The sequence below is a fragment of the Telmatherina bonti genome, assembly GCF_933228915.1.
Source record: "Telmatherina bonti genome assembly, chromosome: 2".
Classification (NCBI taxonomy): domain Eukaryota; kingdom Metazoa; phylum Chordata; class Actinopteri; order Atheriniformes; family Telmatherinidae; genus Telmatherina; species Telmatherina bonti.
Genome location: NC_136620.1, coordinates 3,422,885 through 3,494,320, shown reverse-complemented (window position 1 = coordinate 3,494,320; position 71,436 = coordinate 3,422,885). Strand labels below are relative to the sequence as shown.

The 71,436-nt window shown below is 46.6% G+C and overlaps 1 protein-coding gene across 5 annotated transcripts; it reads right to left on the bottom strand.

Moving 5' to 3' along the window:
* Window positions 1-10,865: 10,865 nt before the first annotated feature.
* On the bottom strand, window positions 10,866-57,171 carry cbfb (core-binding factor subunit beta). 5 transcript variants are annotated; one of them, XM_079249383.1, is made up of 7 exons: window positions 56,851-57,170; window positions 56,469-56,555; window positions 49,745-49,861; window positions 30,233-30,349; window positions 30,061-30,156; window positions 26,314-26,378; window positions 10,928-11,016 (listed from the first exon to the last, which is right to left on the bottom strand). In XM_079249383.1, the coding sequence occupies exons 1-6, from the start codon at window positions 56,926-56,928 to the stop codon at window positions 26,349-26,351; spliced, it is 525 nt and encodes a 174-aa protein (XP_079105509.1). In that variant the 5' UTR covers window positions 56,929-57,170; the 3' UTR covers window positions 10,928-11,016; window positions 26,314-26,348. The 5 variants fall into 5 exon arrangements, with proteins under 5 accessions (XP_079105505.1, XP_079105507.1, XP_079105509.1 ...); XM_079249382.1 differs by having other exon boundaries at window positions 10,929-11,021; XM_079249379.1 differs by lacking the exon at window positions 26,314-26,378 and having other exon boundaries at window positions 10,866-11,021; window positions 56,851-57,171.
* Window positions 57,172-71,436: the final 14,265 nt, after the last annotated feature.

The following is a 71,436-nucleotide window of genomic DNA, read 5'->3' as shown; positions in this document are numbered from 1 at the left end:
CCTCCAGCTGCGTCTCAGTTGCCACTACTGTTCCTTTAGTGTTCTGCAACTCCTGTCCTAGGGCATCATTCTGTGCCCTGAGTTCATTGTTCTCTTTTGTCAGAGAACCCACTTTGGCAGCAAGCTCTGTGTCTCTTGATTTTGAGCAGCTACTTCAAGTTGGTGAAATTTATTCTCTTCAGTAACCTGTGTGAGTTTCTGCTGCTGACTCTTAAGTTTTGCAGCAATTTGTTCGACTACTTGATGTGCCTGTTTTAACTGGGCTAAAAGAACAGTGGAGAGGCTGCCTAACATTTTAGTTAGAGCCTTATCTTTGGGGGCCTTAACCTCCACCTGAGCTACCAAATCATCCATGATGGACTGCAGACGATTTGGATCGGTGCCTAAAATGTAATTCACGTAGCCTGGTAAAATTTTACAAGTCAAGTCCCAGATTGTCTGTTCTTCAGCCTCAAAATGATCCCCCTGACTGGAGAGTGTAGCCTTAGCAGACCAATCACAACAAAAGTAACAGCAAGTTGAATCTATTTACAAAGCACCAATGGAGCCAGGTACTGAATTATTAGCAGTGTCAAGCTAGTGTTGTTAACACCTAAATAAATCCCAGTGAAACAAGTGAGGGTAAACAAATTCAAAGTCACTGCTTGTTAAGTATCTGTGGCTTAACTTAGTGAATGACTTCAAAGATTAGATAAAAGTTCAATGAATAAAGAGAAAAAATTGATTAAAGTGAAATAAGTTATCTTAATTAAAAAAAACAAAAACAAAAGCTGTATTAATTTAATGGTGGGTGAAACTAGTCATTTATTGTTGTTAAACATCTTTGCATTACTGGTTGCACACCAAGTCAAATTCACTATATTTTTGTAATTAGACGCAGTGGCCAGAGGTGATGCGTGGTGCCTGAGCATGGTTCAAGGTGTAAGTACACTAACCCACCACACGATGGAGGCAGAGCTGCCTGAACACGGTTTCACGTGTAATTGCAGTAAGTCACCACTAGATGACATCAGTCTTTTCTGAGTCAAGGGGCATTCCCCCATGACTGAAGGTGTGTGAGATGACATCAGCTGTGACAATTTAGCTCTACCCCCTGAGTGTCCTCCCCTGTAACGGAGAATTGCTGTTAGTACCTCAGAGAATTCAGTTAGACCACTTCTTCTACAGTTTACAGCACAGCAGGGCACAGCAGCCACAAAATGTTATGTCTGCACACAATCACAGCTTCTGTCGTGGCAATCAAACCAAGCTCTTGCCACGCTAAAACTTCCCTCTTGTTGTGTTCGGCAACACGGCGGCTACTACCAGACTGGCAGCAGTCTGCAGCACAAAAGTAATTAACTCAGCTTCACTTCTGAGTAACTGTCCCTTTTCCTAAGGGATTTAAAACCAATCTACATGCAGAATTTTGCTGCATGGATCTTGTACGCCTGCAGCTGTGTTCACGGCGGAACAAAACAACTTCCTCAGTCAATCAGGGGTAGCTATTCCAGTGTAAGGTGGAGGTTCTGAGCCAAATGAAATTACTTGGAGCAGGTTAATTAATCTGTATTCAGAGTGGATCAAATCTATGCGGGAACACAGTGATAAATGTTCTACTAAGGCCTTCACAAATACAGCGTTTAAACGCTACTCGCATACGCTCTGATCAGACAAACTCTGGGGTTTACGGTTTCTTGTCGACCCAGCTCAAAGACGCACTCTTCACAATCCGCTTGGAGCCAGTAGACAAGAAGCCAGTGGTCGGCTTGTGATACTCATTTTGCAAACATTTGTGTTTGTGTAAACATTTCCTCTCAGGAAAAAGATAAAACCAGCAGGGTTCCTGGTTTAACGTGGGGGTCTGTCTACGGTATTGAGATGGATGTGAATTTTATAGCTTCAATGGATCGCTGTTTCGGAGACACATGGATGGACTTCCTTTCAAGTAGAAAATCCTGAATTCTTATCTGATCCTGGGGTTAGTTCGGCCTTGGGAGGTTGCTTCATCAAAGATGGATAAAAAGACCTCAAGAGATATGGACTCCTGCTGACCTGCCTGACAAGCCATACATATTAAGATAAGATATGTCAAGGAGAAGATATGCACAAGGGACATGGAACTGTTAGCTGTGAGCTTCCGTCCATATTATTTACCCAGAGAGTTTACCTGTGTTATTCTGGTAGCGGTTTATATAATACCTGGTACCGCACCAGACACAGCCTGTGATGTCATCAGCTCCGTCGTTGCTCGGCTACAAACACAGCATCCAAACTCATTCATGGCGATCTCCGGAGACTTCAACAACGTCTCCCTCTCTGCAACTCTACCAACATTCCAGCAGTTTGTCAGCTGCTCCACCAGAGAAAATAAGATGTTGGACTTATTTTATGCAAATATGAATAATGGATACTGTTGTTCTGCCCTGCCTCCTTTAGGATTCATGACTACACAAGGGCTGAGAAGAAAATTCATTCTAGTCGATGTTTGTCAGATAGTGTTGTTAACAAATATAAGAAGTCTATTTCAGCAGTATTTCCTCCAACACCATGTGTTAACCTGACAGGAAACACCCATCCAAGCTTTACTCCAACACAGGTCCATGAATGTGTTGCTAGAATGACAGCTTTAATGCGTATAACACTAGATAATGTTGCTCCTCTAAAGAAGAAGAGAACCAGTCAGAAGAAGCGGCCCGGTGGTTTAATTCCCAGTTTCAAGCTTTAAAACAGACATCAAGACGTTTGGAAAGAAAATGTCGTTCATCTGGCTTAGAAGAGTGTCTCATAGTCTGGAAAGAAAGTTTAATAGTGTATAAAAAAGCCTTGCGTGTGGCTGGAACAGCTTATTATTCATCATTGATAGAGGAGAAGAAGAACAACCCCAGGTTTCTCTTCAGCACTGGAACCAGACTGACTAAGAGCCATAGTGTCGTTGAGCCATCTATTCCTTTCAACCTCAGCTGTGACGACTTTATGAGTTTCTTTGGAAACAAAATAGTTTCTATCAGGAAGGAAATCAGTAATAAGCTGAACACTACTAATGTTATTTCATCTGCAGCAGCCTTAGAGACGTCTTTAGAAGCTGATTGTCATTTGGACCGTTTCTTGCCTGTACAGCTCTCCGAGTTAACCAACATAATAGCTTCATCTAAACCTTCAACCTGTGTTTTAGACCCCATCCCAACCAGATTATTCAAGGAAATAATCTGAGGCCATGAGAAGATCATTGGACTTTCACCAGTGCTGTCTCTGTGCTATGAGCTCTAAATCCTGACTGAAACTCTTCAGATTGTTTCTGCTCAGATAGAAACATAGTTGGGTTGAAACTGTTTTCTCCAGAACTTTAGACCAGAAGGGGAGATTAGATATTGGTCTATAATTAGCTAAAACTCCTGGATCCAGAGTTGGTTTTTTAAAGCAACGGTTTAATTACAGCTGTCTTAAAATATTGAGGTCAGAAAGTCACTTCGTTTGGGGAAATGGGAATGCACCAAACAAACTCTGATTTGGACCAAAGAAGCGGACTTGATCCGCCTACAAACACAAGTCTCAGTTTGCTTCAAGCGAATCAAATACAGGACTACAAAAAAAAACTCCCTTCCTGCATGTGGCGTAGCTTTGCATTGTGGGTAAATCCATAACGGTGGCATTAAGGGTCCTCTGCCTCGTCTGGTGTTCACATTGCGTCCATTGTTGCAGTGGATTTCTGCAGTATATCAAATCAAATTTTATTTATATAACACTTTTCATACAAAAGCATATCAAAGTGCTTAACGTAAAAATAAAAAGTTTCACACTTAAACACACACACACACACAAGCCCAACCCTTCCCCTGACCATTAATGCCAAAATAAAAACTAATAACTTCAGGTTTCTGTCATCTGTATCTGGCTTGACGCTGCTGTGAGGAATCCGTCCATGTCAGGAGCCGCCCCAGGAGTGACCAACAGAGATGCAGCCACAGGTAACGGCCAGGCCGGGGTCCACACTACAGCCATATGGCTGCAGTGCAGAACCCCAGCCACAACAGACCCATCGGAGAAACAGGCGCAGCCCCCAACACGGAGGATCCACATGAGGAAGAAGGAACTAGAACTAAAAGGTTAAAAAGATAAAATAAAGACACCAGATAAAATAACTAAATCAATAATTCTGTAAAACAATGATTAGAACAATAAGATTAAACCAAAGTAATATGTAGATACATAAAAAGTACATAAAATACATCATAAAAGTAGACAATGATATATAGAAGATAAAAATCAATAAAAAATAAATAAATGTGGAAATGTTTTTATTTAAAAATAAAACTTTAAAAATTTAAAAAAGCTAAACGAAAAAAGTCTTGAGCCCCTATTTAAAAACATCTCCAGTCTCTGCGGCCCTGAGGTCCTCTGGCAGGTTATCCCAAAGGCGAGGACCATAAAACTGGAACGCGGTCTCGCCGTATGATTTAGTTCTAACCTTTGGTATATTTAAAAGGCCGGAACCAGAAGACCCCACAGTCCGCGAGAGCTCACAACTTAAAATAAGGACAGATAAATAAGAAGGCCCAAGACCATTCATTCATTCATTTTCTGAACCGCTTATTCCAATTCAGGGTTGCAGGAGCCTATCCCAGCCGGCTTTGGGCGACAGGCAGGGTACACCCTGGACAGCTCGCCAGTCCATCGCAGGGCCACACAGAGAGACGAACAACCACGCTCATGCTCACACTCACTCCTAGGGGCAATTTAGAGTGACCAATTAACCTATCATGCATGTCTTTGGATGGTGGGAGGAAGCCGGAGTACCTGGAGAGAACCCACGCATACACGGGGAGAACATGCAGACTCCACACAGAAAGGCCACTGACCAAACCAGCCAAGGATTGAACCAGCGACCGTCTTGCTGTGAGGCCACAGTGCTAACCACTGCGCCACCGTGCAGCCCCAAGACCATTCAGACATTTGTAAATGATTAAAACAATCCTATAATCAATCCTGAAACACACGGGGAGTCGATGCAGCGATTTAAAAACTGGTGTAACGTGTTCCCGCTCTCTAGTCCTTGTCAGAACTCGAGCCGCCGAGTTCTGGAGTAACTGAAAGCTGAAAGTACTCTGTGAAAGACCAGGGAAGACCGTCTAAGAGCAGGGAGTTACAATAATCTATTATACTGGAAATAAAAGCATGCATCAGCATCTCTGTAAGAGAGAAATGGGCGGACTCTGGCGATGTTTTTACTATGATAAAAATCACGTCTTTCACGTTTCTGATATGTGGAATAAACTTATTCTTGCATAAGAAAACAAAAACCCAAAACAGCCTTTGTTTCGTCTCCATGTTTAACTGGCAGGTGGAGGAAACAGAGTTTTCTTCTTCAAGCGGGTCTAATAAATTCTACTAATAGAAATAAAAAAGCACAGACAGAAGTCAGAGCTCTGTTGTATCGCCTTATGGCAGTCGGGATAAATGACCTTCTAAACCACTGCAGTGAGAGGAGCCTGTTGCTATGGTCACTATTTAGAACATTGTTTTATGAAGTTCTTTATATCCATTATTATTATTGCTCTTATTTGTTCTTTTTGTTTCTGATAGTTTATTTTTGAACTGCAGTGGACCTGTGTCTGAACCTGAATCTGGACCTGAACTATCTTCTGTTTAGTAAAAATGATGCTGAGTTTTAAGCATTTCCTCCGAAGCTTCAGGTAAAAAGGTCAGAAACATATTGATTGATGATCAGAACAAACTATGAAGACGTTAAATGCAGAGACATATAGTTTTTAATAAATCAGAAGAAAACATACAAACTACATTAAAAACTGTCCAGTTCACTAAATCTGAAACATATGAAAAAAAAAAGATATTCTAAAAGCATTTCTGAAAGAGGACGAGTCTCTCCACCACATGGATCCCTAAGAACACGTTAAACCTCCGTTCCAGAGCTCAGAGAAACAGGAAGGGAAACGCATTAAACCTCCGTTCCAGAGCTCAGAGAAACAGGAAGGGAAACGCGTTAAACCTCCGTTCCAGAGCTCAGAGAAACAGGAAGGGAAACGCGTTAAACCTCCGTTCCAGAGCTCAGAGAAACAGGAAGGGAAACGCGTTAAACCTCCGTTCCAGAGCTCAGAGAAACAGGAAGGGAAACACGTTAAACCTCCGTTCCAGAGCTCAGAGAAACAGGAAGGGAAACGCATTAAACCTCCGTTCCAGAGCTCAGAGAAACAGGAAGGGAAACGCATTAAACCTCCGTTCCAGAGCTCAGAGAAACAGGAAGGGAAACGCGTTAAACCTCCGTTCCAGAGCTCAGAGAAACAGGAAGGGAAACGCATTAAACCTCCGTTCCAGAGCTCAGAGAAACAGGAAGGGAAACACGTTAAACCTCCGTTCCAGAGCTCAGAGAAACAGGAAGGGAAACGCGTTAAACCTCCGTTCCAGAGCTCAGAGAAACAGGAAGGGAAACGCGTTAAACCTCCGTTCCAGAGCTCAGAGAAACAGGAAGGGAAACGCATTAAACCTCCGTTCCAGAGCTCAGAGAAACAGGAAGGGAAACGCGTTAAACCTCCGTTCCAGAGCTCAGAGAAACAGGAAGGGAAACGCGTTAAACCTCCGTTCCAGAGCTCAGAGAAACAGGAAGGGAAACGCATTAAACCTCCGTTCCAGAGCTCAGAGAAACAGGAAGGGAAACGCGTTAAACCTCCGTTCCAGAGCTCAGAGAAACAGGAAGGGAAACGCATTAAACCTCCGTTCCAGAGCTCAGAGAAACAGGAAGGGAAACACGTTAAACCTCCGTTCCAGAGCTCAGAGAAACAGGAAGGGAAACGCGTTAAACCTCCGTTCCAGAGCTCAGAGAAACAGGAAGGGAAACACGTTAAACCTCCGTTCCAGAGCTCAGAGAAACAGGAAGGGAAACGCGTTAAACCTCCGTTCCAGAGCTCAGAGAAACAGGAAGGGAAACGCATTAAACCTCCGTTCCAGAGCTCAGAGAAACAGGAAGGGAAACACGTTAAACCTCCGTTCCAGAGCTCAGAGAAACAGGAAGGGAAACACGTTAAACCTCCGTTCCAGAGCTCAGAGAAACAGGAAGGGAAACACGTTAAACCTCCGTTCCAGAGCTCAGAGAAACAGGAAGGGAAACGCGTTAAACCTCCGTTCCAGAGCTCAGAGAAACAGGAAGGGAAACATGTTAAACCTCCGTTCCAGAGCTCAGATGTAGGAACACTCTGGGATGTTTACATCCCAAAGGCCTCGTACTCATAACCCAATAACCTCCTTTCATCTTTAGGACTTAGTTCAGGGGACACTTGGTCTGATGTGGACCTGGTTCTGGAGGACACTTGGTCTGATGTGGATCTGGTTCTGGAGGACACTCGGTCTGATGGGGTCTCGGTTCTGGAGGACTTGGCCTGATGGGGACTCGGTTCTGGAGGACTTGGTCTGATTGGGACTCGGTTCTGGAGGACTCGGGTCTGATGGGGACTCGGTTCTGGAGGACACTCGGTCTGATGGGGACTCGGTTCTGGAGGACTCGGGTCTGATGGGGACTCGGTTCTGGAGGACTCGGTCTGATGAGGACTCGGTCTGATGGGGACTTGGTTCTGGAGGACTTGGTCTGATGGAGACTCGGTTCTGGAGGACTCGGGTCTGATGGGGACTCGGTTCTGGAGGACTTGGTCTGATGGGGACTCGGTTCTGGAGGACTCGGTCTGATGGGGACTCGGTTCTGGAGGACTCGGTCTGATGGGGACTCGGTCTGATGGGGACTTGGTTCTGGAGGACTTGGTCTGATGGGGACTCGGTTCTGGAGGACTCGGTCTGATGGGGACTCGGTTCTGGAGGACTCGGTCTGATGGGGACTTGGTCTGATGGGGACTCGGTTCTGGAGGACTCGGTCTGATGGGGACTCGGTTCTGGAGGACTCGGTTCTGGAGGACTCGGTCTGATGAGGACTCGGTTCTGGAGGACTCGGTCTGATGGGGACTCGGTCTGATGGGGACTTGGTTCTGGAGGACTTGGTCTGATGGGGACTCGGTTCTGGAGGACTTGGTCTGATGGGGACTCGGTTCTGGAGGACTCGGTCTGATGGGGACTCGGTTCTGGAGGACTCGGTCTGATGGGGACTTGGTTCTGGAGGACTCGGTCTGATGGGGACTCGGTCTGATGGGGACTCGGTTCTGGAGGACTCGGTCTGATGGGGACTTGGTCTGATGGGGACTCGGTTCTGGAGGACTCGGGTCTGATGGGGACTCGGTTCTGGAGGACTCGGTCTGATGAGGACTCGGTCTGATGGGGACTTGGTTCTGGAGGACTTGGTCTGATGGGGACTCGGTTCTGGAGGACTCGGTCTGATGGGGACTCGGTTCTGGAGGACTCGGTCTGATGGGGACTCGGTCTGATGGGGACTCGGTTCTGGAGGACTCGGTCTGATGGGGACTTGGTTCTGGTGGGGGTTCGACATTCTTCCCGACAGTTTGCCGTTGTGCTGCACGACTCAGACTTTGAAAAGAATGTTCCTCTCTCCACCAGAGGAGGCGCTGCATCATTAATGCACTGGGTTTACTGTGATTCCTTTCTTGCACGACTCCCTCAAACAAAGAGACTTTTCCAGTGAACTAACTGGGATTTGGATGAAAACCTGGTGCCAACCACCTTCAGCCATACCAGCTGAGTGATGTACCGTGTTTTTGTGGCTGGACTAGTCATTGTCAGAGTCAGTCTCGTTGCCGTGCGGCTCTTCATAAATGATGCCAGTTTTGGCGAACAACAGTGACACGTCAGCCCAAGCACCCGCAATCCATTCACTAGTTGTGGCGTAGCTCGCCCGGCGCTGCCTCCCAGTCTTAGTAAAACTGCTCGCCATCTGGCATCCATCGCTGCCACTGCTCTTCACAGCGGCTGTGAGATGGGCGTGCATGGAGTCACAGATCAACAGGGACGATGACGTGTGGAAAAAACCATCAGGTCTCTACGTACACCTCACTCAGCCACGCTTTCATCTTCTCATCGTCCATCCAGCCCTTTTGATTGGCCTTAATGATGACTCCAGCTGGAAACTTCTCTAGGCAGCGTCTTCCTCTTAAAACCCCCCACAGTTTCTGTCCATTAGCATGGTTGTGCATATTGCTACCACCTTCTTCTCAACTGTGATTCACCGGGATGTCAAAAGTCAGCGGCACCTCGTCCATGTTGGTGATGTGGTCGGGCTGGATGTGTCCGTAGGGAATCTTTTTACTGTAGTAGGAGTGAAATATGGCAGCTTTTCATTGAAACCCGCTGGAAGTTGCTGCACCACGGTAGTCCTTGCCCGGATGGAAAGATCTCTCCGTTTCATAAAACAAAAGCACTAGAGCTACAACTATCGAGTACTTTTGGAATCGGGTTTTTCTACGAGTAATCGAGTCCTCTAATGATTATGTTTTAAAATGTGATACTTTGGTGCAGCCGACGTGTTTGTGCTCAATGTGTGGAGAAACAATCCTCAACCGATCGCGAATTCCTGCCTTTTAAAGGATAAAAAGAAGAATTCCCGTAGAAAGAAGGAGTGACTTGTAAACATGTCCACAGTAAGAACTAGCCGATGTCTTGGTGGACGACACGCCTGTTAAAAGTGTGTCTGTTTAATCCGGATTAAAAGTTTGCTGCAGGAACAGAGGCTCCGCCACACGCTGCCTAAAACATGCGCTTTGACTCTGCGTGTGTGCAGGAGAGACAGATGAGGGACGGATTACCAGACGGTTAGCGTGCGTTAGCAGCCGACACCTCGCCATGCCTCGTCACTGCTGACTGATATCACAGGTTAGAACTCTGAACATTTTACCAGCCGCTGCTGCTGCTGATATAAATCAGAAAGCTGGATCTCCTCCTGGAGCGGTGAAGTGGGGGGGTTTTCCTTCCAGCTGCTGCAGCATTAAGACCTGCTTTACAGCACACACACTGCACTACGTTTTCTGTCCTTTTCAGTGTGAAATGGTCCCACACTGCCACTTTTTGGTCTTTTCCTCCCCTCTTCTTCATTCTCTGCCATTAGAGACCAAAGCAAGGAGGATCTTCAGACAGAAAGCAAAGCGCTCGCCGCTGCTGGTGGAAATGTCCGTCATCAGTCCGGCTGAAACAGTCAGACTGTACAGACACACCGTAGGCCACAGGCTCTGCTTTTATACATTTTATACATGTTTAGATGTTTTATATGTTTACTGAAGCAGTGATGTCGTCCCTCCGAACAGCGCAGTAGTCTGAGAATGCCGCCATGATGCAGAAATTAACATATATCACTACCTGATGTTAATTAAACGACGTCTCCAGGTAAATAATTTGCCTCGATCAATTTTTGTACTCAGATTACTCGAGTTACCCCAGTAATCGTTGCAGTCCTAAAAAGCACCAAGATGGACCTCCTTGAAAATGTTCAATTTTAATTTCTGCTGCAAGCCTTGTTTCTGCGGAAACTCAGCTTCGAGTTGTTGACTTGGCGAAGCTACTTTTCCCGCTTCCTCCACTTGCAAACCATGGATTTGCTGATCTTGAATTCTCTCATGGCTGCTCGATTCCCACGTTCTTCTGCGTAGCTGATAGCCTGCAGTTTGAACTGTGCAAGCGCGTCTCTTTGCAGGTGCCATCTTAGCATGGTAGCCATGGTAGCAAAATACGGTAGTTAATACTTGAAATAAACTAAAACTACCTGCCAGCAGTTTCAGTCGGCCAAATGATGATACTATATCTGGTCTGGTCCTCCTACACCTAGTCACCCAGTTACTCCTCATTGGTTGGTGGGTCAGATAAACTAGCTGCAGTGGGAACAACAACAGTTTAACTTCATGCTTATAACGTGAATCCTTGTCGGACATTTGAAGTGATCGTATCAAATAAAGAGAAAGAAAACATCTAAAACTGATTTTTTTTTTTTTATCAATTGATTGTGTTGAAGAAAAACAGACTGCCAGCCTTCCTCCTCCTCCTCCTCCTCCTCCTCTTCCTTCTGGTCCTTGTCAGCGCATCTTGTGTTCCACATCAGCGTTGGCCATGTTTGAGCCAGGGCTGGGGTCCTGCTGTCGTCTGGACTGGGGAGACAGACGGATGGAAGGATGAAAGAGGTAAAAGGAAAGGGAGGAGAAGACAAGGAAGAATCAGAGACAAAAGATGACAAATTAAGTACAAGTTCCAAAGTTCCAAAATGTAAATATGTGTTGAAAGCTGGGGTAGGGAATGTTGGGGAGTGAGCAAGATCTGAAAGTAGCACTATGTCTTGGCTCCTCCCCCTGTCTTGGCCCCTCCCCCTGTCTTGGCCCCTCCCCCTCTGGTTCTGCTCTTTGCGTGATCCGAGGCTTTTTTATTCGCAGCTTTTTCCACCAAAGATTTTCTCTTTCTCGGCTGTTTAGCAGGAGGAGGCAAATAAACCGAGCCGGGTCGGGAAATCCTTCCTGCATTTTCTCAGCCATGTTTGCCTTCCGAGTTTCTTCTTCACTACTTTGTATTTTCATCCTAACACGCTGTTTATATGCAGGGTGTGGCTATCAGGTATGCTGCTGGAGGGGGAGGAGGGGAGCCGGGAGAAGAAGCTACGGAATATAAGAAATGAACAACTCCATTTGGGTCGGAAAGTTTGGATTGGAGTAGAGACAGGTCTGTAGCTGAAACGGCAGCTTAGAAACTGGCCTGAAGTTTGAGAGAACATCGGGATCCAAGTTGTTGTTTTCAGGAAGAGGATGCAGAGCAGCATGCTGGAAGCATCTGGAACACAACCTGAGAGAAGAGAGGCATTAACCAAACTGACTACCCAGACGGCACTAAGACCTCCTTCGGCAGACTAGGAGAGACACTGTCCCCAGGACAGGGTGAAGGCCTCTGGTGCTGGATTATTTCAGAAATCTGAGGCATGCTAATGGACTCAAAACGTTCTAAAACTGCAGGAGAAACACCTGGAGTAGCAGGATCAGGGTTGCAAAGGAAAGGAAAGGACCTGACAGCACTCACTTTATCAATGTAAGTTTTTAAAAACCCTTCACAAAGTAAGACAGCAGGAGTCGGGTGAGAGGGATCACGGGGATTCAAAAGAGAGTTCAGAGAATTAAAAGAATTTGAGGCTTGCTGATATTCACAGAGACAAAGTTAGAGATAAACTGGCTCTTAGCATTTTTAACAGCAACCTGATACTCAGCTAAGTGGTTTATAAATATCTCCAAGGAAGCACGAAGTTTCTCCTTCCATTTTCTCTCAGCACAACGACAGATGCGTATGTGTGTGTTCGTTAAGCCACGGGTCTGAAGCTGGCTGACAGTGTTTACTTTTAACCGGAGCAATAGCATCTAATATATCTGTACACACAGAATTAAAGACCTCCGGGGGTTTATCAATACTTCCATTCAGGTGGAACTCTACTGAGGGGAGCTCCAATTCTGTAAACGCAGCAGAGAAAAGTAAAGCAGTCTGAGCGTTAATCAGGCGACGGGAACGCACAGGAGCCAGAAACAGACATTAAAAGATGAAACTTAAGAAATAAGAGATTTGATAAGAGATTAAACTGAGAGTGAGAATCAGGTCAAGGATGTGTCCCTTTTCATGTGTGGGATCCTCCACTAGTTGAAGCAAGGTAAAGGAGTTAATCAAACTCAGCAAATCTTCGGTTAACGGCTTAGTCTCACAACACGCATGAACGTTAAAGTCTCCAACTATCAGAATCCGATCAGAATCCAGAACAATTGCTCACAATAAATTTGCTAAGTCCTGCAGGAAGTCATTGTTACATCTGGGCAGCCGAAAGATTACCACACCGAGCACCGGGTATTCACATTTTATCTCCACAAGCTGAACTTCAAAGCTGGAGAAACTGTCTGCTGGAAGTTGCCGAAATGAGAAACGGGACAGAGCACTTCAGCGACTCCTCCACCTTTGCCAGTTATCCGGGGAACACTGAGGAGTCCACAACCAGGAGGAAGAAGTTCTGAGAACGGAGTGAACTCACCAGGTGGAAGTCATGTCTCCATCAGAAAGCAAAATCCAACTCACACCAAGTGAAAAAGTCATTTTAGATGAAAAGTTTTGTTTGCTTCAATCATCAATCAGGAAAATCACCTCATCCATGGCTGTAGACGAGGCCCGACTCAGCGAAGGAAGACCACGTTTGAACTGCCAAGAACGACGGGAGGGAGGAGCTGAGATGAGCTTGGGCCATCAATGCTACAAGCACAACAGGTTGGATCCAGCACAAGGAGCAGACATAATGAGATTGAAAACATCCATCCGATGACCCCCTGAGAGCCTTAGTCTTCACCAAAACGCCACCTCGCTTTCCCCGTGTCCGTGAACGCTGAAGGGAGTACAGCACAGGTAAGCCGGAATGTCAGATAGGAACGGTGAGGAGTTTGATTCTTTAAGACCGATTCCTGGTAATAGATAAGAGGGCTTGGCAATCATAAACCAGAAGAGCTGAGACCACATTAGCTTTGTGGTTTATTTACCACTAGGTTTATTCCATCAACCTAGTGGTAAAGGTGGGTATAACATGCTGGGACTGTACGGTAGCCGTCAGAGGTCAAAGTTCTCCCAAACATAAAGATGTTTTCATGGATCTAGTAGTCTCAGATGTACGACAGGTAATTACTTCTTCTATAGTGGTTTTAAGGTGTTTCCAAATGGTGCTCTACCTCCTATCAAACAAAGCTGCTACTGCAGGTTTAATGCTTGTTTGTCCATTCAGAGACAGCGTAGTAAAAATGAAGGCAGCTGCATGCATGAGAGCTGATATAAACATAACGGTTCATAAAAATATTTTAGAAACAGAGAAAATCAGAGATGAAGACAAGAGGACTGGATCAGGTTAACATAATCAGAGCTGCAAACTGATGATAGAAATCAGAATCAGCTGATTGCAGCAGATGTCCACTATATGGAGCCAGAGAGCCTTATGGGTTTCACTGATATTTTTGTCTCTAACACACACACACACACACACACACACACACACACACACACACACACACACACACACACACACACGGGGCATCGTCAGGTCATGGATGGAAGCCATGAGCATGAGAAAACTTTTATAAATATTCTCAAGACCAGGATCAGAGCCAGACAGAGAGGCCGGTGTGGAGTGTTTACACTGAGGTCACATCTGCAAACGGGGTGGGAGCGACGATGAGGAGCAGCAGGGAGAGGTGGGGAGGTGCAGTGGGGTGGATGTGGGAGATAGGAATCCTTCATGTCCAGCTTATCTGACTCCTCACCACCAGACTGTGTCAGCATGTGGATCAGGATGGAGATCTGAGGTGTAAGAGTGACGGGGAGGTTGAGGTGGACCTGGCGGCCATGATACACACTAACAGTAAGTATATCCCAGCTGTAAGAGCATCAGGCCGGGGGGGGGGGGGGGTATTTGCTAATCCTGGGGGCTGGAGAGATTTTAGTATTGATCCAAACACAAATGGAAGCTGCAGAGTCGCTGTAGGCTGCTGAACCACAGATCAATACTGCTTAAGGTGGTGGCTGTGTGTGTGTGTGTGTGTGTGTTGATGGCGATCGATACTAATGATATATTAATGCTTTCAGCTGCAGCTCATCGTCCACCACCGAGCCTTCTGCGGGACTGTGTGTGTCCTTGTGAGGCCCAGCAGCTGATTGGTGGAGGCGTAACCGGACCAGAACTTCATGAGTGATCCAGACTCCTTCCTGATAAAAGACTGGATCTGATAGCACTGATTTTACCTCTGAAGTGCAAAGTCCTGGCATGCAGCATCTGATGCCGGCGCGGAGGACCAGCTCAAATCTGTGTTTATTAAAAGATTGATTGTTTAAAAAAGAATCAGGATTTTTTCTGTTTTGTGTGATTAGATGAGAAAAATGGGAGATTCTTGTCTGCATTGTTGTAGGTGGACAGTATCTTTAGTTTTTCTCCATTTTGTCTCAGCTTTCTTGCAGTTCCCTCTGCTGGGAGTGGTGGCGGTAGTCGAGGAGGCCCTGATCTGGCTCTCTACGAGGTGTTCATCTGTTTTCTCTTCTTTCTGATTCTCTTTCTGTCCCTCCTCCATCCCCTCTGCTCCGCTCCAGCAGTATAAACTTTGTAATAAAAACAATTCTGGAAAAATAAAATAGGAATCCAGAATATCAAGGCTCAGCAGAACAGCGTCCAGACGGTTATTCTGCTGCTTCAGTGCAGCACAAAACAAAAAAAAGGGAGAAAAAAGTATCTGGAGTGAAATCTCAGGATGCTGTAACAGCAGCGCAGAAGTTTGGTGTAAAACATAAAAAAAATTGCAGCCACTTCAGAGGTAACATATCGCCTCCTCACAGTTCTCACCGGCGCCTCCTGCTGGTGTAACTGGTGATAAAACACACAGTCGTGGCGTGTCGCCTGTTGTTTAAAACTCTCTTACATAAGAGTCAGAGCTGGAATGAATGTGTAAATTTAACCCCCCAGTTATTTAACTCTTGTTAGTTGTGTGTAAAGATGTTAAAAATGCAGAAAATTCTTGAATTAAACAGGAAGGATGTTTTGGTGGTCGGTAGACAGGGACACATGGAACAGGTGGGCTGCTAAAAACAACATGCTCAGAAGGAGAAGAATTATTTAAACGGAAGACTTTGTTAAAAATGAGCTTTGACCAATCGATGCAGTGCCGCCGCATCTTTTGTCTCCCCTGATGGAAAATAAAGAATAAAGTTTGGAGGAGACACTTGAGTTCCGGCAGCATCGGTGCCAAGCCGGGTTTCGGTTAAAAAGAAACAACCTAGCTTATTGTCTGAAATCAGGTCATGCATGATAAAAGTTTTATTTACAACAGATGGTAGATTTAAAAGAGTCATGTTAGAAGCTGGGTGTGTTTGGTGGAGTCGTGCTCGGAGAACACACCGGGATCCTGAGTTCCTCCAACAGCTCCAAAATGCTGGATAAACCGCATGTTGTGACCATTGTTTTCTTGTTCCTTCTAAACATTTTCACACATGGGGGAAAACGCTTCTCTGCGTCTTCTTGCTTTACTTCCATGTCTTTCGGGTTAAGTTTCTATCAGCAGCCTTTATCTCAGGTGGGATAGATCACAGTGCGGCTGCTAAATTAATATATTTATATTTTCTCCTCCCAACACACAAAAAAGCATGTAAACACCCCATATTGCATTTTCATGGTGGCAGACTGTGAAAGATGCAACCTTCAGTAAATCAGTTTTTTTTGCATGTGCAGTGAGTTTGCACACGTTTTAGTACACACAAACCTTCAGGAGACCAGGGCCTCAGTATTACAGTAAGTCTGCTGTCTGGTACAGCAGGTTATGAATGAAACTTATGAAAGCATCACATATCTATTTTCCTTTCTTTCTTGTCTGTCTCTGACAGAACAGGGAGAGCGCTGTGGCTGTAAACAACATGCAGAGCTAAGACGATCAGCAGCTTCCTGGACTGAAGACTTCTACATGGAGAGGTGGAGTTTAGACCACAGAATTGCTGAGGCTGAATCTGAGCAGCTATTTAGGAACACTCATCCGACACACCCAGAGAAAAGTCTCCGAGCAGAGCTGCAGGATTGCTGAAGCTTTGCACACATCTCATTTTCAAGATATAATTCAGAAACATGGGAGACCACACAGCATTTACCAGCAAATAAGCAGAACATTTTTATCAGGTCAGAGAGGAGCACTGGAAGACAGAAAGGAATCCGTTAAATAAAAACATTTTCTACATTTTATACCTGTGCTGGAGCCAAAACAATTTTTGTTTTTGCTTTTTCAAGGCCTTTAGACTCACGTCTGGCCAAACCAAGACATAAACACATTTTCTTCCTCCTGTGGTTTACAGGAGGACACACACTCCACCCTGGCCTGTTGAAAACAGCCGTTTCAAACCATTTAACCCGGGCTGTGATTGAACACATCACACTGCACTTTTCTTATCTGGCACACAGAAATGTTTCTTTTGTTTGCTTTTCTTGCACATTGTGTGCATTTTGCTCTTTTCTTGCACACTATGACAACCCTACTGCAACCCCACTACAACCCCACTGCAACCCCACTGCAACCCTACTGCAACCCCACTGCAACCCCACTGCAGCCCCACTACAACCCTACTGCAACCCCACTGCAACCCCACTACAACCCCACTACAACCCCACTGCAACCCCACTACAACCCCACTGCAACCCCACTACAACCCCACTACAACCCCACTGCAACCCCACTGCAACCCCACTACAACCCCACTGCAACCCCACTGCAACCCTACTGCAACCCCACTGCAACCCCACTGCAGCCCCACTACAACCCTACTGCAACCCCACTGCAACCCCACTACAACCCCACTACAACCCCACTGCAACCCCACTACAACCCCACTGCAACCCCACTACAACCCCACTGCAACCCCACTGCAACCCCACTACAACCCCACTACAACCCCACTGCAACCCCACTACAACCCCACTACAACCCCACTACAACCCCACTGCAACCCCACTGCAACCCTACTGCAACCCCACTGCAGCCCCACTACAACCCTACTGCAACCCCACTGCAACCCCACTACAACCCCACTACAACCCCACTGCAACCCCACTACAACCCCACTGCAACCCCACTACAACCCCACTACAACCCCACTGCAACCCCACTACAACCCCACTGCAACCCCACTGCAACCCCACTGCAACCCCACTACAACCCCACTACAACCCCACTGCAACCCCACTACAACCCCACTGCAACCCCACTACAACCCCACTGCAACCCCACTGCAACCCCACTGCAACCCTACTGCAACCCCACTGCAACCCCACTACAACCCCACTGCAACCCCACTACAACCCCACTGCAACCCCACTGCAACCCCACTGCAACCCCACTGCAACCCCACTGCAACCCCACTACAATCCCACTGCAACCCCACTACAATCCCACTGCAACCCCACTGCAACCCTACTGCAACCCCACTACAACCCCACTGCAACCCCACTGCAACCCCACTGCAACCCCACTGCAACCCCACTACAATCCCACTGCAACCCCACTACAATCCCACTGCAACCCCACTGCAACCCTACTGCAACCCCACTACAACCCCACTGCAACCCTACTGCAACCCCACTGCAACCCTACTGCAACCCCACTACAACCCCACTGCAACCCTACTGCAACCCCACTACAACCCCACTGCAACCCTACTGCAACCCACTACAACCCTTCTGCAAACCCACTACAACCCCACTGCAACCCCACTACAACCCTTCTGCAAACCCACTACAACCCCACTGCAACACCACTACAACCCTACTGCAACCCACTACAACCCTCCTGAAACCCCACTACAACCCTACTGCAACCCCACTACAACCCTACTGCAACCCCACTGCAACCCACTACAACCCTCCTGCAACCCCACTACAACCCTACTGCAACCCACTACAACCCTACTGCAACCCCACTACAACCCCACTGCAACCCCACTGCAACCCCACTGCAAACCCACTACAACCCCACTACAACCCTACTGCAACCCCACTACAACCCCACTACAACCCCACTGCAACCCCACTACAACCCTTCTGCAAACCCACTACAACCCCAGTGCAACCCCACTACAACCCTACTGCAACCCACTACAACCCTACTGCAACCCCACTACAACCCTACTGCAACCCCACTGCAACCCCACTACAACCCTTCTGCAAACCCACTACAACCCCACTGCAACCCCACTACAACCCTACTGCAACCCACTACAACCCTCCTGAAACCCCACTACAACCCTACTGCAACCCACTACAACCCTACTGCAACCCCACTACAACCCTACTGCAACCCCACTGCAACCCACTACAACCCTCCTGCAACCCCACTACAACCATACTGCAACCCCACTACAACCCCACTGCAACCCCACTGCAACCCCACTGCAAACCCACTACAACCCCACTACAACCCTACTGCAACCCCACTACAACCCCACTACAACCCCACTGCAACCCCACTACAACCCTACTGCAACCCCACTGCAACCCCACTACAACCCTACTGCAACCCCACTACAACCCCACTGCAACCCCACTGCAACCCCACTACAACCCTTCTGCAAACCCACTACAACCCCACTGCAACCCCACTACAACCCTACTGCAACCCACTACAACCCTCCTGAAACCCCACTACAACCCTACTGCAACCCACTACAACCCTACTGCAACCCACTACAACCCTACTGCAACCCCACTACAACCCTACTGCAACCCCACTGCAACCCACTACAACCCTCCTGCAACCCCACTACAACCCTACTGTAACCCTACTGCAACCCCACTACAACCCCACTACAACCCCACTGCAACCCCACTGCAAACCCACTACAACCCCACTACAACCCTACTGCAACCCCACTACAACCCCACTACAACCCCACTGCAACCCCACTACAACCCTTCTGCAAACCCACTACAACCCCACTGCAACCCCACTACAACCCTACTGCAACCCACTACAACCCTACTGCAACCCCACTACAACCCTACTGCAACCCCACTACAACCCCACTGCAACCCCACTACAACCCCACTACAACCCGACTGCAACCCCACTACAACCCCACTGCAACCCCACTACAACCCCACTGCAACCCTACTACAACCCCACTGCAGCCCCACTGCAACCCCACTGCAACCCCACTACAACCCCACTGCAACCCCACTACAACCCTACTGCAACCCCACTGCAACCCTACTGCAACCCATTACAACCCTTCTGCAAACCCACTACAACCCCACTGCAACCCCACTACAACCCCACTGATACCCCACTACAACCCGACTTCAACCCCACTGCAACCCCACTGCAACCTACTGCAACCCCACTACAAAACCACTGCAACCCCACTACAACCCTACTGCAACCCCACTACAACCCCACTGCAACCCCACTACAACCCTCCTGAAACCCCACTACAACCCCACTGCAACCCACTACAACCCTACTGCAACCCCACTACAACCCTACTGCAACCCCACTGCAACCCACTACAACCCTCCTGCAACCCCACTACAACCCTACTGCAACCCACTACAACCCTACTGCAACCCCACTACAACCCCACTACAACCCCACTGCAACCCCACTGCAACCCCACTACAACCCTACTGCAACCCCACTACAACCCCACTACAACCCCACTGCAACCCCACTACAACCCTTCTGCAAACCCACTACAACCCCAGTGCAACCCCACTACAACCCTACTGCAACCCACTACAACCCTACTGCAACCCCACTACAACCCTACTGCAACCCCACTACAACCCTTCTGCAAACCCACTACAACCCCACTGCAACCCCACTACAACCCTACTGCAACCCACTACAACCCTCCTGAAACCCCACTACAACCCTACTGCAACCCCACTACAACCCTACTGCAACCCCACTGCAACCCACTACAACCCTCCTGCAACCCCACTACAACCCTACTGCAACCCACTACAAACCTACTGCAACCCCACTACAACCCCACTACAACCCCACTGCAACCCCACTGCAACCCCACTGCAAACCCACTACAACCCCACTACAACCCTACTGCAACCCCACTACAACCCCACTACAACCCCACTACAACCCCACTGCAACCCCACTACAACCCCACTGCAACCTACTGCAACCCACTAGAAAACCACTGCAACCCCACTACAACCCTACTGCAACCCCACTGCAACCCCACTACAACCCCACTGCAACCCCACTACAACCCTACTGCAACCCCACTGCAACCCTACTGCAACCCATTACAACCCTTCTGCAAACCCACTACAACCCCACTGCAACCCCACTACAACCCCACTGCAAAGCGACTTCAACCCCACTGCAACCCCACTGCAACCTACTGCAACCCCACTACAAAACCACTGCAACCCCACTACAACCCTACTGCAACCCCACTACAACCCTACTGCAACCCCACTGCAACCCCACTACAACCCTTCTGCAAACCCACTACAACCCCACTGCAACCCCACTACAACCCTACTGCAACCCACTACAACCCTCCTGAAACCCCACTACAACCCTACTGCAACCCACTACAACCCTACTGCAACCCCACTACAACCCTACTGCAACCCCACTGCAACCCACTACAACCCTCCTGCAACCCCACTACAACCCTACTGCAACCCACTACAACCCTACTGCAACCCCACTACAACCCCACTACAACCCCACTGCAACCCCACTGCAACCCCACTGCAAACCCACTACAACCCCACTACAACCCTACTGCAACCCCACTACAACCCCACTACAACCCCACTGCAACCCCACTACAACCCTTCTGCAAACCCACTACAACCCCAGTGCAACCCCACTACAACCCTACTGCAACCCACTACAACCCTACTGCAACCCCACTACAACCCTACTGCAACCCCACTGCAACCCCACTACAACCCTTCTGCAAACCCACTACAACCCCACTGCAACCCCACTACAACCCTACTGCAACCCACTACAACCCTCCTGAAACCCCACTACAACCCTACTGCAACCCACTACAACCCTACTGCAACCCCACTACAACCCTACTGCAACCCCACTGCAACCCACTACAACCCTCCTGCAACCCCACTGCAACCCTACTGCAACCCACTACAACCCTACTGCAACCCCACTACAACCCCACTACAACCCCACTGCAACCCCACTGCAAACCCACTACAACCCCACTACAACCCTACTGCAACCCCACTACAACCCCACTACAACCCCACTGCAACCCCACTACAACCCGACTTCAACCCGACTTCAACCCCACTGCAACCCCACTGCAACCCCACTACAACCCCACTACAACCCTACTGCAACCCTACTGCAACCCCACTACAACCCTACTGCAACCCCACTACAACCCTTCTGCAAACCCACTACAACCCCACTACAACCCTACTGCAACCCACTACAACCCTACTGCAACCCCACTACAACCCCACTGCAACCCCACTACAACCCTACTGCAACCCCACTACAACCCTTCTGCAAACCCACTACGACCCCACTGCAACCCCACTACAACCCTTCTGCAAACCCACTACAACCCCACTGCAACCCCACTACAACCCTTCTGCAAACCCACTACGACCCCACTGCAACCCCACTACAACCCTACTGCAACCCACTACAACCCTACTGCAACCCCACTACAACCCCACTGCAACCCCACTACAACCCTACTGCAACCCCACTGCAACCCTACTGCAACCCACTACAACCCTTCTGCAAACCCACTGCAACCCTACTGCAACCCCACTACAACCCCACTGATACCCCACTGCAACCAGACTTCAACCCCAATACAACCCCAATACATACCTACTACAACCCTACTGCTACCCTACTGCCACCCCACTGCAACCTCACTACAACCCCACTGCAAACCTACTGCAACCCACTACAACCGTACTGCAACCCAATACAACCCTACTGCAACCCCACTGCAACCCCACTACAACCCTACTGCAACCCCACTACAACCTCACTACAACCCACTACAACCCCACTACAACCCACTGCAACCCCACTACAACCCCACTACAACCCCACTACAACCCCACTGCAACCCCACTACAACCCCACTGCAACCTACTGCAACCCACTAGAAAACCACTGCAACCCCACTACAACCCTACTGCAACCCCACTGCAACCCCACTACAACCCCACTGCAACCCCACTACAACCCTACTGCAACCCCACTGCAACCCTACTGCAACCCATTACAACCCTTCTGCAAACCCACTACAACCCCACTGCAACCCCACTACAACCCCACTGATACCCCACTACAACCCCACTGCAACGCGACTTCAACCCCACTGCAACCCCACTGCAACCTACTGCAACCCCACTACAAAACCACTGCAACCCCACTACAACCCTACTGCAACCCCACTACAACCCTACTGCAACCCCACTACAACCCTTCTGCAAACCCACTACAACCCCACTGCAACCCCACTACAACCCTACTGCAACCCACTACAACCCTCCTGAAACCCCACTACAACCCTACTGCAACCCACTACAACCCTACTGCAACCCCACTACAACCCTACTGCAACCCCACTGCAACCCACTACAACCCTCCTGCAACCCCACTACAACCCTACTGCAACCCACTACAACCCTACTGCAACCCCACTACAACCCCACTACAACCCCACTGCAACCCCACTGCAACCCCACTGCAAACCCACTACAACCCCACTACAACCCTACTGCAACCCCACTACAACCCCACTACAACCCCACTGCAACCCCACTACAACCCTTCTGCAAACCCACTACAACCCCAGTGCAACCCCACTACAACCCTACTGCAACCCACTACAACCCTACTGCAACCCCACTACAACCCTACTGCAACCCCACTGCAACCCCACTACAACCCTTCTGCAAACCCACTACAACCCCACTGCAACCCCACTACAACCCTACTGCAACCCACTACAACCCTCCTGAAACCCCACTACAACCCTACTGCAACCCACTACAACCCTACTGCAACCCCACTACAACCCTACTGCAACCCCACTGCAACCCACTACAACCCTCCTGCAACCCCACTGCAACCCACTACAACCCTACTGCAACCCCACTACAACCCCACTACAACCCCACTACAACCCCACTGCAAACCCACTACAACCCCACTACAACCCTACTGCAACCCCACTACAACCCCACTACAACCCCACTGCAACCCCACTACAACCCTACTGCAACCCCACTGCAACCCCACTACAACCCTACTGCAACCCCACTACAACCCTACTGCAACCCCACTACAACCCTACTGCAACCCCACTGCAACCCCACTACAACCCTTCTGCAAACCCACTACAACCCCACTGCAACCCCACTACAACCCTACTGCAACCCACTACAACCCTCCTGAAACCCCACTACAACCCTACTGCAACCCACTACAACCCTACTGCAACCCCACTACAACCCTACTGCAACCCCACTACAACCCGACTTCAACCCGACTTCAACCCCACTGCAACCCCACTGCAACCCCACTACAACCCCACTACAACCCTACTGCAACCCTACTGCAACCCCACTACAACCCTACTGCAACCCCACTACAACCCTTCTGCAAACCCACTACAACCCCACTACAACCCTACTGCAACCCACTACAACCCTACTGCAACCCCACTACAACCCCACTGCAACCCCACTACAACCCTACTGCAACCCCACTACAACCCTTCTGCAAACCCACTACGACCCCACTGCAACCCCACTACAACCCTTCTGCAAACCCACTACAACCCCACTGCAACCCCACTACAACCCTTCTGCAAACCCACTACGACCCCACTGCAACCCCACTACAACCCTACTGCAACCCACTACAACCCTACTGCAACCCCACTACAACCCCACTGCAACCCCACTACAACCCTACTGCAACCCCACTGCAACCCACTACAACCCTACTGCAACCCCACTACAACCCTTCTGCAAACCCACTACGACCCCACTGCAACCCCACTACAACCCTACTGCAACCCACTACAACCCTACTGCAACCCCACTACAACCCCACTGCAACCCCACTACAACCCTACTGCAACCCCACTGCAACCCACTACAACCCTACTGCAACCCACTACAACCCCACTGCAACCCCACTACAACCCTACTGCAACCCCACTGCAACCCCACTACAACCCTACTGCAACCCACTACAACCCTACTGCAACCCCACTACAACCCCACTGCAACCCCACTACAACCCTACTGCAACCCCACTACAACCCTTCTGCAAACCCACTACAACCCCACTACAACCCTACTGCAACCCACTACAACCCTACTGCAACCCCACTACAACCCCACTGCAACCCCACTACAACCCTACTGCAACCCCACTACAACCCTTCTGCAAACCCACTACGACCCCACTGCAACCCCACTACAACCCTTCTGCAAACCCACTACGACCCCACTGCAACCCCACTACAACCCTACTGCAACCCACTACAACCCTACTGCAACCCCACTACAACCCCACTGCAACCCCACTACAACCCTACTGCAACCCCACTACAACCCTTCTGCAAACCCACTACAACCCCACTGCAACCCCACTACAACCCTTCTGCAAACCCACTACGACCCCACTGCAACCCCACTACAACCCTACTGCAACCCACTACAACCCTACTGCAACCCCACTACAACCCCACTGCAACCCCACTACAACCCTACTGCAACCCTACTGCAACCCACTACAACCCTTCTGCAAACCCACTGCAACCCTACTGCAACCCCACTACAACCCCACTGATACCCCACTGCAACCAGACTTCAACCCCAATACAACCCCAATACATACCTACTACAACCCTACTGCTACCCTACTGCCACCCCACTGCAACCTCACTACAACCCCACTGCAACCCTACTGCAACCCACTACAACCGTACTGCAACCCACTACAACCCTACTGCAACCCCACTGCAACCCCACTACAACCCTACTGCAACCCCACTACAACCTCACTACAACCCACTACAACCCCACTACAACCTCACTACAACCCACTGCAACCCCACTGCAACCCCACTACAACCCACTGCAACCCCACTACAACCTCACTACAACCCACTGCAACCCCACTGCAACCCCACTACAACCCACTGCAACCCCACTACAACCCCACTACAACCCACTGCAACCCCACTGCAACCCCACTACAACCCACTGCAACCCCACTACAACCTCACTACAACCCCAATGCAACCCCACTGCAATCTTACTGGATCTGTTAAATGTGGGCTTTGGTTGCAGTGCGTTAGTTCTGAAAAACTATTGAGTAACACAACAACCCGGAGGACTTTGCCACTGCACTGTTCGCCACGCCACTCTGCCAGCCACGCCACCCGCCACTCCACCGCGCTGTCTACGTTCTAGCTGAAGCTTTTCATGCTGCAGATTTTAGGAGAGGGTTCAGGGGGTGAGGAGCCTTGTGGAGCACGTGCACACGCTGCAGAGTTCAACGGCTTCATGTTCATTTGTTTTGTGTTCAGGTGCAGGTTAGCTGTAAAACGTCTTCATTTCAGTTTGTTTCTCACAAAACAGCAAAATTAAAAAGCATTTTTCAGTCATGTGATTCATTGGAAGAGCATGCACATTCATGAACACAGGACACACACACACACACACACACACACACACACACACACAGACACAGAGGAAATCATGAACAAAAACATGAATGCACATATAAATACAGCAGGTGGACACACATGCACACGCACATACTGTGGTTTAGTGCATGACAGTGTGATAGATGGTGAGAAGTGAAGGACACAGACCCTGTTCTGCTGGCTGTCTGTCTGTCTGCCTGTCATCAGTCCCAGATTTTAGAAACCACAGGGTCCTAAAAAATAAACAATTTGGGGTTCAATCGGAGGGTGTCGCCTCAGGAAGGATGCCACCAATCTCCCCAAAGCCTTGCTGGGAAAGCGAGTTTAAATGCTGCAAGAGGCAAAAACTTCAATTCATAGACTAAATACAAACAGCTTTATTTAAACAACAAAGTGCACAATCTGAGAAAATGACTTTCCCTTCAAAGGCGTTTGGGACACCTGACAGGAATTCATCAAATCAATTTACTGTCAAACTGATCATGCACTAAACCTACGATTCAAACTGCAAATACTATGTTGGGAAAAGTTCAAATAAAGCACACAAGCACACGTCACACAAGCCTGAGCAAACCAAAGCACTAAGCCAGGAGAGGAGCTTTACTCCAACTAAGTTTGCTCTTATTAAAACACACATTTTATTCCACAGCCCCCATTCCAAGAGTCAGGTCTGAAAAATGTCAACAAAACCAAATTTTGTTCCCAATAGAAGACAAAAAACATGTCACATGACAAAACTGCACACTTGATGGAAAATATGAGCTGACACGCCATGATGATGCAGGATGTGGTCCAGCATGGTGGAACCTGCAAGGTCTTCCCTGAAAGAGACGTTGTCTGGATGGGAGCAGATGTTTCAGCATGAATGGAACTTTCCAGATGTGGAAGCTGCCCACGCCATCGGCACTAATGCAACGTGTTCCCAGTTAAATGGGTCACGTTTCCGACCCATTCCCAGTTAAACTAGTCACGTTAACGGCATGTTCCCAGTTAAACTGGTCACGTTAACGGCATGTTTCCAGTTAAACTGGTCACGTTAACGGCATGTTTCCAGTTAAACGGGTCACATTAACGGCATGTTTCCAGTTAAACTGGTCACGTTAACGGCATGTTTCCAGTTAAACTAGTCACGTTAACGGCATGTTCCCAGTTAAACGGGTCACGTTAACGGCATGTTCCCAGTTAAACTGGTCACGTTAACGGCATGTTCCCAGTTAAACGGGTCACATTAACGGCATGTTTCCAGTTAAACTAGTCACGTTAACGGCATGTTCCCAGTTAAACGGGTCACGTTAACGGCATGTTCCCAGTTAAACGGGTCACGTTAACGGCATGTTCCCAGTTAAACTGGTCTTGTTAACGGCATGTTCCCAGTTAAACGGGTCACATGTTCCCAGTTAAACAGGTCACGTTAACGGCATGTTCCCAGTTAAACGGGTCACGTTAACGGCATGTTCCCAGTTAAACGGGTCACGTTAACGGCATGTTTCCAGTTAAACGGGTCACATGTTCCCAGTTAAACGGGTCACGTTAACGGCATGTTCCCAGTTAAACGGGTCACGTTAACGGCATGTTCCCAGTTAAACAGGTCACGTTAACGGCATGTTTCCAGTTAAACGGGTCACATGTTCCCAGTTAAACTTGTCACGTTAACGGCATGTTCCCAGTTAAACGGGTCACGTTAACGGCATGTTCCCAGTTAAACGGGTCACGTTAACGGCATGTTTCCAGTTAAACGGGTCACGTTAACGACATGTTCCCAGTTAAGCGGGTCACGTTAACGGCATGTTTCCAGTTAAACTGGTCACGTTAACGGCATGTTTCCAGTTAAACGGGTCACGTTAACGGCATGTTCCCAGTTAAACGGGTCACGTTAACGGCATGTTCCCAGTTAAACTGGTCTTGTTAACGGCATGTTCCCAGTTAAACGGGTGACATGTTCCCAGTTAAACAGGTCACGTTAACGGCATGTTCCCAGTTAAACGGGTCACGTTAACGGCATGTTCCCAGTTAAACGGGTCACGTTAACGGCATGTTTCCAGTTAAACTGGTCACGTTAACGGCATGTTCCCAGTTAAACGGGTCACGTTAACGCCATGTTCCCAGTTAAACGGGTCACGTTAACGGCATGTTTCCAGTTAAACTGGTCACGTTAACGGCATGTTCCCAGTTAAACGGGTCACGTTAACGGCATGTTCCCAGTTAAACGGGTCACGTTAACGGCATGTTTCCAGTTAAACTGGTCACGTTAACGGCATGTTCCCAGTTAAACGGGTCACGTTAACGGCATGTTTCCAGTTAAACGGGTCACGTTAACGGCATGTTCCCAGTTAAACTGGTCACGTTAACGGCATGTTCCCAGTTAAACGGGTCACGTTAACGGCATGTTCCCAGTTAAACGGGTCACATGTTCCCAGTTAAACGGGTCACGTTAACGGCATGTTCCCAGTTAAACGGGTCACATGTTCCCAGTTAAACGGGTCACGTTAACGGCATGTTTCCAGTTAAACGGGTCACATGTTCCCAGTTAAACGGGTCACGTTAACGGCATGTTCCCAGTTAAACGGGTCACGTTAACGGCATGTTCCCAGTTAAACAGGTCACGTTAACGGCATGTTTCCAGTTAAACGGGTCACATGTTCCCAGTTAAACTTGTCACGTTAACGGCATGTTCCCAGTTAAACGGGTCACGTTAACGGCATGTTTCCAGTTAAACGGGTCACGTTTACGACATGTTCCCAGTTAAGCGGGTCACGTTAACGGCATGTTCCCAGTTAAACGGGTCACGTTAACGGCATGTTTCCAGTTAAACTGGTCACGTTAACGGCATGTTCCCAGTTAAACGGGTCACGTTAACGGCATGTTTCCAGTTAAACGGGTCACGTTAACGGCATGTTCCCAGTTAAACTGGTCACGTTAACGGCATGTTCCCAGTTAAACGGGTCACGTTAACGGCATGTTCCCAGTTAAACGGGTCACATGTTCCCAGTTAAACGGGTCACGTTAACGGCATGTTCCCAGTTAAACGGGTCACATGTTCCCAGTTAAACGGGTCACGTTAACGGCATGTTCCCAGTTAAACGGGTCACATGTTCCCAGTTAAACGGGTCACGTTAACGGCATGTTTCCAGTTAAACGGGTCACATGTTCCCAGTTAAACGGGTCACGTTAACGGCATGTTCCCAGTTAAACGGGTCACGTTAACGGCATGTTCCCAGTTAAACAGGTCACGTTAACGGCATGTTTCCAGTTAAACGGGTCACATGTTCCCAGTTAAACTTGTCACGTTAACGGCATGTTCCCAGTTAAACGGGTCACGTTAACGGCATGTTTCCAGTTAAACGGGTCACGTTTACGACATGTTCCCAGTTAAGCGGGTCACGTTAACGGCATGTTTCCAGTTAAACGGGTCACGTTAACGGCATGTTTCCAGTTAAACGGGTCACGTTAACGGCATGTTCCCAGTTAAACGGGTCACGTTACCGAGCCCGTTCCCAGTTACACCAGTAAAATCTCCTCCATATTTCTCGTTCAGATTCCTATTTTCCATCAAATGACGGCATGTTGCTTCATGAGACATGATGGGAAGAAAAACATGGATGATGAAGTTTAAAGATCATCGTGTTTATAAAGCGTCCCGACGTTTTAGGGAATTGGGGTTACATGACAAACATCTTAATCAGTATTATTTATTTGCCCATGCAAAGCCAGCACAGACAGTTCTTAATAATTTTATCATCATCATCATTATTATTATTATCATAATAAAGGTTCTTCATTGGGTCCTTTTATAGATTAGATAAACAAAAGGAATTTTGAACGGGCTTTGTGAGGATTTAGACGAAATTTGTTGGTGATACAGATTTGCAATCTGGTCTAGCATCAGTCCTGTGAAACAGGCCCCGCCCCCTTCACCTCTAGATCCTCTCGGTGGGATCGGTCTCTGTCTTCAAAGTCTCTAGTTCTACGTCGAGCCTCCTCAAATGCCGCCTGAGCCAAAGCATCCTCATGCTGCAAACACAACCATATGCAGAGTTAAGAGTCGTTACCACAAAAATGGCATCCTGATTCTGTCAGAAGGCGGTACCTGTGCTCGATCCTGGTCGTACTCCAGGAATCCCATCCCATCCAGCCTCTGGAGGTCAATCCAGCCTCTCCAGATCACGCATACCCCATTCAGGATCATGGGAGCCTTCAGGTATACCTGAGAAGACCAAAACAATGAGACGGGTCAGCATCCCACCACCGACATAAAAATAAACACAACAGAAGAAGAAAAGTGAGATCTGAACCCAGTTCAGGGACATAAAGGATTGATTCTCTGCCCTGCACGACTTTCAGCATGTTGATCGTACTTGAGCCCCGAGGCAGCAGCTCAAGACCACCTCCAGTTTGGTGCAGAGTTACTGCTTTAAAACCTTTCATCAGCTGGTTGTCCAGAATAATAACCTCTGTTTAGGAGATGAAGGGCTTCCCCGCACCCCTGAAGGTTTGGACAGTGCCCTTTCCGTGTGGAGTTTGCATGTTCTCCCCGTGTATGCGTGGATACTCCAGCTTCCTCCAACTGTCCAAAGACATGCATGTTAGGTTAATTGGGTACTCTAAATTGCCCCTAGGAGTGAGTGTGAGTGATTGTGTGTCTCTGTGTGGCCCTGTGATGGACTGTACCCTGCCTTTCCCCTAAAGTCCCACGACCCTGAATTGGATTTAGTGGTTAGGAAAATGAATGAATGACCCTACCAGGGGCATAAAGCCCCAGACAACATTGCTCTTCAGCTTTTCATAGCTGGGCTCTTCAGGACAAACATATGATAAGGTGACGGCGCTGGGAGGAGATCTGAACTAAAATCTTTCTAATATGATCTATATCTACGAAACACCCACCTAAAAAACTTGAGGATGGCAGCAGATATTAACACTCTTAAAACTAAAAAGCATTTTTATAAAATTTTATTTTAAATGCATGGACTTGTATTTTAAACATTTAAGTTTGGCATTTAATTGACATTTTGTTCTATTTTTAGTTTTCTTATATGCTTTATTCATCCTACTTTAGTTTGTTTAAATAAATATATTTCTCATTTTAGTGCCCTTATGTCAAGTTTTCCCACCATGATTCAGCTTCCTTTGTTTTCATTGTTTTATTTTTTGTCAACACAGAGACTTTTTATGTTATTTATGTAAAACACTGAGTTTTTACAATTGGTAAAAATGTTTTATTTAAATAAAGTCTAACTGATAATGGTACCTTTTGTATGCTGAAGCAGAATGAAAGTGAATCTTTTTATTTCTGCTCCCACTCCTCCTCCTCAATAAATATTTCCATGTGAGGAAGAACAGAAAACTATACTTTCAGGGAAAATGGCCTTTTGTTGGTATTTCTATCTGCATAAATAAGCATTTAAAAGCAGACTTGTTTTCTGAATAACTGGCTGCACTTCACGTTCCTACATTTTTTTGTTCAGGCTATTTTTGTGCAGCATCTCACAGGACCTCTCTTAACCACAACTTCCCAGAATGCAGCGGGGCTGCAGGGGAGACCGCACCCCAAGAGACTGTGGTTTTTTCTGCTTATCTGAGTGAATGTTTTCCTCTGTGAGAGAGAAATGGCTTCTACATCTGTGAAGCAACAGCCAGCTTTGAAAGCTGTAAAACGACAGGGAAAACCAGTGCATGTGTGTGTGTGTGTGCATGTGGAAAGTATGTAGAAACAGCCCAACCACAAACTTCCTCTGTGAGAGAAGCGTGTCAACCCCCACATCCATTTTGTCGTGGAGAAAAACAGTCGACTTGTGTGTTTCACAAACGAAAACTTTCAAGATTTATTTTATTTTATCATACGAAATATGACGGTATAAAACGAACTACGTCGACAAAGCCTTGTCCGGATTCTCCAGGATCCCGGAAAGACTTTCCAAAACGCTTCGTTGGTGCTTCTTTTCTGCCAGATGATCCAGCATGCTTCAACACCAAAGTTCAGCTTCTGGGGAGGATCCGTCCTTCCTTCAGGACCAGTGAGATCCAGGTTCTGGGGAGGATCCGTCCTTCCTTCAGGACCAATGAGATCCAGGTTCTGGGGAGGATCCGTCCTTCCTTCAGGACCAATGAGATCCAGGTTCTGGGGAGGATCCGTCCTTCCTTCAGAACCAATGAGATCCAGGTTCTGGGGAGGATCCGTCCTTCCTTCAGGACCAATGAGATCCAGGTTCTGGGGAGGATCCGTCCTTCCTTCAGGACCAATGAGATCCAGGTTCTGGGGAGGATCCGTCCTTCCTTCAGAACCAATGAGATCCAGGTTCTGGGGAGGATCCGTCCTTCCTTCAGGACCAATGAGATCCAGGTTCTGGGGAGGATCCGTCCTTCCTTCAGAACCAATGAGATCCAGGTTCTGGGGAGGATCCGTCCTTCCTTCAGGACCAATGAGATCCAGGTTCTGGGGAGGATCCGTCCTTCCTTCAGGACCAATGAGATCCAGGTTCTGGGGAGGATCCGTCCTTCCTTCAGGACCAGTGAGATCCAGGTTCTGGGGAGGATCCGTCCTTCCTTCAGGACCAGTGAGATCCAGGTTCTGGGGAGGATCCGTCCTTCCTTCAGAACCAATGAGATCCAGGTTCTGGGGAGGATCCGTCCTTCCTTCAGGACCAATGAGATCCAGGTTCTGGGGAGGATCCGTCCTTCCTTCAGAACCAATGAGATCCAGGTTCTGGGGAGGATCCGTCCTTCCTTCAGGACCAGTGAGATCCAGGTTCTGGGGAGGATCCGTCCTTCCTTCAGAACCAATGAGATCCAGGTTCTGGGGAGGATCCGTCCTTCCTTCAGAACCAATGAGATCCAGGTTCTGGGGAGGATCCGTCCTTCCTTCAGAACCAATGAGATCCAGGTTCTGGGGAGGATCCGTCCTTCCTTCAGAACCAATGAGATCCAGGTTCTGGGGAGGATCCGTCCTTCCTTCAGAACCAATGAGATCCAGGTTCTGGGGAGGATCCGTCCTTCCTTCAGGACCAGTGAGATCCAGGTTCTGGGGAGGATCCGTCCTTCCTTCAGGACCAGTGAGATCCAGGTTCTGGGGAGGATCCGTCCTTCCTTCAGAACCAATGAGATCAGGACTGGATCAGGAGTCTAGATCAGGACTGGACCAGGAGTCTAGATCAGGACTGGATCAGGAGTCTAGATCAGGACTGGATCAGGAGTCTAGATCAGGACTGGATCGGTAGACTAGATCAGGACTGGATCGGTAGACTAGATCAGGACTGGATCGGTAGACTAGATCAGGACTGGATCAGGAGTCTAGATCAGGACTGGATCGGTAGACTAGATCAGGACTGGATCAGGAGTCTAGATCAGGACTGGATCAGGAGTCTAGATCAGAACTGGATCGGTAGACTAGATCAGGACTGGATCAGGAGTCTAGATCAGGACTGGACCAGGAGTCTAGATCAGGACTGGATCAGAGGTCTAGATCAGGACTGGATCAGGAGACTAGATCAGGACTGGATCAGGAGTCTAGATCAGGACTGGACCAGAGGTCTAGATCAGGACTGGATCAGGAGTCTAGATCAGGACTGGATCGGTAGACTAGATCAGGACTGGATCAGGAGTCTAGATCAGGACTGGATCGGTAGACTAGATCAGGACTGGATCAGGAGTCTAGATCAGGACTGGACCAGGAGTCTAGATCAGGACTGGATCAGGAGTCTAGATCAGGACTGGATCAGGAGTCTAGATCAGGACTGGATCAGTAGACTAGATCAGGACTGGATCAGAGGTCTAGATCAGGACTGGATCAGGAGTCTAGATCAGGACTGGATCAGGAGTCTAGATCAGGACTGGATCAGTAGACTAGATCAGGACTGGATCAGGAGTCTAGATCAGGACTGGATCAGGAGTCTAGATCAGGACTGGATCAGGAGTCTAGATCAGGACTGGATCAGGAGTCTAGATCAGGAGACTGGATCAGGACTGGATCAGAAGTCTAGATCAGGACTGGATCAGGAGTCTAGATCAGGACTGGATCAGTAGACTAGATCAGGACTGGATCAGGAGACTAGATCAGGACTGGATCAGGAGTCTAGATCAGGACTGGACCAGAGGTCTAGATCAGGACTGGATCAGGAGTCTAGATCAGGACTGGATCAGGAGTCTAGATCAGGACTGGATCAGTAGACTGGATCAGGACTGGATCAGGAGTCTAGATCAGGACTGGATCAGGAGTCTAGATCAGGACTGGATCAGTAGACTAGATCAGGACTGGATCAGAGGTCTAGATCAGGACTGGATCAGGAGTCTAGATCAGGACTGGATCAGGAGTCTAGATCAGGACTGGATCAGGAGTCCAGATCAGGAATGGATCAGGAGACTAGATCAGGTCTAGATCAGGACTGGATCAGGAGTCTAGATCAGGACTGGATCAGGAGTCTATATCAGGTCTGGATCAGAAGAGTAGATCTGGTCTGGATCAGGAGTCTAGATCAGGACTGGATAAAGGAGTCTAGATCAGGACTGGATCAGGAGTCTTGATCAGGACTGGATCAGTAGACTAGATCAGGACTGGATCAGAGGTCTAGATCAGGACTGGATCAGGAGTCTAGATCAGGACTGGATCAGGAGTCTAGATCAGGACTGGATCAGGAGTCCAGATCAGGAATGGATCAGGAGACTAGATCAGGTCTAGATCAGGACTGGATCAGGAGTCTAGATCAGGACTGGATAAAGGAGTCTAGATCAGGACTGGATAAAGGAGTCTAGATCAGGACTGGATCAGTAGACTAGATCAGGACTGGATCAGAGGTCTAGATCAGGACTGGATCAGGAGTCTAGATCAGGACTGGATCAGGAGTCTAGATCAGGACTGGATCAGGAGTCCAGATCAGGAATGGATCAGGAGACTAGATCAGGTCTAGATCAGGACTGGATCAGGAGTCTAGATCAGGACTGGATCAGGAGTCTATATCAGGTCTGGATCAGAAGAGTAGATCTGGTCTGGATCAGGAGTCTAGATCAGGACTGGATAAAGGAGTCTAGATCAGGACTGGATAAAGGAGTCTAGATCAGGACTGGATAAAGGAGTCTAGATCAGGACTGGATCAGGAGTCTAGATCAGGACTGGATCAGGAGTCTTGATCAGGACTGGATCAGGAGTCTAGATCAGGACTGGATAAAGGAGTCTAGATCAGGACTGGATCAGGAGTCTTGATCAGGACTGGATCAGGAGTCTAGATCAGGACTGGATAAAGGAGTCTAGATCAGGACTGGATCAGGAGTCTTGATCAGGACTGGATCAGGAGTCTTGATCAGGACTGGATCAAGAGACTGGATCAGGTCTGGATCAGGAGACTGGATCAGGTCTGGATCAGGTCTTGATCAGGAGACTGAATCAGGTCTGGATCATGTCTAGAGATCAGGTCTGGATCAGGAGATTGGATCAGGTCTGGATCAGGAGACTGGATCAGGTCTGGATCAGGAGATTGGATCAGGTCTGGGTCAGGAGACCGGATGAGGTCTGGGTCAGGAGACCGGATCAGGTCTGGATCAGGAGACTGGATCAGGTCTGGATCAGGAGATTGGATCAGGTCTGGATCAGGAGACTGGATCAGGTCTGGATCAGGAGATTAGATCAGGTCTGGATCAGGAGATTGGATCAGGTCTGGATCAGGAGACTGGATCAGGTCTGGATCAGGAGATTGGATCAGGTCTGGATCAGGAGACTGGATCAGGTCTGGATCAGGAGACTGGATCAGGTCTGGATCAGGATCAGGTCTGGATCAGGACCAGGTCTGGATCAGGTCAGGATCAGGTCTGGATCAGGATCAGGTCTGGATCAGGTCAGGATCAGGTCTGGATCAGGATCTGGTCTGGATCAGGTCAGGATCTGGTCTGGATCAGGTCAGGATCAGATCTGGATCAGGATCAGGTCTGGATCAGGTCAGGGTCAGATCTGGATCAGGATCAGGTCTGGATCAGGATCAGGTCTGGATCAGGTCAGGATCAGGTCTGGATCAGGATCTGGTCTGGATCAGGTCAGGATCTGGTCTGGATCAGGTCAGGATCAGATCTGGATCAGGATCAGGTCTGGATCAGGTCAGGGTCAGATCTGGATCAGGATCAGGTCTGGATCAGGATCAGGTTTGGATCAGGTCAGGATCAGATCTGGATCAGGATCAGGATCAGGTCTGGATCAGGATCAGGTCAGGATTAGGTCTGGATCAGGTCAGGATCAGATCTGGATCAGGATCAGGTCTGGATCAGGTCAGGATCAGGTCTGGATCAGGATCTGGTCTGGATCAGGTCAGGATCTGGTCTGGATCAGGTCAGGATCAGATCTGGATCAGGATCAGGTCTGGATCAGGTCAGGGTCAGATCTGGATCAGGATCAGGTCTGGATCAGGATCAGGTTTGGATCAGGTCAGGATCAGATCTGGATCAGGATCAGGATCAGGTCTGGATCAGGATCAGGTCAGGATTAGGTCTGGATCAGGTCAGGATCAGGTCTGGATCAGGATCAGGTCTGGATCAGGATCAGGTCAGGATTAGGTCTGGATCAGGTCAGGATCAGGTCTGGATCAGGTCAGGATCAGGTCAGGATCAGGTCTGGATCAGGATCAGGTCTTGATCAGGTCAGGATCAGGTCTGGAGCTCTGATCTGAACGGAAGCCGCCGTGTTGGGGAGAGACCGGGACTCCTGAGTGGGACTCCATGCGGAGCTGAGTTTGGTGGAGCAGACGAGGTTTCAGGGAGCCAGGAAGAGATGCAGGTTGTGTGTCTGTGTGCAGGTGTGGCAGCAGCAGGTGGAGCTAAACGCTAGCTGCTCTGATGTTGCTAATCCCAGCCTGAATGGGGGCTCCCACACACCTGCTGCACAGGTGCAACACACCGCTCCCCGCATGTCGGTTCCCTCTCCCCACCTTGTAATAACAAAGGGTTGAAAACACACATCAAATGGCACACAACCTGAAAGCACATTCTCGCTCATGACCAAGGTGTTTTTCTGTCTGAAGGAATAAAAGCTAAAAACCCAACCGGCTCATCATAAACCCAACCCAACTGGTTTTGGCTCCGGCTGCTTCTGAGGAGCCGCGTAGGAGTATTATCAGACAAAATCAGATTGTTGTCACACATCATCAGATTTTTGTCAGACATAAAGAGAGACACATGCATGTAGTTTCTTTACCTGCCTGATCTGATCACAAGGTCATACATTTAAAGTCATGATGATGAAGATGATTAATAATCAGAATATTTAATAATGTGATTCACTGTGAAACCAAGAACTTGTGATATCTCTAGCTAGCAAGATAAGAAGGAATAATTGGATCAGTCTGCCTTCAGGGAGGACCACTCTAACAAACTGGTCTCCTGTCTGTTACTGGTTCCCTACGACTTGCCTGATCCACTGGTCAGTTCTCAGTCCTGATCCTGCTGGATCTGATATGCTCTCCACAACATCAAGAGAATCAGACGTACCTGACAGAACATACAACTCAGCTTCTGGTTCAGGCTCGGGTCATTTCACGCAACAATTACTGCAGTTCCCTACTGGCAGGTCTGCCTGCATGCTGGTTAAACCTCTGCAGATGATCCAGACCCAGCAGCACGTCTGGTCTACAACCAGTCCAATCTGGCTCATGTCACTCCGCTGCTAATCGCTTTTCACTGGTTTCCGGTTGCAGAGCATCAGATTCAGAGCTCTGCTTCTGGTTTACAACACAATAAGTCAAACGTCTCCCGTCCACCTTCACTCCTTCATCCAGAGCTACACTCCCTCTCCACAGTTACGCTCTACCAGTGGAGGACGCCTAGCGTTACCATGACTACGTGGGACTAAATCACCAGCCAGACTCTTTTCCTCTGTTGTTCCACGATGGTGGAACGACCTGCCGAACTCTGTCCGCTCTGCAGAGTCCTGATCCGCTTTAAGCTGCAGACTCAGCTGTTCAAGCAGCATTTCTGCATTTAGTTTGAAGTCTTCAACTTGTCAGAATCAGTTGGAGGACTTTGTTCAGTTCTTCCCCACAAGTCATCCCTGAAGAGACTGCAAGATGATATTCATGGATAAATTGTTCCTTAAAGGGACTACTGCAGGAAGGGAAGGGAACAATCAATAAAAAAACATTACATTAAATTTCACTGCCTCCAGCACTTGCTGGAACTGCAAGACCGCAAGCGCACGCCTTAGCAGGTGCTTATCTCTCACTACCCAACTGAAACACTGTCCATCAGGTAGGATCCTGATCCTGCAGCAACACAACAGAGATCTGTGTTTAACCAAACTAAACCAACTGGTTCAGAGCAGCTGGTTCAGTTAATTCTAACATGTAGATATGATCCGACATGTTGATGAAGCTACAAAGTAAAGCTAAACAACCTCTGTCCCTGTCCTGACTCACATCCTCTGTGGGATCAGTAATTTCATGCCAAATTCATCGCAGCACCGTCACCTGGATGTTGCGAGACTAAATGCTTGTTGAACCTGTCTTCCACCCCTTCAAGTTGCTCGACAAAGCGGTGTTCACACGTCCTAAAACCTGTGAATATCCCAGCAGCTTCTGAAGGAGGGACATGTCATGCAAATCCTCACATGCAGGCCGAGTTCCCCAGCTGCAGCTTGTAAGCTGAACATGACACCAACCAAACTCCCTTCAACAAAAAGCTTCAGGAGGAGGGAAGCTGGTTTAACTCCGTCCAGCTCAGTAGATGAGCCGCTGCAGACAGAGAAGAAGCAAAGCTGGGGAGTGGGTTGGGTGTTAGGTTAACGGGTTACGCTGCATCTAGGTGTGATTGTGATGGGGAACGGTTGTTTGTCTCTCTGTGTGATGGACTGGTGACCTGTCCAGGCGTACCTGCGCCTCACCCAGCGATTGCTGGGATGGACTCCAGCTTTCTGTGACCCTGAACTGGATAAGTGGTTCAGAAAACTGATTAAAAGGATGCTACAAATTTTCTAACTTGTTTTATTCTATCTTTTTATGTAGGTTTTCACGATCTTTATTTCATATAAATAATTTTAGGTGTCATGAACGCTTTTTGATCTTTCAATCTTCTCTTTTTTACACTTGATGAAAGAAAAGCTGTCAGAAAAGAAAAAAAACTTCCAAAACACTGAAGCAGTAAAACAGCAAATTCGTTCAAATAATCTGAGTCATTTGTTTTTCTCCGTTAATCTTCAGAATATAACAAAAAGCTTTCAGTTCAACAGAAAAGGTGAATTTTTGGTTTTATTGATCAGTTATTTTTCCTCCAGACTGAACTTGAGACCCTGAACACACATCTGGACTGAGGCCACATTTCACACTGAAGCCTCTTTGTTCACATTATGACTGTAAACAGCTGATAAAAGAAGGACCTGACCATTTACACCACATGCGGAAGACATCTGGACCTTACAGGACCAGAACCACTTCAGGTCTGGGTCAGACAGATTCTGGAGGTAGAATAAGACACACACAGACGCTACATTTCACACCAGAGCCGCTAAAGTCTGCAGGCAAACACAGAGTGCGTGATGGGAGAAGGTGCGGTCACTGCTCTGCAGGAAATCTGATCCTCAGTGGGAGGAGATGGGGGGTGGGGGAGTCTCTAAAGTTCACTGGGAGCTGCAGGCAGCGCTGGCAGACGGAACCAATTAGTGGTCTGACTTTGATGATGTCACTGCTGAGTCACACACCGGCAGAAGAAATATAAACCCGACTCTTTCCTGATGCAGTCCTGCAGGCTGAAAGCTGATCCTCCAAAGTCTAGGAGTTTCTATTCACTTCACCACTTTTCCAGAAACCACTGCGTGGAATCGGGAAGATTCCGGAAACCACTGCGTGGACTCGGGAAGATTCCGGAAACCACTGCGTGGACTCGGGAAGATTCCGGAAACCACTGCGTGGACTCGGGAAGATTCCGGAAACCACTGCGTGGACTCGGGAAGATTCCGGAAACCACTGCGTGGAATCGGGAAGATTCCGGAAACCACTGCGTGGACTCGGGAAGATTCCGGAAACCACTGCGTGGACTCGGGAAGATTCCGGAAACCACTGCGTGGACTCGGGAAGATTCCGGAAACCACTGCGTGGAATCGGGAAGATTCCGGAAACCACTGCGTGGACTCGGGAAGATTCCGGAAACCACTGCGTGGAATCGGGAAGATTCCGGAAACCACTGCGTGGAATCGGGAAGATTCCGGAAACCACTGCGTGGACTCGGGAAGATTCCGGAAACCACTGCGTGGAATCGGGAAGATTCCGGAAACCACTGCGTGGAATCGGGAAGATTCCGGAAACCACTGCGTGGAATCGGGAAGGCATCTAGAAACCACTGCATGGTCATCGCCCCCCACCGCGCTGGACATCTTGGAGAAGCTGCGGGGACCACGTCGTCAGCGAACACAGAGACACAGTTAGACCTGAATTCTAACAGTTTGTAAAAGTCTACCAGGAGACAGTTCCCAGTAGTTCCACGCCTTGCTACCACACCAGCCACTAGCAGTTAGCAGTGAAAGCTCCACAGCTAGATCCCATTAATCTGCGACAGAACCAAGAGCCAAATATTTAAAAAAAACAAAAAAACAGATTATTCAAGGAAATATGTTTCCTAATCAATACATCTGTACTGGACCTGATCTATTCATCTCTATTAATAGGATATGTACCTCAATATTTTAAGACAGCTGTAATTAAACCGTTGCTTAGAAACCGATTTTGGATCCAGGAGTTTTAGCTAATTATAGACCAATATCTGATCTCCCCTTCTGGTCTAAAGTTCTGGAGAAAACAGTTTCAACCCAACTATGTTCCTATCTGAGCAGAAACAATCTGAAGAGTTCCAGTCAGGATGTAGAGACAGCACTGGTGAAAGTCTAATGATCTTCTCATGGCCTCAGATAAAGGACTTCTGTCTGGACTCATTCTTTTAGATCTCAGTGCTGCATTCGACACTATTGATCACAATATTCTGCTACAGAGGCTGGAACATGTTATTGGGATTAAAGGGACCGCATCAGACTGGTTCCAGTCATATTTATCTGATAGATTTCAGTTTGTAAATGTAAATGATGAGTCTTCCTCACACACCAGGGAAAGTCATGGAGTTCCTCAGGGTTCTGTACTTGGACCAATACTTTTCACATTATACATGCTTCCCTTAGGAAATATCACCAGGCAGCATGGTATAAATGTTCATTGCTATGCGGATGACACTCAGATCTACCTCTCCATGAAGCCAGATGAAACCAATCAGTTTCTTAGATTACAAAGATGTCTGACAGACATCAAGACCTGGATGACTCTGAATTTTCTCCTTTTAAACTCAGACAAGACAGAGGTCGTTATCTTCAGGCTGAAAAACTTAGAACAAAATGATCCAGTAATGTAATTAATCTGGATGGCATTAATCTGGCCTCCAGTACCACTGTGAGGAATCTTGGAGTCATTATTGACCAGGACTTGTCTTTTAGCTCACATTTAAAACAGGTTTCTAGAACCGCCTTCTTCCACCTGCGTAATATTGCAAAAGTTAGGAGCATCTTGTCTCAGAAAGATGCAGAAAAATGAGTCCATGCCTTTATTACTTCCAGACTGGATTACTGCAAGTCCTTATTTATGGGTTGTCCCAAATATGCCCTGAAAAGTCTCCATCTGATCCAAAATGCTGCAGCGAGGGTTCTGATGAGGACTACAGGAGAGATCATGTTTCACCAGTTTTAGCCTCTCTACACTGGCTCCCTGTTAAATCCAGGAGAAAGTTTAAAATTCTTCTCCTCACATATAAAGCTCTCCATGACCAAGCTCCATTGTACATAAAAGATCTTATAGTTCCATATATTCCAAATAGAGCACTTGGCTCTCAGACTGCAGGTTTACTGGTGGTTCCCAGAGTCTCAAAGAGTACTATGGGAGGAAGGGCCTTTAGCTATCAGGCTCCTCTCTTATGGAACCAGCTCCCACCGTGGGTTCAGGAGGCAGACTCCCTCCACACCTTTAAGATGGAGCTGAAAACCTTCCTTTTCTTTCCTGTCCTCTCCACCCCAACCAGTCGAGGCAGATGGCTGCCCTCCCTGAGCCGGGTTCTGCTGGAGGTTTTCTTCCTGTTAAAGGGGAGTTTTTTCCTTCCCACTGTCGCCTCGTGCAGCTCAGGATGGAGGATTGGATCCAAGTCATGACTCCATGCAATCAGTTGGTTTCTATTATAGGATATGTATGAATTGGCTGGAAATGATGTGTATGTAAAGTGTCCTGGGACAACATTGTTGTGAAGTGGCGCTGTACAAATAAAGTTGAATTGGAAAAAAAAATTGAAAAAAAAAATCCCAGTTTAACTGACTGTGGTCCCATCCATGCAAACCCAGCAGGAAAGGAATAGGATCATACTTTAACATTGTTAATTGAAATAAAATCCTGGTAGGTCCTGCCATTCTGAATCTAGCTCAAAATGTGGATCAGAATGTGGTTCAGAATGTGGTTCAGAACGGGATTTAGAATGTATTTCATAATCTGGTTCAGGACGTTTCAGGTATAAGAACGAATTATTTTCAGTGACACTGAATGTCTGAAACATGTACGATTGCAGGGGTCCTGGAGGACCGGGACAAATCTGCTGGTCTACACAATTGCTGGATAGTCCAGGAACCAGATATGGTTTTGGTGTCAGATTGATGAGGAGGACATGAGAATGTTGTTGATTTTTATATTTTAAAGATGCTGTAAAATCAGCTGTGATATCAAATCAAATAAAAATAATTTGTATGGCACCTTTCATACACAAAGTAACGCAAAGTGTTTTACATATATTAAAACAACAAGTAAAACAATTAGACACATAATCATTCAGATGCACATACTGAACACACTTCCAATCCCATGTTACATAGCAAAACTATAAAGTAATGTCTGTCTCTTTAACCAATAACAATAGTAAGAAGAAAAATAAAAGAATAAACATCTGGCTGGGCAGACTGTGAGAAACAATATCCTGGGATCCTTTGACACCAGGGCCAGCCCACCCATAACCATGGAGCGCGTCACCACTGAAATGACCACAACTTAGGGTTGGCCCAGATCTGCACCACAGCCAGCCAAACGGCTGCAATGCAAGGGCCAACCTGTAAATGCCCATACCCATGGCAACAACCCTGCAAAATGAGTAGGCATAACTCCCAGGCATAACACTGGAAATACAAAGCTTAAAAGATCAAACAATACTAAGACCTTCAAAAACAGCTAAGAATAAATAAAAAGTAACTAAATAAATGAATAAAAGTAAACATAAGAATATTTAAAAAATAAAGTGATCAAACAAGGATAAAAATAAATGTGAATAACAATAGAACAGCAATAAGAACAACGGTAGATCATGAATCATGTGTTAAATAGTACTCAGATGAAGCGACTCTGCTATCAGAGGTCTGTGTTGGACATCAATCCTAAGACCTGGTCTTCAGTCTGGTTTTACAGTGAGGTCTGCAATATCCGGGGAACCAGATCTTAGCTGCAGAAGACGAACAAAGCATCCAAACGGCCTCAGAAATCCACCTTCTGAGCTACACCAGCGTCTGGATGTTCATCTGAGACGCAGGAAAAGAAGCAGGAGGAGCTGCTCAGCTGCATGCGTGTGCCATGTTGTCAGCGTGTCTACATGTGTGTGCGTGTGCTGTTACATCTCCACTCCTGGCCTCATTAAAACTTCATACTTCTGTGAGTAGTGCTTGGGTGACAAACATACACATACGAACACACTTCATCTCAGCTGCACCAGTCTATTCTTTCTCTTTTTCATGTCCAAATACCAGTAAACAGCAGACATGTCCAGTAAAACCAGCACACGCTCCTGGCCATCAGGACACCCGTGTTGAGTAATGACCGGGGTGATATTAGTCCACCAGCTTCATTGATTTCTCAGGATGTATTTTTAATGAGCCGCCAAGCTTGCGCTCATTTCAGCAGGCCACCATCCGTGGAGGCCTCCTGACATGGCGCCCAGGCTCGGCGCCAAGGGAGACAATTACAGTCCACATAAACAGCCATGGTAGGCGTCTCCATGGCAACAGCAACAAACTAACATTGCATTAACTGCCCCTCTGATCTTTTTTTTTTTTTTAAATATTATATTTATTGAATTTACATTTTTGAGTACAAACAAACCACAAAACGCAAACAACGAACCCTGCCAGGCAAGTTGACAGAAATACAAAAGCAATTGACAATTATGCATGTGTAGTTTACATTTCAACATCCACAAATAGTGTATACAGTAAATACCGTCTTCATTTTATATAGATGTTGTAATTTGGCATTGAGCCAAGAAGGGTCCCCATATTGCAATATGTCTATGTTGTCTATCCATATTGTTTAACCGAGTTGAATGACAGAAATCATTTCTTTCAGCCAGTGCTCAAAATTTGGGGGAGTGGAGGATTTCCAATTTAACAGAATTAGTTTTTTTTAGCAACCACCATACCAAGCTGTAAGGCCAACAGCATGTCCGTTGTGTATCTTAGATTGTCAGTTAAATGTCCAAATATTGCCAGGTTGGGATCTGGTTTAATATTTCTAGAATAAGATTTAGAAAACCATTCAAAAATTGTAGACCAAAAACCAAATAATTGAGGACAGAACCAAAATAGGCGGGCAAGTGTTCCTTCAGCAGAGGAACATTTATCACACTGGGAGGAGACTGCAGGAAACAATTTGTTCAATTTTGTTTTTGAATAGTGTAACCTATGGATCACTTTATACTGAATAAGTCGGTAACGGCTGTTAATAGAACAAGTATGAACCAATGATATGGCTTTATCCCAAAGTTCATGTGACACCTCTGAATTTAAATCCTGAGCCCAGGCTACCCTCAAGTGTTCCGTATTGACAGAGGTAGTAAAGCAATTTACAAACCTGGAAATCAAGTGTTTAGAGTCAGGAGCAAGTCGCAGATTGTCATAAAAAGGGTGAGTGGTTGGAATAGATTCAAAATTTTCAAACGTTTGTTTCACATAATGCCTAATTTGAAGGTAGCGAAAGAAGTGTGAATTTGGAATGTTGTATTTATCCTGTAATTGAGCAAAAGAGGCAAAGTAACCATTAATATATAGGTCAGCCAAAGATCTGATGCCTTTTCTTTTCCAAATACCAAATGCTGTGTCCATTTGCCCAGGCTTAAATAGAGGATTTTGGCGAATTGGAGTATATATTGAATCTTTAGTCAACTGATTTCCAGATTTGATCTGCTGTAATATACGCAAGGAGTTCCTCAGGACAAAACTTTTCTTGAATGACTTATCTAATTTAGTACTAGAAAACAAGAATGTACTTAGTGAAACATCAACATCAGGAACCTCAAGCTGTAACCAAGAAGGTGTGCTTCTTTGCCCCTCTATATCTATAAGGTTCCCACGTTTCCAAAAGGTGAGGGCCCTGGAGTTGGCAGCCCAATAGTAGTGTTTGAAAATTGGGAGCCCAAGACCTCCTTTGTCCGTTGATTTATGAACATGAGCTTTAGATATCCTATGTGATTTAAATCCCCACACAAAAGGCAAAATTATAGAGTCCAATTTTTTAAGGGAGGATGAACTTAAATAGAGTGGCAGATTCTGGAATAAATACAAAAATCTCGGTAAACTAACCATTTTAATTGCATTGACTTGTCCAATCATAGTCAAAGGTAATATCCTCCAGGCTTCAATGTTGCTTTTAAGTTTTTCCATCAGTTCAACATAATTTGCTTTAAAGAGATGTTTGGGATCTTTTGTGAGTTTTAATCCTAAGTAGTTGAAGTGATTGCTAACTATGCTAAAAGGTAAAGAATTCAAAAATTCTTCTGATAGTTTGTCTCCCAAAGGCATAAATTCGCTCTTTTCACAATTTATAGTGTATCCAGATATCTGTCCAAACAACTTTACATATTCCATGAAAATGGGAACAGAGGTCTTGGGCTCCGATAAACAGATAAGCAGATCGTCTGCATACAATGTCACACAAGTTTCTACCTTACCAAATTTAATACCCTTAATGTCTGAGTGTTCACGAATCCCTATAGCTAGTGGTTCCAATGCAATATTGAAAAGCAGGGGGGATAAAGGATCCCCCTGCCTGACCCCTCTGCCCAGAGGAAATTGTTTAGACTTGTTTCCATTAGTAAGAATTGAGGACTTGGGATTGGTATACAAAATTTTAACCCACTGAATAAAGATATCACTGAAACCAAATTTCTCAAGTGTTTTGAAAAGGTATGGCCACTCAATAGTGTCAAAGGCCTTATGTGCATCTAAAGATAATATAGCAGCGCCATTATTTTTATATAAGTCTGCATATAGGATGTTTAGAATTTTGCGCACATTGCAAAAAGAATATCTGCCAGGTATAAAACCTGATTGATCAGGATGTATGATGTGCGCTATACTTTTTGACAGTCTTGTAGCCAAAATTTTTGTTGGGATTTTTAAATCATAATTTAATAAGGCAATGGGTCTATAGTTACCCGGATCAGAATCATCTTTTCCCTAATTTCAAAAGAACACAGACATTTCCGTCGTACAGTGATGGTGGAAGCAACTTATTTATGAATGTATGATGCATCATTCTTAGCAGTAATGGAACTAATTTATTACATTAGGTTTTATAAAACTCAGGGCCATACCCATCAGGGCCTGGGGCCTTTCCAGAAGGGAATGCTTTTATAGCTTCCAGTACCTCAGTTGTGGTGAAGTCTGAATCTAAATGTTCCCGAGACATGGCAGTCAGTTGTGGAAAGGATAGAGGCTCAAAAAAATTGTCAATACCCCCTTGTGTAGCATTTGTTTTTGAAGAATAAATATCTGAATAAAATTCTCTAAAGCGGTCATTAATGTCCTGTAAATCCGTTAACATTGAACCCGTAGTAGATCTAACTTTATAAATTGAGCACTTTGCCTGTTCCCCTTTCAGTTGCCTTGCTAATAGTTTGTGTGACTTCTCACCAAGTTCAAAATTTTTGTTTCAGTTTTAAAATCATTTTACTAACTTGTTCCTCCAATATACAATTATATTCATATTGTAGCTTAAGAACATTGTTATAGTCTGACTGAAGTTTAGAATTTTTTATAAATCTGATCTGCAGTTTTGAGCTCTTCCTCAATCTCCCTTAATCTGCCACACCTGGCCTTGTTGCGTCTTGCTTCAAAGGAAATTATCTAACCCCTGATATAAACCTTCAAAGTTTCCCATAAAGTTGAATCAGTAACCTCACCATTATCGTTGGTCTCAAGAAATATAGAGATTTGATCATTAATGTATTGATTGAGAAGAGACCCCGGGGAAGACCCAGGACACGCTGGAGGGATTATATCTCTCGACTGGCCTGGGAACGCCTCGGGATCCCCCCCGCAGAGTTGGCAAATGTGGCTGGAGAGAGGGAAGTCTGGGCTTCCCTGCTTAGGCTGCTGCCTCCGCGACACGACCCCGGATAAGCGGCAGAAGATGGATGGCTGGATGGATGTATTGATTGAAGGTTGGATCAGAAAGCAGCATCGGATTGAAGCGCCAGCTATAGGTTTGCTTGGGATTAAGATTAAGTTTGAGAGTAAGAATAATTGGACTGTGATAAAAAATTATTATGTTGTGGTATTTACTACTTTCAATATTGGAAATTAAATTTGAATCAATTAAAAAATAATCTATTCGTGTATATGACTTGTGGACATTGGAATAAAAAGAATAATCACGATCTGTTGGGTGTTGCAGCCTCCAAATATCTACTATCCTCTTAGATTTAATTAAATTATTGAGAGTCTGTACAGAGAGGAGTGGAGGGGCTCTTGACAGCCTGTCCAAATACGGATCCAAATAACAGTTAAAGTCTCCTCCAATCAATAAGTGGCTTGTGTTATCATCTGGTAATATGTCAAACAATTTTCGAAAAAAAAAGCTGGATCATCTGAATTTGGGCCATATAAATTAATGAAAGTTACAGGAAAGCGATTAATATGCCCATGTACAATCGACCATTAGGGTCTGTTACACAAGACTGCAAATTAAAAGGTACTGATTTACGAAAAAGAATCGCTACCCCTCTGGCTTTAGATGTGATAAACTTGAGGGATCCAGTTAGCTCTAAGCAATCTGTGGTGTGTGGCTTTAACATGCATTTCTTGCAAAAACACAATGTCAGCTTTTAGTGACTTTTAAATGGGCAAAAACTTTACCATGTTTGATAGGGTGACCCAAACCCCGAACATTCCATGAGACCAAGGACAGATTATCAACAGAACTGTGCATACTTTGTTAAGCAACACAATATCAAACAAACTGCTTTTGTAATGGAGTAATATACATAGATCTGGACTTGTCTGGCAGTTAGTAACATACTAAACAAAAAAAGAAACAAAAGAACATAGCACCAAACGTGCGTAAACAATATCCCCACTCATAGCTTCACAAATTGAAGCTGAGCTACCTACATACTCGCCTGGGGCCACCGGCCAGATAAAAAAAAAAAAAACCAAAAGGTAAACTAACTATGCTCACACAGCACCTCGGGGACAGAAACAAAAGAGATGCCAGTAATTAAACAGCTACAAGATATATTATAATATAGAAAAAATGTGTCCTCATTTATGTCAGTTCGTTATCAATGAAGTTTTTTGCTTCAGCAGGATTGTTAAACACTTTTACCTGCCCTTCGTGGTGAACGTGAAGCCGTGCAGGGAAGCGGAGGTAATGCTGGACGTTTTTCTCTCGCAGCGCTTGTTTCACCTCCTTGAAGCTCCGTCTCTTTTCCATGACATCTGCTGTGTAGTCAGGAAAAATAAAGATGCGCTTTCCATCGTATTCCAAAGCATGCTCTCTGCATAGCCGTAAAATCTTCTCTTTGTCCTGAGCATAATGCACGCAAGCGATGATAGTACGAGCCTTGGAGCTTTCAGCGGGCCTGGGCTGGAGTGAGCGATGAGCTCTATCAATGGCAACTGGCTTGTCAGAGTTCTCCGCTCCGAGTAGTTTGGGGATCAATTGGGATACAAAATCTGTGGGTCTCGTCTTCTTCGTCGCCGTTCGAGCTAACCTTCTGATGGCTAGCTTTAGCGTTAGCTGAAAGGCTAGCATCGCCTTTGCGGTCGCGTCCATCACGTTTACTGGTCATTTTCTTGCTTCAAAGTGACAAGTTTTGCTGTCAAAAGACAGGCGCTGATTCTAACGCTGTAGTGGAGGCGAAAACTTCTGGCAAATACATTTTTTTTTGAAGAATTAAGTTGTTGTGCCCCGAGGAGCTCCGAAAAACACGTCTACTCTCTAGCCATCTCACGAGCGCGCCCCCTGCCCCTCTGACCTTAAATGAGCTTAATATCGCTGCCACTCCACAAACAAGGTTTTCATTAGGTTGCTGTGAGTGACCAGGAGCTCAGCTGTGATTGGGCCTTGTGGCGGCAAGCTTGGTCAAACCAAATGGGACCATAAACACCCAGATCACACACTGAGCCGACTTTTTCTGTCCACACACAGGTTTAGTTTGTCGAGATAAAACAGGAACAGAAAGTAAAACAGCTGATGTCTGATTACCTGTTCAGAAGCACAACCACGATGTTTGGATGTTTACAGACTACATTTCTGAAACAACAGGTCCCACAGGAACCGTGCTCATCGCTGCCTTTTCCTACCTTTCCCGTCTCTCTTTCAAAGTCGACATATTCCCGCGTAGGAACCTGCCTCTGATCTCCATGGAGGTTGGCTGGGAAGAACTGTAGCGACAGGTTGGTTCCCGTAGCAACGAAGGCCTGCAGACACAATCGGGATAACATCAGAAAACCAGAAACTCCTTAAAACTCCATCTCCATGCTGGTTCATACCGGTTTATGACCAGTTCTTATAACTGAAGGCAGGACAGTTTTCACTGCTGCACCACTAAACCTGCAGTAGGAAACAGTTTGATGGAGGACCGTTTTCACTGCTGCAAGACCAAAGCTTGTTCCATTCTTCATGAGAAGCGAGAACTATCTTCTTGGCTCTTGCGGCACAGTAGGTAGGCATTAAAGCTATAGTAGGTAATGTTACTCAAAAACATTTTTTTACGATCGGCGAAGTGGTTCCTCGTCATGATAGTAGTCTATACATTTTGTAATTGCGAATCATGAATAAAAAATATAGTTAGACCCCTCAGTTTACTATAAATCTGTAAAAACTCTGACCAATCCAAATGTTCGGACTGAAATGGAGTTGTTCATTTCTGATAAAAAAGCCTTGGATCACACGAGCAAAACCAGAGGGGGAGGAGCCAAGACAGGGTACCATTTTCACATCTTGACAACTCCCCAACATTACCTACCCCAGCTTTAAGAAAGAGAAAAAATTTCTCTTTCGCCTGGTTCATCTAGATACCGGCTTGGTGCTTGTACATTGAGGTTTACCCCGGTGGAGGAGAGGGTAGCCTCACTCCCCCTCCGGGTGGGGGGACGGGTCCTGACTGTTGTCTGTGCTTATGCACCGAACAGCAGTTCAGAGTACCCACCCTTTCTGGAGTCCTTGGAGGGAGTGCTGGAGGGTGCTCCTTCTGGGGACTCCATTGTTCTGCTGGGGGACTTCAATGCTCACGTGGGCAATGACAGTGAGACCTGGAGGGGAGGGATTGGTCCCCCCCCCTCTGAACCCAAATGGTGTTTTGTTATTGGACTTCTGTGCTCGTCATGGATTGTCCATAACGAACACCATGTTCCAACATAAGAGTGTCCATATGTACACCTGGCATCAGGATTCCCATTGTGTTGTGAGGGTCTGCTGGGAACGTCTGGCTGAGTCCCCCGTCAGAGCGAGCTTCAACTCCCACCTTCAGCAGAGCTTCAACCATGTCCCGAGTGAGGCGGGGGACATTGAGTCCGAATGGGCTGTGTTCCGTGCCTCTATTGCTGAGGCGGCCAGCCGGAGCTGTGGCTGTAAGGTCGTTGGTGCCTGTCGGTAATCCCAGGACTCGTTGGTGGACACCAGCAGTGAGGGATGCCGTCAAGCTGAAGAAGGAGTCCTATCAGGCCTTCTTGGCCTGTGGGACTCTGGAGGCAGCTGATGGGTAATGGCGGGCTAAGCGGCATGCGGCTTCGGCTGTCGCCAAGGGAAAAACTCGGGCATGGGAGGAGTTTCTACATGGAGAAAGACTTCCGGACGGCTTCGAGGAGATTCTGGTCCACCATCCGGCGGCTCAGGAGGGGGAAGCAGTGCTCCATCAATACTGTGTACAGTGGAGGTGGGGAGCTGCTGACCTCAACTCAGGACGTTGTGGGTCGGTGGAAGGAATACTTCAAAGACCTCCTCAATCCTACCAACACGTCTTCCAATGAGGAAGCAGAGCTGGTGGACTCAGGGGTGGACTCTCCTATCTCTGGGGCTGAAGTCGCTGAGGTGCTCAAAAAGCTCCTTGGTGGCGCCTGCGCAGTGAGCCCTGGTCACACTACAGAGCTACAATGAGCGAAGTGTTTTCTTTTCTTTTCAATACAGTTTGTCTGAGACTGTGGAAACTGTCCATCTGTGAGACTCTGCCTGGCTGAAATGCTCCTTTTGTACTCAGTGAAGTTACCGACCTGGTCCAGATAAACCAGTTAAGTTTGTTAAGATTGATTTTTCCAAACTTTTGTTGCTCCTGCTCCTGCAACAGCACATTTTACAGATGTGCTGTTGCATCAGAGTTTCATCAAATGGGACTTAAGTGTGACCAGCAAGATGGTACTTTGACTTTGGAGTCCTGACAGTTGCATCTTTCCATCCCAGAGACATTAAAAAGTCTTTCAACGCCGAGCGTGACGGTGGACCCGACCTCGTCTTCCAACAAATCCAAGTGCTGCCTCGCTCTGAACACATGATCACATCATCCCGTCTCTTTCTTCATGTTTTATTTGTGGGCCTGCACAGATACACTCCCCTCACAGCGACACACGCTCTCTTACACACCAGACAGATGAATAAAATGAAAATCAGCAGGATGCATTCTGGGAGAACGATGAATTCCAGACAGTCAGGTTAGAAAATGTCTGTTCTTTAAACAAGCGTTCGCTGAGACAGATCAATACTAAAGACATCAGGCTGGAAGCACATGAATTATGCAGCCTGTCAAAGCAGCAGGAGGGGGAGGAGAAGCGTGAGGAGGAGGAGGAGGGGGCGGCGGCTAGAAAAAGCGAGTCATCATTTCTGCTGGATTTGAAGAATTAGATTACAAACATCTGATTCTCATTTATCGCTGGCAGGAAGAGCGAGGGAGGGAAAGCAGGATGGAGGGAACCGGGGAGGAAGAAACGGAGAGGGAAGAGACGGAGGAGATGAAAATGAGTTGCAGCAGCAAAACAGTAAATAAAGCGACGGATGGAAAAATGAGAAGAAATAAACAGAAGAAAGAGACAGACAGTGGCTACTGTTACATGATGGTTTTTATTTCAGAGTGAATCATTCAGAATTAAATTATTCGGAATTCACGTATTCTCCTACGAGTTTACATGAAACCCGTCTTTGATTCCTCTTCAGAGCGGCGGGTTGGGAAGGGTTGTGATTGGACAGAGGGCGCACGTGACGTATGACGTATACCGGAAACAAAGTTGTCTCCCTGCTTCTCATCTTTTCAATCCTAACTTGTAAAAACTACATAATAAGAACCAGTTTCTGCTAGTTTTATTCTAAATGTGAAGTAGCAGCTCAACACCAGCATACTACGTTTCCGACAGGATGTATATAAAAGATGGGCGGAGCCTGCATGATGCCACCCGTTTCTGAAGAGCTGGGCGGTTCCTACCATCACCATCTTTGCAGCATCATGCGTGTCGTCTCTACCGGAAAATACTAATTTGGGCAAAGGGGTGGAGCTTAGAGGGGGTTTCTGCCATGAACGTGTTTATTCCTGCCGTAAACGTGTTTAATCCCGCCGTAAACGTGTTTATTCCCGCCGTAAACGTGTTTAATCCCGCCGTAAACATGTTTATTCCCGCCGTAAACGTGTTTAATCCCGCCGTAAACGTGTTTAATCCCGCCGTAAACGTGTTTATTTCCGCCGTAAACGTGTTTATTTCTGCCGTAAACGTGTTTATTTCCGCCGTAAACGTGTTTATTCCCGCCGTAAACGTGTTTATTCCCGCCGTAAACGTGTTTAATCCCGCCGTAAACGTGTTTAATCCCGTCGTAAACGTGTTTAATCCCGCCGTAAACGCGTTTATTTCTGCCGAAAATGTGTTTATTTCCGCCGTAAACGTGTTTATTTCTGCCGTAAACGTGTTTATTCCCGCCGTAAACGTGTTTATTCCCGCCGTAAACGTGTTTATTCCCGCCGTAAACGTGTTTATTCCCGCCGTAAACGTGTTTATTTCCGCCGTAAACGTGTTTATTCCCGCCGTAAACGTGTTTATTCCCGCCGTAACCGTGTTTATTCCCGCCGTAAACGTGTTTATTTCTGCCGTAAACGTGTTTATTTCTGCTGTGAACTTGTTGGGGGGGAGGGGCTTGGGGTTGGGGGGGGTCGTTGGGCCATCCTTGGTCCTCCTGGGTGCTGGAGAGCCCTCTGCCTTGGAAGAAAGGATTGTCCTTGGGCCCCTGTGGCCCTGTGCTCCGTCTGCCTTCGGGCTGCAGCCCCCGGCATCTGGGGGGTCTGTACTTCATGGCTGTGCGGCTGGGACCCTCTCTGCTGCCATCTAGCAGGGTGTGTGGTTGGATCCTGTGGCCCCCCTGGTCCTCCTCTGATCTTTAGGGGGTCTGGCCACCACATCACCATCACTGCAGACATGTGGCTCCACATTTCCTCCCCTGCAGCAGCAGCAGCGGTGTCGTCCGGCGGTTTGATCCCCGGCTGCAGGTCAGGGTCTCCTCTGTGGACACGTCCGTGTTCCTCAGCTGGTTTTCTGCTGCAGGTGGTGGTCTGTTCCCTCGCAGGTGTAGCAGCTGCTCGTCTCCGTCTACATCAGGGGAGTCCAAAGTCGGTCCTGGAGTGCCGTTGTCCTGCAGGTTTCTGTGTGTCCCTGCTCCAACACACCTTTCATACACTCACATTACATGGATCCAACAGCGTATGAAGTTCTGCACAATGGCTGATCAGTTAAGAGTCAGGTGTGTTGGAGCAGGGATGCATGGAAAACCTGCAGGACTGTGGTCATGGAGGGCCGGAGAGGGACACCCCTGGTCTAGTCTCATACTGCTGATTTCCTACTCCGGTCCGTCTGCTTCTAAGAAACTTCTAAGCTGCTTTGTTTTCAACCTTTTTCTGATTCCTTCTCCTTGCTGAGAGCTTTTCCCTGCTGGCGGGTCGGACTGCGCAGGAACAGATCTAAACCGCGTTGGATTAAAGACTGCTTCATCAACGCCGGCGTCCTGCGACGAGCATCATCTCATGTTTTCTGACATGCAGGAATCCAGTTTTCATTGCAGGGTAGAAACGGCTTCTTGTGATGACATGTTCACACACCTGGCAGTTTCAGCATGTCAGTCAGAAATATTGATTATTACAAACGTTTGTTTTTATGTGGGATCACTTTATACATCATAATTTATTATCTCTTTATTTTTATCTTACATTTTATTCTAGATATGAAGAAAATTATTTATGGCTAAAAAACTGACATGAAGACATTTTTATTTATCTGATATTAAAGATGCATTCTGTAACTTTCTGACCCTTAAACTCCACATGCGAGATGTGTACATCTACCATGTGTATGTCGAGAGCCGCTGCTGCAGCGTCCCGATGCGCAGAAACCAGGACCTGGACCAGGTCTGGGGGTGAAAGCAGGGAAGAAGAAAGCATGACGACGGACCAGATGCAGGTTGTTACCGTAGCGATGAAAGGAATGGACCGGGTCCAATTCTGCTCCTCCATTCACGCGTCACAAGATCCCATCGGCTTTTACTGACCACCAGAGCTGAGAAGAGATCCAGATCCAGAGTCCTGGTCCACAGTCCAAACCCAGACCACGTCTTCATCTCTTCTCAGTAGGTCTTAAAGTACTGGACTGGTTCGAGTCCAGTCCAGGTACCGGCCAGGGGATCTGAACTTTGAACCCATCAGGATGAAAGTCTCCAATGGAGGGACGGATCCTGCCCAGAACCAGGACCTCAGCGGGTCCGATGAACTGAGGGATCCTGCCCAGAACCAGGACCTCAGCGGGTCCGATGAACTGAGGGATCCTGCCCAGAACCAGGACCTCAGCGGGTCCGATGAACTGAGGGATCCTGCCCAGAACCAGGAGAAATGTCGTAGAAAAGTCATGGAAACATCACGGAAACATCGTGGAAACATTGTGGAAACGTCGTAGAAATGTCATAGAAAAGTTGTGGAAACATCACGGAAACGTAGAAACATCGTGGAAACGTCATGGAAACATCACGGAAACATCGTGGAAACGTCGTGGAAACATCACGGAAACGTCGTGGAAACATCGTGGAAACGTCGTGGAAACATCACGGAAACGTCACGGAAACATCGTGGAAACGTCACGGAAACGTCGTGGAAACATCGTGGAAACGTCACGGAAACATCGTGGAAACGTCGTGGAAACATCACGGAAACATCGTGGAAACGTCGTGGAAACGTCGTGGAAACGTCGTGGAAACATCACGGAAACGTCACGGAAACATCGTGGAAACGTCACGGAAACGTCGTGGAAACATCGTGGAAACGTCACGGAAACCTCGTGGAAACGTCACGGAAACGTCGTGGAAACGTCGTGGAAACATCACGGAAACGTCGTGGAAACATCGTGGAAACGTCGTGGAAACATCACGGAAACGTCACGGAAACATCGTGGAAACGTCACGGAAACGTCGTGGAAACATCGTGGAAACGTCACGGAAACCTCGTGGAAACGTCACGGAAACGTCGTGGAAACATCACGGAAACGTCGCGGAAACGTCGTGGAAACATCACGGAAACGTCACGGAAACGTCGTGGAAACATCGTGGAAACGTCACGGAAACGTCACGGAAACATCGTGGAAACGTCACGGAAACCTCGTGGAAACGTCACGGAAACGTCGTGGAAACATCACGGAAACGTCGCGGAAACATCGTGGAAACATCACGGAAACGTCGTGGAAACATCACGGAAACGTCGTGGAAACATAGTAAAAACGTCACGGAAACGTCGTGGAAACGTCACGGAAACGTCGTGGAAACGTCATGGAAACATCGTGGAAACGTCGTGGAAACATCACGGAAACGTCGTGGAAATGTCGTGGAAACGTCACGGAAACGTCGTGGAAACATCACGGAAACAGGATCCTGAACGCCTCATCTCATCAACAGCTGGACAACTTTTCAATGTGCATCCTCATCCCGCACACACGCGCGTGCATCGTCTTTGTGTCATACAACCCTTTCTCATTAACGGTCCCCCTCCTCCTCCTCCCCCCTCCTCCCCCCCAGACTCACCACCTCGGAGCGGCCGTCCCGGCAGGCGTTCTGGAAGCGGGCCTGCCTCTCCTCGTGCGGCCGGTCCCGGAAGCCGGTGTATTTAATCTGCGCACAGGACGGAACAAAGGCTTTGATTTGGCGCAGAAATCAGCTGAGAATGACGCAGTTGTTTATCTGCGCAGTTTGGAGACGAGCAGAAAAAAATGATTTAATGCAAAATGAAAGAAGAAAAACTATTTTTACAGAGAAAAACTTCATTTAAAGTGGAAAAAAAAGGAATAAAAGACTTAAAAGTGAAATGAAAAGAATCTGATGAAGTTCTGGACTCGGTTCCGTCCTCTGGCACGCGCCTCTCCTCCAAACAGCCTTCTGTCTGTCTGTCCGCCGCGCGCACGCTCACCTCGCACTCTCTGCTCAACTTGCGGAAAAACTCCTCGTTCTCGAACTTGCTCCTCTGGTCCGGAACCACGCGCGGCATCTTCAGGCTCGCGGCGGGAGCTCGAGCCTCTCTGTCGGGAGTAGAAAGTTGGAAACGGGGCGCGCGCAGACGTCCGTCTTCCTCTCACGTCTCTTCCGCGTCTGTCTGCTTCTCGGGCTGTTTCTCAGCTGCCTGCGCGCGCGCGGCACCCTGCTGCTGGCTCCCGGACCGGACTGATGATCCTCCTCTGATGGCTGCGGATCCCGCGCGCTCCAACCCTCCTTTGGCTCTCGTGACGTGACCTGCTGCGGCAGATAAAGCTGGACCGCGCGCGCCCCCCACCCCGTCGGGTCTACCTGCAACTTTCGCGCCTGCGTCAAACGGCGCAAACAAAGCTGCGAGGTGGATTTCGTTTTCCTAGAATCTTTAATCTGAGTATTTTATTGGATCAGTTTAAAATGTGAATGAAATTAGAAGCCATTAAACTTATTCTTTGTTTCCACTCCAGTTTTTCCACATAAAACCTCTAAAGCTTCTATCTCTGCTTTTTCTGCGGCGTTCTGTTTGCACAACTGTCAGATGGCAAAGTTACGACGGTTTGGAAAACACCTAAAGGCATCAACAGGCTACTTCCTGGCTCCGTCTAGTCGCTCTTGTGACTGTACAACGTAAATACCGCCCCCCCCCCCCCCCCGCCACCACCACCACCAGACAGCCCGCCCCATTCACAATAATAACACTACTACACACACTACTCATGGCTGCCACTGCGCGTGCACCGTCTGGACAGCTTCACATTGATGGGAACCTTATGTGAGAAGAGGGGGAAAAAGAGGAAGAGCTGTTTTTACTTAAAAGAAAAGTGTTTTTAAAAAAAACAAACAAAGTTGTGTTGCCGTAGTAACGGCCGCAGCCCAATATTTATGATTCAGGTAATCAATCTACTATTTAAACATGATGGTCAAATTCTTTCAGACGGAAAATGACAAAAATCTTCACAGCATTTCAAGGTGGTGGGACAGTCCACAGAAAAGTCACTTAAAAGCAAAGACAACGTGCTGGAGAGTCTCGTCACTTTCTAAAATATGAAAAAGGCCTATGTTACGTAGGTCCGTAAAAGTCACAGTCACATTTCAGTTCTCTGGACGTTACGATCATTTTTCACGTCTCTGGACGTTACGGTCATTTTTACGTCTCTGGACGTTACAGTCACTTTTCAGTTCTCTGGACGTTACGGTCATTTTTCTTGTCTCTGGACGTTACGGTCATTTTTCTTGTCTCTGGACGTTACGGTCATTTTTCACGTCTCTGGACGTTACAGTCATTTTTCACGTCTCTGGACGTTACGGTCATTTTTACGTCTCTGGACGTTACAGTCACTTTTCAGTTCTCTGGACGTTACAGTCACTTTTCAGTTCTCTGGACGTTACGGTCATTTTTCTTGTCTCTGGACGTTACGGTCATTTTTCACGTCTCTGGACGTTACAGTCATTTTTCACGTCTCTGGACGTTACGGTCATTTTTCAGTTCTCTGGACGTTACGGTCATTTTTCAGTTCTCTGGACGTTACGGTCATTTTTCTTGTCTCTGGACGTTACGGTCATTTTTCAGTTCTCTGGACGTTACGGTCATTTTTCTTGTCTCTGGACGTTACGGTCATTTTTCACGTCTCTGGACGTTACGGTCATTTTTCACGTCTCTGGACGTTATGGTCATTTTTCAGTTCTCTGGACGTTATGGTCATTTTTCACGTCTCTGGACGTTACAGTCACTTTTCAGTTCTCTGGACGTTACGGTCATTTTTCAAATCTCTGGACGTTACAGTCATTTTTCTTGTCTCTGGACGTTACGGTCATTTTTCACGTCTCTGGACGTTACGGTCATTTTTCAGTTCTCTGGACGTTACGGTCATTTTTCAGTTCTCTGGACATTACGGTCATTTTTCAGATCTCTGGACGTTACGGTCATTTTTCACATCTCTGGACGTTACGGTCATTTTTCTTGTCTCTGGACGTTACGGTCATTTTTCACATCTCTGGACGTTACGGTAATTTTTCTTGTCTCTGGACGTTACGGTAATTTTTCACATCTCTGGACGTTACGGTCATTTTTCACATCTCTGGACGTTACGGTCATTTTTCTTGTCTCTGGACGTTACGGTCATTTTTCTTGTCTCTGGACGTTACGGTCATTTTTCACATCTCTGGATGTTACAGTCATTTTTCACGTCTCTGGACGTTACGGTCATTTTTCACGTCTCTGGACGTTACGATCATTTTTCACGTCTCTGGACGTTACGGTCATTTTTCTTGTCTCTGGACGTTACGGTCATATTTCACGTCTCTGGACGTTACGATCATTTTTCACGTCTCTGGACGTTACGTTCATTTTTCACGTCTCTGGACGTTACGGTCATTTTTCACGTCTCTGGACGTTACGGTCATTTTTCTTGTCTCTGGACGTTACGGTCATTTTTCTTGTCTCTGGACGTTACGGTCATTTTTCACGTCTCTGGACGTTACAGTCATTTTTCAGTTCTCTGGACGTTACGATCACTTTTCAGTTCTCTGGACGTTACGGTCATTTTTCAAATCTCTGGACGTTACAGTCATTTTTCTTGTCTCTGGACGTTACGGTCATTTTTCAGTTCTCTGGACGTTACGGTCATTTTTCAAATCTCTGGACGTTACGGTCATTTTTCTTGTCTCTGGACGTTACGGTCATTTTTCAGTTCTCTGGACGTTACGGTCATTTTTCACGTCTCTGGACGTTACGGTCATTTTTCAGTTCTCTGGACGTTACGGTCATTTTTCTTGTCTCTGGACGTTACGGTCATTTTTCAAATCTCTGGACGTTACGGTCATTTTTCAGTTCTCTGGACGTTACGGTCATTTTTCACGTCTCTGGACGTTACGGTCATTTTTCTTGTCTCTGGACGTTACGGTCATTTTTCAGTTCTCTGGACGTTACGGTCATTTTTCTTGTCTCTGGACGTTACGGTCATTTTTCAGTTCTCTAGACGTTACGGTCATTTTTCAGTTCTCTGGACGTTGCGGTCATTTATCACATCTCTGGACGTTACAGTCATTTTTCAAATCTCTGGACGTTACGGTCATTTTTCTTGTCTCTGGACGTTACGGTCATTTTTCACATCTCTGGACGTTACGGTCATTTTTCACGTCTCTGGACGTTACGGTCATTTTTCACGTCTCTGGACATTACGGTCATTTTTCACGTCTCTGGACATTACGGTCATTTTTCAGTTCTCTGGACGTTACGGTCATTTTTCACGTCTCTGGACGTTACGGTCATTTTTCAGTTCTCTGGACGTTACAGTCATTTTTCGCGTCTCTGGACGTTACGGTCATTTTTCAGTTCTCTGGACGTTACGGTCATTTTTCACGTCTCTGGACATTACGGTCATTTTTCAGTTCTCTGGACGTTACGGTCATTTTTCACGTCTCTGGACGTTACGGTCATTTTTCAGTTCTCTGGACATTACGGTCATTTTTCAGTTCTCTGGACGTTAGTCATTTTTCGCGTCTCTGGACGTTACGGTCATTTTTCAGTTCTCTGGACGTTACGGTCATTTTTCACGTCTCTGGACATTACGGTCATTTTTCAGTTCTCTGGACGTTACGGTCATTTTTCACGTCTCTGGACGTTACGGTCATTTTTCTTGTCTCTGGACGTTACGGTCATTTTTCAAATCTCTGGACGTTACGGTCATTTTTCTCGTCTCTGGACGTTACAGTCATTTTTCACATCTCTGGACGTTAGTCATTTTTCAGTTCTCTGGACATTACGGTCATTTTTCTTGTCTCTGGACGTTACGGTCATTTTTCAGTTCTCTAGACGTTACGGTCATTTTTCAGTTCTCAAGACGTTGCGGTCATTTATCACATCTCTGGACGTTACAGTCATTTTTCAAATCTCTATGTTACGGTCATTTTTCACGTCTCTGGACGTTACGGTCATTTTTCACGTCTCTGGACGTTACGGTCATTTTTCGCGTCTCTGGACGTTAGTCATTTTTCAGTTCTCTGGACATTACGGTCATTTTTCTTGTCTCTGGACGTTACGGTCATTTTTCAGTTCTCTAGACGTTACGGTCATTTTTCAGTTCTCAAGACGTTGCGGTCATTTATCACATCTCTGGACGTTACAGTCATTTTTCAAATCTCTATGTTACGGTCATTTTTCACGTCTCTGGACGTTACGGTCATTTTTCACGTCTCTGGACGTTACGGTCATTTTTCGCGTCTCTGGACGTTACAGTCATTTTTCAGTTCTCTTGACGTTACAGTAATTTTTCAGTTCTCTGGACGTTACGGTCATTTTTCAGTTCTCTGGACGTTACGGTCATTTTTCACGTCTCTGGACGTTACGGTCATTTTTCACTTCTCTGGACGTTACGGTCATTTTTCACGTCTCTGGACGTTATGGTCATTTTTCGCGTCTCTGGACGTTACGGTCATTTTTCACGTCTCTGGACGTTACGGTCATTTTTCACGTCTCTGGACGTTACGGTCATTTTTCAGTTCTTTGGATGTTACGGTCATTTTTCACGTCTCTGGACGTTACGGTCATTTTTCACGTCTCTGGACGTTAGTCATTTTTCACGTCTCTGGACGTTACGGTCATATTTCAGTTCTCTGGACGTTACAGTCATTTTTCACGTCTCTGGACGTTACGGTCATTTTTCACCTCTCTGGACGTAACAGTCATTTTTCACGTCTCTGGACGTTACGGTCATTTTTCACATCTCTGGACGTTCCGGTCATTTCTCAGTTCTCTGGACGTTACGGTCATTTTTCACGTCTCTGAACGTTACGGTCATTTTTCACGTCTCTGGACGTTACAGTCATTTTTCACGTCTCTGGACGTTACGGTCATTTTTCACATCTCTGGACGTTACGGTCATTTTTCACGTCTCTGGACGTTAGTCATTTTTCAGTTCTCTGGACGTTACGGTCATTTTTCACGTCTCTGGACGTTACGGTCATTTTTCTTGTCTCTGGACGTTACGGTCATTTTTCAAATCTCTGGACGTTACGGTCATTTTTCTCGTCTCTGGACGTTACAGTCATTTTTCACATCTCTGGACGTTAGTCATTTTTCAGTTCTCTGGACATTACGGTCATTTTTCTTGTCTCTGGACGTTACGGTCATTTTTCAGTTCTCTAGACGTTACGGTCATTTTTCAGTTCTCAAGACGTTGCGGTCATTTATCACATCTCTGGACGTTACAGTCATTTTTCAAATCTCTATGTTACGGTCATTTTTCACGTCTCTGGACGTTACGGTCATTTTTCACGTCTCTGGACGTTACGGTCATTTTTCGCGTCTCTGGACGTTACAGTCATTTTTCAGTTCTCTTGACGTTACAGTAATTTTTCAGTTCTCTGGACGTTACGGTCATTTTTCAGTTCTCTGGACGTTACGGTCATTTTTCTTGTCTCTGGACGTTACGGTCATTTTTCTTGTCTCTGGACGTTACGGTCATTTTTCTTGTCTCTCGACGTTACGGCCATTTTTCGCGTCTCTGGACGTTACGGTCATTTTTCACTTCTCTGGACGTTACGGTCATTTTTTGCGTCTCTGGACGTTACGGTCATTTTTCGCGTCTCTGGACGTTACGGTCATTTTTCGCGTCTCTGGACGTTACGGTCATTTTTCACGTCTCTGGACGTTACGGTCATTTTTCAGTTCTTTGGATGTTACGGTCATTTTTCACGTCTCTGGACGTTACGGTCATTTTTCACGTCTCTGGACGTTACAGTCATTTTTCACGTCTCTGGACGTTACGGTCATTTTTCACGTCTGGACGTTACGATCATTTTTCACGTCTCTGGACGTTACGGTCATTTTTCTTGTCTCTGGACGTTACGGTCATATTTCACGTCTCTGGACGTTACGGTCATTTTTCACGTCTCTGGACGTTACGATCATTTTTCACGTCTCTGGACGTTACGATCATTTTTCACGTCTCTGGACGTTACGGTCATTTTTCACGTCTCTGGACGTTACGGTCATTTTTCTTGTCTCTGGACGTTACGGTCATTTTTCTTGTCTCTGGACGTTACGGTCATTTTTCACGTCTCTGGACGTTACAGTCATTTTTCAGTTCTCTGGACGTTACGATCACTTTTCAGTTCTCTGGATGTTACGGTCATTTTTCAAATCTCTGGACGTTACAGTCATTTTTCTTGTCTCTGGACGTTACGGTCATTTTTCAGTTCTCTGGACGTTACGGTCATTTTTCAAATCTCTGGACGTTACGGTCATTTTTCTTGTCTCTGGACGTTACGGTCATTTTTCAGTTCTCTGGACGTTACGGTCATTTTTCACGTCTCTGGACGTTACGGTCATTTTTCAGTTCTCTGGACGTTACGGTCATTTTTCTTGTCTCTGGACGTTACGGTCATTTTTCAAATCTCTGGACGTTACGGTCATTTTTCAGTTCTCTGGACGTTACGGTCATTTTTCACGTCTCTGGACGTTACGGTCATTTTTCTTGTCTCTGGACGTTACGGTCATTTTTCAGTTCTCTGGACGTTACGGTCATTTTTCTTGTCTCTGGACGTTACGGTCATTTTTCAGTTCTCTAGACGTTACGGTCATTTTTCAGTTCTCAAGACGTTGCGGTCATTTATCACATCTCTGGACGTTACAGTCATTTTTCAAATCTCTGTTACGGTCATTTTTCACGTCTCTGGACGTTACGGTCATTTTTCACGTCTCTGGACGTTACGGTCATTTTTCGCGTCTCTGGACGTTACAGTCATTTTTCAGTTCTCTGGACGTTACAGTAATTTTTCAGTTCTCTGGACGTTACGGTCATTTTTCAGTTCTCTGGACGTTACGGTCATTTTTCAGTTCTCTGGACGTTACGGTCATTTTTCTTGTCTCTGGACGTTACGGTCATTTTTCTTGTCTCTCGACGTTACGGCCATTTTTCGCGTCTCTGGACGTTACGGTCATTTTTCACTTCTCTGGACGTTACGGTCATTTTTCACGTCTCTGGACGTTACGGTCATTTTTCGCGTCTCTGGACGTTACGGTCATTTTTCGCGTCTCTGGACGTTACGGTCATTTTTCACGTCTCTGGACGTTACGGTCATTTTTCGCGTCTCTGGACGTTACGGTCATTTTTCACGTCTCTGGACGTTACGGTCATTTTTCAGTTCTTTGGATGTTACGGTCATTTTTCACGTCTCTGGACGTTACGGTCATTTTTCACGTCTCTGGACGTTACAGTCATTTTTCACGTCTCTGGACGTTACGGTCATTTTTCACGTCTCTGGACGTTACGATCATTTTTCACGTCTCTGGACGTTACGGTCATTTTTCTTGTCTCTGGACGTTACGGTCATATTTCACGTCTCTGGACGTTACGGTCATTTTTCACGTCTCTGGACGTTACGATCATTTTTCACGTCTCTGGACGTTACGATCATTTTTCACGTCTCTGGACGTTACGGTCATTTTTCACGTCTCTGGACGTTACGGTCATTTTTCTTGTCTCTGGACGTTACGGTCATTTTTCTTGTCTCTGGACGTTACGGTCATTTTTCACGTCTCTGGACGTTACAGTCATTTTTCAGTTCTCTGGACGTTACGATCACTTTTCAGTTCTCTGGACGTTACGGTCATTTTTCACGTCTCTGGACGTTACGGTCATTTTTCGCGTCTCTGGACGTTACGGTCATTTTTCACGTCTCTGGACGTTACGGTCATTTTTCTTGTCTCTGGACGTTACGGTCATTTTTCTTGTCTCTGGACGTTACGGTCATTTTTCACGTCTCTGGACGTTACAGTCATTTTTCAGTTCTCTGGACGTTACGATCACTTTTCAGTTCTCTGGATGTTACGGTCATTTTTCAAATCTCTGGACGTTACAGTCATTTTTCTTGTCTCTGGACGTTACGGTCATTTTTCAGTTCTCTGGACGTTACGGTCATTTTTCAAATCTCTGGACGTTACGGTCATTTTTCTTGTCTCTGGACGTTACGGTCATTTTTCAGTTCTCTGGACGTTACGGTCATTTTTCACGTCTCTGGACGTTACGGTCATTTTTCAGTTCTCTGGACGTTACGGTCATTTTTCTTGTCTCTGGACGTTACGGTCATTTTTCAAATCTCTGGACGTTACGGTCATTTTTCAGTTCTCTGGACGTTACTGTCATTTTTCACGTCTCTGGACGTTACGGTCATTTTTCTTGTCTCTGGACGTTACGGTCATTTTTCAGTTCTCTGGACGTTACGGTCATTTTTCTTGTCTCTGGACGTTACGGTCATTTTTCAGTTCTCTAGACGTTACGGTCATTTTTCAGTTCTCAAGACGTTGCGGTCATTTATCACATCTCTGGACGTTACAGTCATTTTTCAAATCTCTATGTTACGGTCATTTTTCACGTCTCTGGACGTTACGGTCATTTTTCACGTCTCTGGACGTTACGGTCATTTTTCGCGTCTCTGGACGTTACAGTCATTTTTCAGTTCTCTTGACGTTACAGTAATTTTTCAGTTCTCTGGACGTTACGGTCATTTTTCAGTTCTCTGGACGTTACGGTCATTTTTCAGTTCTCTGGACGTTACGGTCATTTTTCTTGTCTCTGGACGTTACGGTCATTTTTCTTGTCTCTCGACGTCACGGCCATTTTTCGCGTCTCTGGACGTTACGGTCATTTTTCACTTCTCTGGACGTTACGGTCATTTTTCACGTCTCTGGACGTTACGGTCATTTTTCGCGTCTCTGGACGTTACGGTCATTTTTCGCGTCTCTGGACGTTACGGTCATTTTTCACGTCTCTGGACGTTACGGTCATTTTTCGCGTCTCTGGACGTTACGGTCATTTTTCACGTCTCTGGACGTTACGGTCATTTTTCAGTTCTTTGGATGTTACGGTCATTTTTCACGTCTCTGGACGTTACGGTCATTTTTCACGTCTCTGGACGTTACAGTCATTTTTCACGTCTCTGGACGTTACGGTCATTTTTCACGTCTCTGGACGTTACGATCATTTTTCACGTCTCTGGACGTTACGGTCATTTTTCTTGTCTCTGGACGTTACGGTCATATTTCACGTCTCTGGACGTTACGGTCATTTTTCACGTCTCTGGACGTTACGATCATTTTTCACGTCTCTGGACGTTACGATCATTTTTCACGTCTCTGGACGTTACGGTCATTTTTCACGTCTCTGGACGTTACGGTCATTTTTCTTGTCTCTGGACGTTACGGTCATTTTTCTTGTCTCTGGACGTTACGGTCATTTTTCACGTCTCTGGACGTTACAGTCATTTTTCAGTTCTCTGGACGTTACGATCACTTTTCAGTTCTCTGGACGTTACGGTCATTTTTCAAATCTCTGGACGTTACAGTCATTTTTCTTGTCTCTGGACGTTACGGTCATTTTTCAGTTCTCTGGACGTTACGGTCATTTTTCAAATCTCTGGACGTTACGGTCATTTTTCTTGTCTCTGGACGTTACGGTCATTTTTCACGTCTCTGGACGTTACGGTCATTTTTCAGTTCTCTGGACGTTACGGTCATTTTTCTTGTCTCTGGACGTTACGGTCATTTTTCAAATCTCTGGACGTTACGGTCATTTTTCAGTTCTCTGGACGTTACGGTCATTTTTCACGTCTCTGGACGTTACGGTCATTTTTCTTGTCTCTGGACGTTACGGTCATTTTTCAGTTCTCTGGACGTTACGGTCATTTTTCTTGTCTCTGGACGTTACGGTCATTTTTCAGTTCTCTAGACGTTACGGTCATTTTTCAGTTCTCTGGACGTTGCGGTCATTTATCACATCTCTGGACGTTACAGTCATTTTTCAAATCTCTGGACGTTACGGTCATTTTTCTTGTCTCTGGACAGTACGGTCATTTTTCACATCTCTGGACGTTACGGTCATTTTTCACGTCTCTGGACGTTACGGTCATTTTTCACGTCTCTGGACATTACGGTCATTTTTCACGTCTCTGGACATTACGGTCATTTTTCAGTTCTCTGGACGTTACGGTCATTTTTCACGTCTCTGGACGTTACGGTCATTTTTCAGTTCTCTGGACGTTACAGTCATTTTTCGCGTCTCTGGACGTTACGGTCATTTTTCAGTTCTCTGGACGTTACGGTCATTTTTCACGTCTCTGGACATTACGGTCATTTTTCAGTTCTCTGGACGTTACGGTCATTTTTCACGTCTCTGGACGTTACGGTCATTTTTCAGTTCTCTGGACATTACGGTCATTTTTCAGTTCTCTGGACGTTACAGTCATTTTTCGCGTCTCTGGACGTTACGGTCATTTTTCAGTTCTCTGGACGTTACGGTCATTTTTCACGTCTCTGGACATTACGGTCATTTTTCAGTTCTCTGGACGTTACAGTCATTTTTCACGTCTCTGGACGTTACGGTCATTTTTCTTGTCTCTGGACGTTACGGTCATTTTTCAAATCTCTGGACGTTACGGTCATTTTTCTCGTCTCTGGACGTTACAGTCATTTTTCACATCTCTGGACGTTAGTCATTTTTCAGTTCTCTGGACATTACGGTCATTTTTCTTGTCTCTGGACGTTACGGTCATTTTTCAGTTCTCTAGACGTTACGGTCATTTTTCAGTTCTCAAGACGTTGCGGTCATTTATCACATCTCTGGACGTTACGGTCATATTTCACGTCTCTGGACGTTACGGTCATTTTTCACGTCTCTGGACGTTACGATCATTTTTCACGTCTCTGGACGTTACGATCATTTTTCACGTCTCTGGACGTTACGGTCATTTTTCACGTCTCTGGACGTTACGGTCATTTTTCACGTCTGGACGTTACGGTCATTTTTCGCGTCTCTGGACGTTACAGTCATTTTTCAGTTCTCTTGACGTTACAGTAATTTTTCAGTTCTCTGGACGTTACGGTCATTTTTCAGTTCTCTGGACGTTACGGTCATTTTTCACGTCTCTGGACGTTACGGTCATTTTTCACTTCTCTGGACGTTACGGTCATTTTTCACGTCTCTGGACGTTATGGTCATTTTTCGCGTCTCTGGACGTTACGGTCATTTTTCACGTTTCTGGACGTTACGGTCATTTTTCACGTCTCTGGACGTTACGGTCATTTTTCAGTTCTTTGGATGTTACGGTCATTTTTCACGTCTCTGGACGTTACGGTCATTTTTCACGTCTCTGGACGTTACAGTCATTTTTCACGTCTCTGGACGTTACGGTCATATTTCAGTTCTCTGGACGTTACAGTCATTTTTCACGTCTCTGGACGTTACGGTCATTTTTCACCTCTCTGGACGTAACAGTCATTTTTCACGTCTCTGGACGTTACGGTCATTTTTCACATCTCTGGACGTTCCGGTCATTTCTCAGTTCTCTGGACGTTACGGTCATTTTTCACGTCTCTGAACGTTACGGTCATTTTTCACGTCTCTGGACGTTACAGTCATTTTTCACGTCTCTGGACGTTACGGTCATTTTTCACATCTCTGGACGTTACGGTCATTTTTCACGTCTCTGGACGTTAGTCATTTTTCAGTTCTCTGGACGTTACGGTCATTTTTCACGTCTCTGGACGTTACGGTCATTTTTCTTGTCTCTGGACGTTACGGTCATTTTTCAAATCTCTGGACGTTACGGTCATTTTTCTCGTCTCTGGACGTTACAGTCATTTTTCACATCTCTGGACGTTAGTCATTTTTCAGTTCTCTGGACATTACGGTCATTTTTCTTGTCTCTGGACGTTACGGTCATTTTTCAGTTCTCTAGACGTTTCGGTCATTTTTCAGTTCTCAAGACGTTGCGGTCATTTATCACATCTCTGGACGTTACAGTCATTTTTCAAATCTCTATGTTACGGTCATTTTTCACGTCTCTGGACGTTACGGTCATTTTTCACGTCTCTGGACGTTACGGTCATTTTTCGCGTCTCTGGACGTTACAGTCATTTTTCAGTTCTCTTGACGTTACAGTAATTTTTCAGTTCTCTGGACGTTACGGTCATTTTTCAGTTCTCTGGACGTTACGGTCATTTTTCTTGTCTCTGGACGTTACGGTCATTTTTCTTGTCTCTGGACGTTACGGTCATTTTTCTTGTCTCTCGACGTTACGGCCATTTTTCGCGTCTCTGGACGTTACGGTCATTTTTCAGTTCTCTGGACGTTACGGTCATTTTTCACGTCTCTGGACGTTACGGTCATTTTTCGCGTCTCTGGACGTTACGGTCATTTTTCTTGTCTCTGGACGTTACGGTCATTTTTCACGTCTCTGGACGTTACGGTCATTTTTCGCGTCTCTGGACGTTACGGTCATTTTTCACGTCTCTGGACGTTACGGTCATTTTTCAGTTCTTTGGATGTTACGGTCATTTTTCACGTCTCTGGACGTTACGGTCATTTTTCACGTCTCTGGACGTTACAGTCATTTTTCACGTCTCTGGACGTTACGGTCATATTTCAGTTCTCTGGACGTTACAGTCATTTTTCACGTCTCTGGACGTTACGGTCATTTTTCACCTCTCTGGACGTAACAGTCATTTTTCACGTCTCTGGACGTTACGGTCATTTTTCACATCTCTGGACGTTCCGGTCATTTCTCAGTTCTCTGGACGTTACGGTCATTTTTCACGTCTCTGGACGTTACGGTCATTTTTCACGTCTCTGGACGTTACAGTCATTTTTCACGTCTCTGGACGTTACGGTCATTTTTCACATCTCTGGACGTTACGGTCATTTTTCACGTCTCTGGACGTTAGTCATTTTTCAGTTCTCTGGACGTTACAGTCATTTTTCAGTTCTCTGGATGTTACGGTCATTTTTCACATCTCTGGACGTTAAGGTCATTTTTCACGTCTCTGGACGTTACGGTCATTTTTCAGTTCTCTGGACGTTACGGTCATTTTTCAGTTCTGTGGACGTTACGGTCATTTTTCACTTCTCTGGACGTTACGGTCATTTTTCTTGTCTCTGGACGTTACGGTCATTTTTCAAATCTCTGGACGTTACGGTCATTTTTCTTGTCTCTGGACATTACGGTCATTTTTCAGTTCTCTAGACGTTACGGTCATTTATCAGTTCTCTGGACGTTGCGGTCATTTATCACATCTCTGGACGTTACAGTCATTTTTCAAATCTCTGGACGTTACGGTCATTTTTCTTGTCTCTGGACGTTACGGTCATTTTTCACTTCTCTGGACGTTACGGTCATTTTTCACGTCTCTGGATGTTACGGTCATTTTTCAGGTCTCTGGACGTTACGGTCATTTTTCACGTCTCTGGACGTTACGGTCATTTTTCAGTTCTCTGGACGTTACGGTCATTTTTCACGTCTCTGGACATTACGGTCATTTTTCAGTTCTCTGGACGTTACGGTCATTTTTCACGTCTCTGGACGTTACGGTCATTTTTCAGTTCTCTGGACGTTACGGTCATTTTTCACGTCTCTGGACATTACGGTCATTTTTCAGTTCTCTGGACGTTACGGTCATTTTTCGCGTCTCTGGACGTTACGGTCATTTTTCAGTTCTCTGGACGTTACGGTCATTTTTCACGTCTCTGGACGTTACGGTCATTTTTCTTGTCTCTGGACGTTACGGTCATTTTTCAAATCTCTGGACGTTACGGTCATTTTTCTCGTCTCTGGACGTTACAGTCATTTTTCACATCTCTGGACGTTACTGTCATTTTTCAGTTCTCTGGACATTACGGTCATTTTTCTTGTCTCTGGACGTTACGGTCATTTTTCAGTTCTCTAAACGTTACGGTCATTTTTCAGTTCTCAAGACGTTGCGGTCATTTATCACATCTCTGGACGTTACAGTCATTTATCACATCTCTGGACGTTACGGTCATTTTTCTTGTCTCTGGACGTTACGGCCATTTTTCGCGTCTCTGGACGTTACGGTCATTTTTCAAATCTCTGGACGTTACGGTCATTTTTCACGTCTCTGGACGTTACGGTCATTTTTCACGTCTCTGGACGTTACGGTCATTTTTCGCGTCTCTGGACGTTAGTCATTTTTCAGTTCTCTTGACGTTACAGTAATTTTTCAGTTCTCTGGACGTTACGGTCATTTTTCACGTCTCTGGACGTTACGGTAATTTTTCTTGTCTCTGGACGTTACGGTCATTTTTCACTTCTCTGGACGTTACGGTCATTTTTCACGTCTCTGGACGTTACGGTCATTTTTCACGTCTCTGGACGTTACGGTCATTTTTCAGTTCTCTGGACGTTACGGTCATTTTTCACGTCTCTGGACATTACGGTCATTTTTCAGTTCTCTGGACGTTACGGTCATTTTTCACGTCTCTGGACGTTACGGTCATTTTTCAGTTCTCTGGACGTTACGGTCATTTTTCACGTCTCTGGACATTACGGTCATTTTTCAGTTCTCTGGACGTTACGGTCATTTTTCGCGTCTCTGGACGTTACAGTCATTTTTCAGTTCTCTGGACATTACGGTCATTTTTCTTGTCTCTGGACGTTACGGTCATTTTTCAGTTCTCTAGACGTTACGGTCATTTTTCAGTTCTCAAGACGTTGCGGTCATTTATCACATCTC

What these genes read in the sequence shown, in the direction of transcription:
- cbfb (XM_079249379.1), bottom strand. Translation starts at nt 56,928, where the DNA reads ATGCCGCGCGTGGTTCCGGACCAGAGGAGCAAGTTCGAGAACGAGGAG. An exon ending in GGGACGGCCGCTCCGAGGTG is followed by an intron (nt 49,862 to 56,468) that starts GTGAGTCTGGGG and finishes TTGTGTCTGCAG; the next exon opens with GCCTTCGTTGCTACGGGAAC. An exon ending in TTGAAAGAGAGACGGGAAAG is followed by an intron (nt 30,350 to 49,744) that starts GTAGGAAAAGGC and finishes TGGTCTTCTCAG; the next exon opens with GTATACCTGAAGGCTCCCAT.